A 61,724-nucleotide genomic window follows, 5' to 3' on the forward strand; every position below is an offset into this window, starting at 1 on the left:
TTGCAAATATTTTACATTCTGCTTGGTAATTTAACCTTTTTCACTGGATCCTTTAGTGTAGCGAAAAACAATATTTTAAGCGAAACTACATGATGTAGCATAAAATGGAAAAAAAAGAAAAAAAAGTTTTCAAAGGTGTCCATAAGTATATTGCTTCCATCGTGGTTTATTGATCTACATATTTAGGATGCTTGAAGTGAAACTGAAACAGGTAAAGCAAAATGGCTTTAACTGCTAATGGCTTATAGATGGTGAGCACAAATATCAATACAAAAAGAAAGCACCCATTAAAAAAAACTACAGAAAGCATAAAGATTTAAAACTTGTATGACGCAAAGGTGTTTCCATGCGTATGTATCACAAGCCCTTATAGAAGGAAACACGTCAACAAAGAACTGCACACATATACACTCACATGCACGCACACATTTACTGTTTAATCTATTTAATTGAATCTGACTTTGAATAACTAAACAAATGAGGAAATTCACAAGGGGCACTTGATCCCTTCTTGGATAATGGATTGGAGATTCCTTTCCCATAGGGACATTTGGGCAAACAAGACCCAGTAATCTCTGAATTGATGGGTTGACTGCATCAAATTTCTTCACTAAAGAGCTGTTGAACCCCTGATACAGTGTTGGTAGTTAGCCAGATACTCAATTTGCAGACACAGGCAGAACTGCAGGCTTGCTCTGGTTTCACAGTCAGTGTGGCGATATGTACTATAGAGATGCAAGATAAAAAATGCTGCAGGTAAGACGAATAAAGGGTGACTGCTTTGTTCGTTGGTTCTTGTTTCCCTGTTTTAACAATAATTTTTCAAGTGCTAAAAATAACCTAAAATGCAACAATAACATTTCATCTTCAGTTTTCTGAATAACCGCTTCGAATACTTTACTCAATTACTTTTATGAGCGCTCATTACTCTCGTCGTCTCATAAGGTATGATGCACTGTTTTGTACAGCAACCAAAAAGGACTGAATCCCATTTTGATTTAGGTGACAAATTTATTAAAGTCCTGCCATTTAATTAGGAATCATCATCATCATCATTACCAGACAGAATAAATAAGACATAAAACAGTTTTTTCCCACATAAACAAACATATACATCAGACCCCGGGTACTACAGTTCTTCCTTGGGGTGGTTTCTGGTAGAATGAAACGAACAAGTTACATCTGAGAACACACAAATGCATAGAAGTAATTGGATCCCTAGGTACCATTTAAGACAACATCTACAATTTTTGCCTATATCCCTGTTCAAGAATGTACAAAGTCCTCATATGCGGGTTCTTATTCATGTCCAAGAAGGGGTTTGTATAAAAATAAAGTCTCCACAATGATAAACCATTATATATATTTATATAGACATTTGGCAACAACCAGACATTTAAAGACTTTGAATGTTGAACTGAGTTCTGCACCTACTACACTTTAGTTAACAAAGAGCAGTGGGCGGAGAGGGAGAGATGGTAAAGCAAACAAAAGGTTGATGTCTAAACTTTCTGAGTGTGTGTGTGGTCTCTATATTGTTCTTAAAGAGCTTATAGTGGTGTCTGAAAATGGAGAATTTTTGAAAAACTCCTTACTTTGCATACAGTATTACTACTGAAGGATAATTGTTAGGCCAAGTCCTTAAAATGAGGAGCATTGTCTTCCTTACTTTCATTCAGATAACACACACCGAATGAACCTGTCAATCAACCATTGATGTGATCTGCTTCCTTTCCTTACACAATCACAGCCCTGTGAGACTATTTTCCAACTCTTAAAATCCAACAGAAGACACAAAAAATGCAGAAAAAAAGCTCAAACTTGTTATTGTTGACCAATCAAAACTGCCCATGGTCCACTTCATCTAACCAGGAGGCAGGACTGGCTGGAAAATCTGGGTATCCGCCGCTGCTGCCGGTAGAGAGGTCTGAGCTGGGGCCGTTAGCTGCCCCCATGGAAACCCTCACAGCAGGGTTGATCCCAGGACCGCTGCCTTGGGCCATGATAGATAGGGCAGAATCAGGGTAGACCAGGTTGGAGATGAGAGGCTGGTGTCTTGGTAGTGCCTGAAGTGACCCCGGTGACTGAGGAAGGCTGTAGGGGCTGTTGGAGCGCATGTCGTGGAACTGATCTTGAGAGGGGAGGACGCCGTGCTCAAGGGGGAAAGAGTTGTGGTTGTTGCCCGCTTGGCGGCCTCCCATAGCTGGAGAGGACTCGCTCAGGCTGCTGTAAATGCCGTTAGTGTGGCCAAGCTCTGACATTGGTGGTTCATCTGTCAAACAAGGATAAAGATAAAGGAATAATTAAGATAATTAAGATTACAAGAGTAATAAAAAATAGCAGAAATGTTTGCAAAAAATGAACTTCAATAGAGCTGATGCAGTGTGTTCAAGTCAAGTAAAGCTGCACAAATGAGACTTCGCAAACCCATTTTCCTGATTCAAGTAACTTCCTCACATTGTTAGCTTGGTGAACTAATTATTAACCCTTCCTTGAATATAATAATATACTAAACCCAGAGAAAAATATGAAAAGAGAGAATATGCTGTATGTCACACCTCAGCAAAAACCATAAGCGGCTTGGGGAGGTTATCAGAGCAGCTTGGGCTGCCAGCTTCCAGTTAGCTAATGTGTTTGTTCTCCAGTTACAACAATTCATCATAAACATCCAGTCAACAAAGTACTTTCTGCAAGACGAAGTTTTACTGCAGCACTTTGTGATGTGCCTGGAATATCAGACACTATATTCTTATTTGAATATCGTCACAGCTTCATGTATCGAAACGTGAAAGGAAAGCAGATTTTTGCTCTAAGTAAGCAAGTAAGTAAAGTTTATTTAAAAAGTGCTTTTCACAGACACATAGTCACAAAGCAGAGCAAAATAATAATTAAAAAACGATGATAAAAATACTATTTTATTTTATCATCTGTTTTTTTTTTGTAAATAGCATTTGCAAAAGAAAGCCAAGTTAAACACAAATGTGTTCAACTTCTTTTTAAAGGAGTCAGCTAAATGTAGCTGGAGTGGTAGATCTGGTGCCATTGTGTGAAAAGCTCTTCAATCTCATATGAGGAAAAATTCATTTGAGCCGGTCATCACTTTCCACTGCCTATCAATATTCCACAGTTCAACAATAATGATGGGTCTATTCAGTTTCCCCTGCTTTATTATAAATATTACTCTTTACATACTTGCTCATGTGAAAACATATCATAGTAGGAAGCCAACAAGTGCATGTAATGAATTTAATTGTGAGCATGCTGGCTCACCTTTATGGCAGTTACACTTAAAGTGAAGGAGCCATCTTTATGTTAGTAGTAGCAGTTGTGCTTTTCTTAGGGCACATGTAAAAGAAGCTGTCTCTTCTCTCAGTTATTGCATTGTTGACGCTACCTGTGAAGGACACCTCTGCATCACTGTCCATGCCCTCCTCCTGGATGCTGTCCTTGTCAGATTTGGAGCTACCCCGTGACCTCTTCATATTGCGAAAGTACTGCCCCCATCTTTGGCGCCCGGCATCTTTCTTCAACCTTTTTTCTTTAGCTCGCCTGTTCTGAAACCACACCTGCAGGGTTAAAGAAGAAGAAGAAGAAGAAGAAATTGTTTTTAGTCAAAGTTGTGATACTTCATGATAAATCATTAGATACAAATACAGTGTCTGACTGATTAAACTAATTAAATCATTTTCAGCTTGTTTTGTTTCTATCATTTATTTAATTTTCTCAGTGTAAAAGACTTTGAACAAGTAGCCACTTTTTTTTTCATCGTTATGACTTCTAAAGAAGTCAAAGTCTCCTACATCTGATGTCCTCAGCTCCTTACGTGATGCACATACTATGCTTTAAAGCATTAAAGCAAAATTAATGTTCAGAGACTCTCCGGACACCACTTCACACCCACTTCAGCTCAAGTGAGAGACTTGAGCAGTGACACCGAACAGTAATCCTGTTTGGTGTCACTGCTAGTGTCCCCAGCATCAGATTTATCATGCATTTAATTAACTTCATGACAGCTACAAGTCGTCCTCAACTTAGAGCAGACAGGTTATCTCGCCGGTGACTTCTAATATTTGAAATTTTGTGGCTTTGCTTTTGATCCACTCAAACTCTGGCTCACAGACAGCAGTATATGTGCAGCTGGTAGTCTTAATTTGTCTGTAATCTCACTGGCTTCTGGTGTCTGTGAAGTCTGATACTAAATGCAAAAACTTCTTTTTTCTCATTCATTTTATCTTGCACACAAAATGTATTCATTTCAGTCACGAGCACAGAAAGCAGTTTTACATTCTTGTTAATGATATTCCGCCCTGAGTGAACCCTCTTCACCCCTTCGCTTTCACTGAATAATGAGGAGCATTTTAGTGGCTTCTGTCTCTACTTTTGTCCTTGCAAATAAAACAATATATATGACCACCACCCAGCAACCAGGAGGAGGCTCTTCAGCAGCAGACAATATGCGAGGGGCCCTCTTAGCATTGTTAACGAGCTTGCACTTAAACAGTGCTGACGTTCAGTCGGACTTCATTTTACTCCATCTAGCCATAAATCCGCCCCCCCACGCCACCCAGCAGGCACCCACACATACACGCACTTGTTCGTACAGTACACTTGTGCCAGGTCAGCTACAATTGTCCCTTGATAATGAAGTCAGGACACTAATGGAATAGCCTTTAATGGATAATAATGTACTCTACCTGCACAACCCGCATATCCAGACCCGTCTCTGATGACAGCTGCTCCCGCACATGGCGGGCTGGTTTTGGAGAGTTATTGTAAGCGTTCTTCAGTGTCTCTAACTGTTTCGCAGTGATGGTCGTTCGTGGCCTTTTTGCTGTAGAATCGGCCTCTGAAAGACAGATGGACAACATACAGTGTCAGCACTGGGCAGGCGTTTTTTTGAGATTCTATGTGGATCTGAAAAAGTAACAATATTTGTTACTAATATTTGTAAATGCGCAAAAATATTTAAAGACAAATTCAATATTTTTATAACTGTGCAACAGCTGTCAATCAATTTGCTATAAAGAAATAAGCTCCAGTCTAGTCCATCCAGCTAATTCTGTACAGACATCCTCAGTTGCCAACATTACAATCTCTGATAAATATACGTACTTATTACAGCAACCAACAGCACATAACCTGCATAACATCCTGTCTCCTAATTTTACATAAATAGATAAATTCCCTTCAGCTCATAAACCCTAAATCTGGATCCCTGTGCATAACTGCATCATGTCTGCACATCTGTTTGCCAGCACAGCAAAATACAAAGCCATCATCCAAATGGATGCTGCCCAAGTAATTGCACCCTGTCATTAGTAAAATAAACGTGTGTGTTTTTGGTGAAAACTTGTGTTCACTCACTGCATAAATCAGCACAGTAAATTCAAACAAACAGATGGGGAGATAAAAATCGGCCTTGCCCACTCTGCCCTATCACGAATGAGCCTGCTGGGACTCTCAGTAATATGAGGTAAAGCAGAGCACTGATACAAAACAGAGTATCTGGTGAACGTGTTTTAGGCTGTTGGCCTGCGCCACCTCATATCATTTCAATGACTACAAGTCAGCTGTTCATTTCAAACCAGTATAAACACTGCATCTAACACTAAAGCTCAAATTAATCATATGCCACGGTTAAAGCAATGTTTTTTTTAACAGCTATAACTGCAAACTTTTACTCTGAAACAGCTTTAGTGGTCTTGAAGCATGTTTAATTTTAATTATGGACTTTTTTAAAATCAAAAACTATCATGTAAGGGAATTATTTTATATTTATACACATGAATAAACGTTAGAAACTATTCCTACAAAAAATAATAAGTGGAATGTCAATTTGCAGCATTTGCAATGTAAAATTCATCCATGCAGACATGTATATATTGCAATGACTGTAGTGGAGAACAATTCCTGACGCCACTGTATATAATTTCCGTGCTGTAAATAATCCTGAAGCCCACACAAACTCATACACGTGCATTCTTCTCTCACGGTCAGACATACATGCATCTCTCTCTTGAGTCTCTCCGCCCACTATAATAAGAGTTATTGAAAGCTGATCCTTTCAAGTGCAGAGTGCAGATGTAATCCTCCTGACCTGCGCTTTATGCAGTTTAGTATCGATCGGTTTGGAGGCAATGATGCAATTAGCGCAGGTGGGTCAAAGTTTAAGGATGACGTCTGTCATGGCAGGTTGCTTAAAACAAGCAGACACACAAAGTACAACATGCCGGAGCCTGGAGTCTGACAAACTGATTTGCCGACCGTTTCCCGATCTGTTACACGTGAGGCAATCATATCTGCAGCTCACCTCTCTGCTTGGCGGTCTCGTAGTCGGCCTTGCAGACCAGCCTGCTGTCCTCCATCAAATAGTACTCGTCACCTGTCGCAAGTTGCCGCTTGCATACAATGCAGGCAAAGCAGTGCAGGTGGTAGACGAAGTCCTGCGCCCTCCTCACCACCTGTGTGGGCGGAATCCCCTGCTGACATGCTGCGCACTTGGTCCCGAATCTCCTTTTGGAAACAGAAGGTTGCCATCAGTATACATCTCATCCAGCAAGCCATAAATGGAAATTGAAAAGAAATAATTAATAATCAATGTCTTATTTAGCACTGGTTTATTTTCTGAAAGCTGCTCACTTGAAGAAATCGTCTTTGCAGTAGACACTGTCACCCCTGGTGAAGCACTTGTCCGCCAGTTGTGCCTGGCAGTCGCTGCACTTCAGGCACTTGCTGTGCCAGTGGCGATCAAGCACTTTGAGAATAAAGCGATCGACGATGTGTTGATTGCAGCCTGCACACATTGGGATTTCTGCGGGAGACAAGATGGAATCACAGCATTTTAGTCTTTTAAACGAGACGAGAAAAGAAAAAAAAAATCACGAAGGGAATCGGTGCGCAAAATGACAGCCGGGCATGCTCATTGTGCTTAATATAAAGAGACTCTGAATAATTATCTCCTAATGGACACAACTGTTTAATTATGCAAGACTCCCAATAAGAAAACGTCCCGCTTTATAGATAAAATAAAGAGCGGGAGGGTCAAAACACTGTAAATATAATGATAGTAATTAGATTTTTCATTTCACCTGACCCATTCTTCGCCTTTTAGCCCTTTCATCTATTTGTGTGTGTGCGTGTTTTTTAAAAGTATTGGCACATTTTTTTTTAATAGCATCATTTATGTCCTGTTCATGCTTATGATCTAGGCCTAAAAACACTGGCAATCATTGATTTTATATATGTATTATTTATTTTGTTGTCGTATGAAATAACATGAAATTGAAGTCAGTTATTAGTTGTAAGCTAAAATGTAATTGGACAATTCATTTGGTAATTACGAGGATTAATTGTTGGCGTTTTACAGACGCCCTCTTTGTCTTGTTCACTTTTGAAAAAAAAATTCATAGAAGTCACGGAAAAATGAAAAATGAGACTATAATTTTTCATGCATTAAGTAGTAAAATCGCATTTGAAACCGAACAATTAGGCACATTTAAAAACTGAATAATGAACGATTACATTAAAAGTGATGTGTTATAAGCTATAAAATGATAAGAAATCGGCTAAATATGAATGTTTTTAAACTGCTTTGTGAGGCACACGTCGACAGTTTGTAACAACATTCATTCGTTTAAGGTAAAAAACACTAAAACTGAAGAAAAATAAATGTGCATGGATTGAGATGTGCATACACGCTAACAGCGATTGCTGGTTTGCCTGTAAATTTCCCATGTTTGACCCCCCGGATAAAAGAGAGGCCTCACATGACCTGACACTACACTTTAAAGTATTTTTATAATGTTCCTTCAGTGCACTTCCCACTTATGAAGCTATAAAATGAATAGATTTTAGAGACGCTTTAAGCGTTTAGCATTAAAACTGCACAAAGGCAAAATAAGGACAGCTACAATGGCAGGTAAAACCTTACGAGTCCTCTTTATTATTAATTAAAAGAAGCTCAACCACTTCATATTCCATCCGTGCAAGGAATCGCATTCCTATTGTTCTGTTGCGGGCTGTTCATAAAATATGAACGAACCATTTCTTCTGGTATCACCAGCAAGCTGTGCACAAGTGCGGTGGCAGCCACATCAAGAACAGGTGTATCCAGATCATCATTAATTCAGAGAGCTCTGTAAAACTAGAAAGCTGCGGCCTGTAGTCTCACGGCACACACCAACATGGTGTCCAAGCAATTTGCTCACCTTGGAGGGCCCACTTCAAAATACTAAAATGATACACGAACATCCCAGCTGAAATTACACGCATCACGTCAGCAATCTGATAACTGATCAAAATGAACGGTCATAAATATATAACCATGTTAAAGTTCGTGCATTTAAAAACAAAAACAACAACTTATGAATGTTTACAAGAAAAAAAATGCCCAGTTTATTTCTGACTGCAAAATATAGAAAACATAATTAGAGATTCGAACGGTGGATAAATCTGAGTTAAACCGGATTTAACCTCCACGCAGAGCATCAAACGAAATTTGAAAGACAGTTCAGGCAGATCAAAAGTTAAAACCCGGTGCTTACGATTGCTCCTGCAGATATGTGGAGCAACACGAAATGACACGCTGTCAGTCCTGGAAGGTTTTATTTTCCAAAATAAAAGACTGCAGCTGTGGAACATCCATCATCCAGACACCAGTTATGATAGCGCACGCTCAACAGACTGCAATCAGTCCCGTGGCCGTATATGACGGCCTTTTTAAAAGGTGTGTGTGAACACATGCCACACACACACACACACCCAAACGTATGTGCAAAACGAACAATGTGATTATATTTTGCCTTGGTTACCTTTTTGCAACTCCTCGCTGTGGGCCAGCAGAGCGAACAGCATCTCCGCGTTATTTGGTGCCTCTTTTGGAGAGTTGAGCTCAGCATGTCCATCCATTGCTCATGATTAACACTTACATTAAATCAAACCTGCTTTGCTTGTGTCTATCCAAACACACATACACACACTCACACCGGACGTGTTGTCAAATTCGAGCTTGCAGGAGCCCGGGATTGAAACACAAACGCGCGAGAGTCCAGGAGAGCTCGCTTTTATGCTTCCCCGTGCTGAAGCCAGGGCTGGATTACGCTGCGCCGTTTCCTAGGCGACAGGGAGATGGATTAACATCACCTACTGAGTACCTTACCCCGGATCCGAATAAACAGGAGGTTAGGGGAGAAGCTAATAGCTCTTCTGTGCTCAGTGAGGCACTATAATGTTGTAGCCTATTACTTTACAAACATGAAGAGAAAAGATCGAAAAAAAGCACTTGTTTTTATTGAACTGAAATCTATTTGTCTATATGATAGATAGTCATATATGTTTTCATGAAAAAATAATCATCGAACACAACACAATATTGTGGCAATAACGTTTGATTTATATGTCTTCTTTAAACGCTTAAAGTTTTGTTTTAGGCATAAAAATACCGTAAATACTGAAACACCTGGAAACTTTTTTTCACTGGGTAATTGTAATGATTTAACTATTTCAGTTGCTACAACTGCAAAAAAGCAAACATACAAAAACAACAACAACAACAACAACAACAACAAAACCCTGCATGTGCAACCTGATCACATACAACAACCATAGCGGAGCGTGCCTAGAAAAGGTAAGTATACTAAGTCCCAGCTTTTATTTTTTTTAGTAAGTTTTTTGTGTTTCTTCCAATTAATTAAATTTTGTAATGAAAATTATTTATTTATGTATTTATTGGTTCATGTTCTTCTAAAAAAAAATATATTACTGTGATTAAAACTGCCATACGACTAAGTATACGCCTTAATTCAGATTCCAATGCATGCGTAAAAGAGAGAATAATAGCTTTTAACTAAAGCAATTCCATCTATTTCATGATAATAATAATAATAATAATAATAATAATAATAATAATAGAGTAAATTGTATGATTTCATGAGTGCTTTCTTTTTGCATTCCTCCGCTCGGTCAGATTTGTACATTCATTTTAAATATCTTACTAACTCACGAACACATGCACAACTGAGCACGCATACGCAATCTCCATGTCATGTTGAGTGTCTGCTTGAAGACAAGTGTTTATTCAGGGGAGAGATTGGCTGTTCAATAACATGTTGATCGGGCCAGCACCCCAATGAATTTTATTGACACTGATCTTTGGCACAAAAGAGCGCCTGGGGAAATCTCGGGTAGTGCCACAACCGCCAGGACCCGCTGATGAATCTAAAATCAATGTCCCATTTGCCTGTATTTCAGAAGTATATGAACGACGTTTTGGAGAAAGGTGTGGGGTTCATGTGTGCCCCTCTTACTTTTCAGCTTTGTAATAATATTTATGTCATATTGATCGCTCACTTTTGAGGGGGTGAGCCGACAGTAATGTGGCAACAAAGCCATAAAATGACTAATAAAGGTTATCTTATCAGAGAAGTGGCCAGTCGGTTAGGAAAAAGCTTGCAACGTTGATAAAACGTGTATTTTTAAAAAAATCAAAATACAAATGTTTAAATTAGGTGAAAAATGTGGCGGAAATTGGATTGAAAAATATTTTAAGATTTGAATGATTCTTTATTTCAGATAACATAAGTGACTACTGCTACAAAATTGTTCCAGAATCTAGCGAAATGAAGAAGCATCGAACATGAGACTTTTCTGGACACTAAATAACATTTCTAGACTACAATCCACTAACAATTCAAAGCCTAAATTCCATTTCCCCCCCCATAACCAGCCCCCAGTAGCGGCCTCAGGTGTCCCACCTGTCAGGGCAGGTGGGACACCTGTTGAGCATGTGTCGTGTTGCTGGGTCCGCTGGTGGGAGCGACTTCTTGCCTACTGGCAGTCTGTCGTGCGTCCTCACAGAGGCTGTTATTGCCACAGCGGGCCCAGTGCTGTCCCCATATCCGCTTCCTGCGCCATGAGCACGGGCGGTGTGAAATGACAACACGCGCATAACATCTGTTCCTGTGAGTCTCCAACAATGAAGACTCATTACGGATTCATAACGTCTCCCACACGCAGTGCAGAACAGGCGTCTCTAAACAGTCTATATGCACCACCGTGGGTTGCCCAGCAGTCTTCCTGCAACTTTTTTTTTTAGTGCAGTAACATAAATGTCTTATTTATGTTAGGTATTTTTATTTAATTTTTTTTATTTACACAGGTTTGCACCTATTTATATATTTAGCATTTTTCTGGAGTGCCTTTGCTTTCCTCGTTACAGCGACTGTTTCATGCTTGTTACAGATCACTTAAATTAATTTTCAGTCCTGCTGTGCCGGACAGGATCGTGACGAATTCACGGACCCACGGCGCCCAATTAAACTGTATTTGATAGCTGTGTTTCTCCAAACACTTTGCGTAATTTGCATCAGTTGTAAAAACAGGCCGGCTGTTTTCTTACCTTGGCCAGAATTGTACCGGGAGAAATTCCCGGTGTTTTGACAGCTTGATCCCGGGTGTTCAAGCAGCATTTTGAAGATGATCCAAAACGAAGACTCACGTCTGTGATTCAGCAGCAACAACAACAAAACCTCTAACGCGACACTGAGTATGTGGATTCAAAACCCCGCACTGTCCTGGAGACTTATCCTCTGGAGATGAAGCTGAGGTTTGTTCGACTCTGGATGAATTTCGGCAAAAAGTTAAAAAGAACTTCCGTGGACCTTTTCCCCTTCGACAGCCAGCAGGAATTGAAACTTTGAATATTCATCAAGTTGATCTTTAACGTTGTGTCGATACCATTGAAATGAGAGGTGGGAAAGTGAGCCTGCACCCTGCAAAACCTACTTCATCTGAAATAATCAGCGGTCAGCGCTGCCTCTGTCCAGGGTGCTGAAAGGGGAGTTTCCCTAAACAGGCTCGAGGGGTGTGTGCCGCTCAGATATCCCCAGAGGCTATCTTTAAGCGCGCTCACACACGCGCGCACGCACACTTGCCCTCCCCCCCTCTCTCCCTCTCGCTCCCTCTCCTTATCTATGTTGTGTTGCACGTGCCTCTCTTTCAAGGCGCACAATGGGGCAATTGGGCAGTGCTCTTCTCCATTTTATTTGATTAAAAATAGACCGGCACTGCATTAGGTAGATGGAATGAAGATGCCATTATGTAAGCTTATTAAAGTAAACTCACTTTAAAAAACATAATGCTTGAATTAAACACATTTTTTTTCTGGGACTAGTTTACTGAAAAAAACATCAATCGCCTAAAAACAGAAAACAATACATAAAATAATTCAACATGTTTTAATAAGCTGTTTTTCTCCTCCAGTGTAAAGTGGTAAAAAGGGGCATCACTAACATGTGAAATTTTTTGGCTGGTCTCGTGACTGTGAACTGGTCCCATTGAGACAAAACTACACTGAGCAATTTCCTACAGCTTTGATTCAATTTTCCTCGCCCAGCACCCCAGCCCCATGAGTGGTGTAAGCCAATTAGACTCACTACGGTGTTCATTAGTCCACTTGAGGCAATTAGTCCACACATCAAAACAGCCAAAGAAATCAACAAGTTCCCCCCCACCCCCACCCCTCTCACATTCATCATAACTGAGCATCGCCACATCTCCTCTATAACCTCCTATAAACACTCACATTTATTATTGCATGACATTAAGCTCAAAACAATGCCTGCTGGATGCTTGTTTTCATGGGTGACTTTTTGTTGTTTTGTGGGCAGTAATCTCTCAACAAGGCTGCATGGATCCCTGTACAGATTAAGGGAGAACTGTAAATCTGGAAGGAGCTGAACGCAGTAACTAGGCTCCTAAAGCCAGTGCAGCATCAAAGGAGCTTAAACCAGAAGCACAACAACAGGACTGCTTTCCTTTTGCTCTCATCAGCTGTCTTCTCTGATTGTGTTCTGCATTATAAAATTATGTAATTACATATTTATCACATAGGATATAAAACAGATCTGGGTTAGGAACAATTAATAATTGATTAATATCCCTATTAATTCTACAATTCTATTATTTCCATATACTATAAGTGCACAAATTGTCTATTTTTGGTGGAATGTGAAGCATACACTCATGAGCGATCAGAAATCCATATCTAAATTTGTGTCACTACAGCTTTTTCCATGGGCACGTTCTTTTCTTCTGCCAGTGTTTTTGTGTTATTCTATCCTCAGCTCCCTCACACGAGTATTATGATGATTATGAGCCAATCTTCCAAAAGATGCCGAGGCTCTTTTCCCTGTTTGTTTGGCTGCTGTGAAACCTCAAGTGTCATCACAGAAAATTGGTAAAGTGTAATACACCTGGGTCCTACTTAAGAAAGCAGCTGCAATCAGCTCCTAATGATTCCATATAAGACTCTGCCTTTTACGCCTATGAGAACTTTATTTTTTATTTTTTTTATACGTTGATCACGAACTACTTCAGGAGGCTCACAAGTGCCACACAAATGAGGGCTACTTCAAAGCACACACAGGGTGCTTCACATGAAACCTCTGTTGTCCTTCAAGTGGAGGCACTTTTCTGAACAAGCGAGCGTTTTGGTGAAGGACACAAATTTATACTCAGATCTGTTAGGTTTCAAACGTAATAGAAAATCAACTTCACTTATACTTGAATTCTTTTCTCTAAAATGATTCCAGTTGGAGTGGTGGAAAACCCACCTCGCTCCTCCACTATCTATCTATCTATCTATCTATCTATCTATCTATCTATCTATCTATCTATCTATCTATCTATCTATCTATCTATCTATCTATCTATCTATCTATCTATCTATCTATCTATCTATCTATCTATCTATCTATCTATCGGAGCTTGTTTCCCTGAATAAGGATGATAATAATAATGATAATGATACTACTACTAATAATAATAAAAAGAAGACACAGAGTTGAAGAGCTGACACTTTAGATGCGAACTAATCATAAACATGTAGATTCTGCTGTATGTTGTATCACATTATCACCAAGTCACAACATATTTATATGCATCAGTTTGTGCTGTTTTAAACTTAATGTAATTTGTACTAAGCCCTTAATGGATATAGAAGGGAAAAAGTGCACTTTCTGATATAAAACTAGACTATTTTGATTAATTTGTGATCATGGATGTCGAGTAAGTTTAGCATCTACAGAAAGACAGCTGTAAAAGAGAGCTCCAGGGGAACTAGGAATCCTTTACCTCTTACTTACTTCTGAATTAGACAGAAGCATCACTGAATTTGTAAATTTTGCTTGTCCTACTAGTACTGCTATTACTACTCAACTACTCAAAAAATAGAAAATGGAATTTTAATTTTAATCAAACTATGTATATGATTTTAGTATGCTGTAAAGTTAAACAGAGATCAAGCCTGTTTGTTACATGGAGTAAATTTTGTTGCATCTCTTTCTTTTGTTTTGCTGTGTATAGTATTTTATCACAGTAACAAACATTTATTGCATCATTTCTTGGCAGGGTCTCAGGGAAGAGTCTACCAAAGACAGAGAGAATATGCTGGCCCTCCTCACTGGAGTGGTGACACTGCTGCATCTCCAGAAATGAAGAAAGGATGGACCACATTTATTAACAGGAACATCAACTGGAGAAGAAGTACGAAGAAAGGGGGGGGGGGGAATAAACACTAGGAATAAATAAAACTGTCTATGTAAGCAGGAGGAGAAGAAACTGTAGGAGCAACTAAACGCAGAGCTGCGGTTTGGGGAAGGCCTCGAAGGGGACTGGTGGTTGGTCCCAGGCCTGGTAAATCACCATGTACTAAATAGAAGTGAAGAAGTGAAAGAATTGAAAAGGGCTCGGAGGGTGGGGCATGGTGTATCTATGGTTATATGCATCAAATAGATATGGATGAATTAAAGGCAATGTTAGGAGAATCCATTCAAGTTCATCAAGTAACAAAAAAACTCCTGTTTGTAGTTTTGTTTTAGGTTTTCTCTTTAAATAATGTTTTAAAATCAAATCAATTCACAGACTTACAGCAGTATTTTTCACTTCTTTCCCTTCCTCACTCTGAAGTCACATTACATTCATTCAGCCAACTTGTGTGCTCCAGGCTGCAGAAGTGCATCTTCGGTTCAGCCGGTAGTATTTGAAACCCATCTTGGAAGAACCCTGTCTAGTAGCTTTTCTGTAAAAGACAGAAAACAAAAGAAACATGGATGATTATTTAATTGAGCATGAAAGTGAGAAGGCAGTCAAAAAGCAAAGATGAACATAATCAGGGACATGTGGAACTGATGCATAATGGGTTGTTGTGACTAAAATTTGCACTTTCCGTGGCTTTCGGTGATTGCTAAAGCTTCCAGTATGTTTACATGCACAAGCAAACAAACAAACAGTAACAAAGACCACATTCACAGAGCAGAGTTGATTATATTTATATAAACGTAGTTGTAAACTTCACTTAGCAGAATTCTTCTCTCGGTCATTTATAACTCCAGTAAGATTTGAAGTTAACAATCCTTAAACGATATCACAGAAATGCCTTTTTGTAGTGATAGAACCAAGCTGTCAAATATTTTCCATGTATTTCTAACAATAAAACTCTGAGTAGTTTTCAACACCACGAAAATTGATAAATTAAAGTCCTTATTCTAACTTAAAAAAACAATATTTTAAAAATAAGTCTCTTTAGTCTTCTACCATCTGCTGACAAAAGGCTTTTAAGGATTTCTCTGATATTTTTTGAAATTTTTGAGTTTAAAGAGGAACCAAAATATTCTCAGATGCCCTTATTGCAGCACACAATACTTCTATGATCCTCTATTCCATTTTATATCTTTGCATACATCCAGAAACGTTACTCTGTTTTCCTTCCTTGTGTCTATTTGTATAACTACTTATGCACAGCTGAGTTGGGGGGCTGAGTTTTGCTGCAGGGGGTCCGTGTGCACCAATGCCACCTCTCTGACACCAGTCTGCCATTGTGCTCCTGTCATGATCGATCATGTCCTCCAAAGACTGGCCTTGTCCTGGAGGGAGGAGACCAATCACACGCCTCATTACCCAGGCTTGGTTACTCCTATGCGAAGTAGTCCCAAGACACCCCAGCCTGTTGCTGTCTGGAGAGAAGTAGGAAGAGTCCAAATGTGTGTGAGGGGTATAGAAAAAGAGAGAGAAAGATAAAAGATTAGCAGGATGATGTCAGGGAAGGCAGCAGAATCAAACCTGAAATTGAAAAGTAAGCCTTTACAGCGAATAACCCAAAAAGTTTCCGATTGACCGAGTAGACCCTAAGAGCATCTAAACATACTGAAAATAATAATTTAGTTAAAGTTACACTTTCTGTGCCCTCTGAGCAACCATCCTCTATTTTTCAACCACAGCCAGGAACTCTCATTGTTTTGAAATGGCTCCATCTGGCAAGGTTTCACTGACCAGGCGAGCTGAGGGTCGTTCCCCTAGCAGCTGGCTAAACTGCCCAACCGCTTTTCTGCTCGGCCTGGCGACTAACCGACACTCTCTGGTGGCTTTGCTGCTCAAACATACACAAACACGCACACACACAATGCTGCACAAGGCTAACTGTCCACTGGCCTGCCAGTCTTGAGGTCAGCTGGCTTGAGTTGAGTTTGGGGGGGTGTATGCTTGAGGGGTGGTGTGGGGCAAGATGGGTGACACCATTTAGCCCTTTGTTATATGCCAAAGAGAAGGAGTGTTATATGTGTACTGCAAAGAATTTAAAATGATCTTTGGGGGAAAAAATGACAAGTGCTTTAAAGCTCTATGTTTTGATTGATTGTGATCATTCATTTATATGGTTAACTCAACAGCTGGCCCTTAAGAACTGAATGCAGGTTTCATTATTTGTGTGTGAGGGTCTATGCTGCGCTAAAAAGCCTGCCAGTGCCGCCAATCAACCCCTTTGAATATTGATATGCTAATGACGAACAACACAGGGAACAATGCTTGAATGCTACCACTGGAAAGCGGTACAATGGCACTCCAGTCAGGCTCTGACACTTTTACCACCCAACATGTGTCCCTAGTTTCATGCTCAGACAATAAAGGCCAACAACTGTCTGTCCATTTATACGGGGGATTCTGTTACTCAGTGCGGATGCACTGTCTGGGGGTCCTGACCGGTTACATTGTGTTTTAGCTGTCTTTGTCCAAGATGGGAAACATAAGCATTGTAGAGCAATGATAAGCCACCCCAGAGGCAGACATAATGCCTACGAAGTCAGAGGTCAAACCTTTCAAGCCAAAGCTTGACCTTGCGTGTCATTCCAGATGTTGACCTGCCTCAGGGATCTATCTGGTTTGTAGGTGGCATTTTTTGAAGCAAAATTAAGTAGAGGAAATCAGAAGCTTTAAAGAGCTTACCAGTTATCTAAGCTTTAAAAGGGCAGGTTATGCCCATCTAATCAGGTTTGTTAGCCCAGATGGGAGATCCAAACTATGCATATTGATATGTTTTGATCAAAAGAAGCATCCTTGCTGCCAAGCATACCACCTATAATCCAAGGGTCCTGTTGGTAGATTCTTCTTCTTTTTTTCTATCAGAACATCAAATATATCATGTGTGTGATGTATGTGTGACTGAGATTTGGTATTTTGTGCAGGGACAGGAGAAGCTGAGGATGGAACCAGCTGATACAACACCTGAACCACATCCTTATAAACGTGAATAGAGTACCACTTATTAAATCTCCTCACTCTATCACTGCCTTATCCTTTTATATTGCAATAACTAGATGGAAAGTAGAGAGTGAAACAGTGATTAGTGGCTATACGAGGCAACAGCGACCTTGGATGATGCTTGTAATCACTCTACTGCAAAACGAATGTATTTATTATTAGTAGTTTATTTGCTGATTAATTATACTCCATTTCAGAGCATACCAGACAGCCATCCTGCCATTAGTATTGCAGGGGTCAGCTATTTTAAAGCTAGCATTTATCATTATGTCTCTGCACTATTAGTTGCTATTATTACTGAGCTTGTAGGGACACAGTAAATGAGTAAATGAGAACCAATTAAACGAACTGTTCAAATGATACATGATTTGCCACTCTTTCCTCAACCACTGCTTGTGTGTTTCTTCATATGACAGAGGATTTGAAACTGAATCCAGAGTTGCCTCTGACTAACAAACTAATGGTTAAAGATGGATGTTTGTATACCTCTTGTCAGTGGAGGACATAATGTGTTTTTCTTTTTTTGTCTTTCTTTTCCACTGAAGGGAGGGGGTGGGGTAGGTGCTTGTGGTCTAAACATTACGGATAAGGGCCCCGGCACACGCCTGCATGATGTTCGGTAATCCTACAGTCTCAGACTCATGACCCACTTTCTTGGAGAAACATGATGGAGCAGCAGCCTCCTCTTACCCATGAGGAGCCTCCAGACGCGGGGTGGAGGGGTGGAACAACCCCCCCCTACTCTGTCAAGACAAAGGAAAAGGCAGACTCCTGTAAAGTCTCCCAAAAGCCAAATAAGAGGTTCAGGAACACTAATACCCAAACCTGATGCTCTTATTAGTTCAATCTGATGAATAATTCAGAGGATGTGCCACTTTGTTTCCAGTCCGGAAAAATAAAGGAAAAAAAAATCTGTTAGTTGAGGACTTTATATATTTTTAGGTGGTTCTGCTGATACGCTTAAGATTCTTTGTAACCTTTGTAAAAATGTGCATTTATGCAGACGATGTTCTATTTTACTGGAAGATTTAAAATTTAAGTTGTTCAGTGGAACAAAGTGGCAAATACAGCCGCTGAGTGATCTTGGCCTTCATGTCAGATGGTTCTTCTTGAGAAGATTCTTAACACTTCATGCTGATCTGCCAATTCAATGTAGTTCTTTTGTTAACTACATCAGGAAATGGGAAGACTTTAAAGCAAGGATCTCAGCCATTTCCTAATTAAACTACTGAATTAAGCAGAGATCATCCACCGATACAAAGGAAATGAAATGAAAAGAACAGCTTCTCCACTATTATGTCTCATCCCTTGAAAACATGCTGACCGACATCATGGCACGCGCTGAAGGCAAATAGGTCAACAAATGCTGCATTATGCATTAGATCATATCACCACCATACTTCTTATTCTTTTTATTAACCACCACCACCCGCCCCTGCTCTTGCTTTTTTGTTGCTGAAAACACACAGCTCTTACTTCTCTATTTATCTTAATCCCTGGCAGACTTTAAGTGTCTGGCATCGAGGCAAAATCCCAAACTGCAGAGGAGCGTGTTTGGAGACCTAATCCCCTTACCCATAGACTCGAGTTGCCCTCAATTCACCTCTCCCAAAGTAGGCCAAGAACAAGGAGCCACAACAGAGAGGCAAGCGGCTTCACGAGGCTCAGTATTATCACGCGTCCCGACAGACAGACATGAATGACACATACGTTGGCACATGCACACAGACGGATACATGGACTGATGGTGTATAAGCTGGTATACAGTACTATATAGACACATATGTGACAAGCTGACACACAGACACACCCAGATGCTAACCTGAATCATTAGACTTCTTCGACTTCTTTTATGTTCTTCAACAGTCAGATTTCAGTGTTTCAATCATCCAAATTGAATCATCTCCATATTCTGTTTCAGCTGATTAGATGATGATTTTCTGTGTACAGCTTACTGGGTCTTATTCTTAGTAGAACAGGAGGGGCTCAGTATTAACTGTTTACACAAATCAATAGTGTTCCAGATCATATCCTGCATGCAAGCGATGCTGTCCACATAGACAGTAGGTGTAAATACTGACATGTCTGCCTTGGACAGTTATTCTTTGTTATTCAGGTTATTATTGACTTAAACATATGCATAGAGGTCAATACAATACCTCAAAGTCCTTTAAAAAAGTAGATTTGTGACATCTTTTATTTTTTTCAAAACTTGTATACGTGGCTTTTTGCTATTTTATTCTACTTGTGGCCAGTGACACTGGGATTTGCAAATGTAAATATGATTTAAGCGATGGCAATAAAATAAACATTTAATGTTCTGTGAAATATGCACTTCTTTGTTCATGTAAATCAAATATATGGCAAATGCACGGAAGCTAATCATTTAGCTGTCACTATCCTCAAGCTGCATGCCAGTAAACAAATGTGATTCCTTTTTATTAGGCACAGGAAACCTGGAAGAACACCGATGGAGACTTATGCACAAAAGCGTGATTATTGTTTTAACATATCATGACTACAGTTTAATGTTGTTTGCAGTTTCTACCATAATAACTGAGTAAACTCAGACCTGAGAGGAATGAACAACGCTGCCACCCCTTGGCTCTTTGGAGTAAATTTTCTCAGATGTGTTGGAAATCTAAGCAGTGGTATTGGCCGTGTGTGCATGCCTTATACCAGTTGACCACATGCTGCAACTTCAAATAAAGCAAATGAGTAAATATCAAACTATGTAAATAGCAGTTGCCACCCTTCATGCATACATTATCTATAAATGGTATTGTCAAGATACAGTTGATGATTTCATGATTTTATAGAAATCACGTATGAAATAGAGAGGCTTACCGGTGTATTCTTCAATATCAGGCTCGGTGGAGACTAAAGCATTGTCTTGGTGTTCAAAGAGGTTTAAGAATGGAGCTAAGAGACAAGACGAGCTTGATTTTGAGTATTATTAAAGGCTTATCCATCACTTTTCCCATTTCTTACATCCTTCCCCCCTCCTTTACTTCATCTTCTTTAAGTTCCCAGGCTGATATCAAGAGATTATGTCAGATTTTCCCATTATGTAAATTGTTTTACCCTTCTCACTTATCCTTCCTCACACAGTTTTATTAAAATAATGCTTTATCACTAGAACCAAACTTAGTAGAAAATAGGCAATTTACTGTAATGTACTAAGCGAATGTGTTGTGTTTGGGCAAGACACTAACTCCAAGTTGCACCTGCATTGGATGGCACTGAAAATTCGCCCACTTTTCTTTCCATCATGGTAGCTGAGATGGCTCACAGAAATGCAGACAGCCTAGAATAAGTATCTGTATTAGTGAATATGAACAGAAGCTCCTTCTTGGTGGCAGCATTTTTTGCCCCTTGAAGGGAGGGACTATGTAATCATTTCTGTTTGTTTGTTTGTCTGTCTGTCTGTTTGTTAGCAGTTTAGCATCCACAGTTGTGAAGATATTATTTTCGAATTTTGTGTGATGGTAGATGCCAATAACAGCTGTTAATTTCAGTGAAAATTGAGTCAAGGTCAAGGTTACACTAAATGTTTTTAAAAAACCTTCAATTATGGACAGTCTTAAGACCTCCCAACTATTTAGTATGCTTTGCGGGACACCAGTACCTAGGTTGGCTAAGCATTTGACCTTGACAATCATTGTTAGCACCCAAGATCAAAGGTGGATATCACAGTTTTTATTTTTTTCCCGATATGACACCCTACACAGCACAAAATCACACACTGCATGAATATATCTTCCAATCTCACATTTTTACATCTTGTTCTTTCTTGTTTATCCAGAGCCCTACCACTGTGAGCAATGGCATGCTCCCTGCATATTCCTGTGACAGCACTGCTCCTATGTCTGGACCACTAGCATGTGTACCTATAGCATTTGTATCTGTTAGAGGGTGATATTAAACAAAACTTAGAATGTCCAAAGGTGTCCATCTAGACCACTTACTTTTCTCCTTTAATTGATGGACGGATGAAAAAAGCTTTTCACAATGGCTATCCCAACAAAGGTACCTCATTCTGGATCTTTGGCACTGCCATGAAGTGTCTCAAAGGATGAACCAATGCTGTGTCTACACATAAAATACAGCAAACTAATTTTAAATTGTATCTTTACACAAAAAACATGTCATTTGTTGCCATTTCTTCAATTGAATCTATGAAAAAATGTAAAAGATGACATAGTGTGACAGGCATGAAATAGCATTTTTGCACAAACAAGGCCATTCCCAAAGAGCTATTAGTGGAAAACTTTTCTCTGTATCGTGTGCAGTGTGTTCTTAAAAACGAACACGTACATGACAAAAGATAACAAGGAAGAAGTAGCAGACCTAAAAAAAAAAATATCTATAGCTGAACTGAAAATATGAAAGCGGTATCTGAAAATCATGCCCCTAAAGAAATAGGAAAACATCCTGCAAAAATCAGGTGATTCATCTACTGTTCCCTGGAGCCTCATCAGGAATGGTCTCAGTGAAAAGATGGCTGTCAAGAAGCCATTCTTAAGCAGGGAAAACAGGGAGGAAAGGTTGAGGTGTGCCCAAATTACACAACATCTGGACTAATAGCAGGTCCAATACTGTGTAAATTTTGGTTTGGTTTGGTTATTTGGTTCAAATAGTCATGGATATGCATGAAGGTCAGGAGAGAGATACAACAGTGAGAGTCTACAGTCATCTGCAAAACACAGTAGAGCCGGTGATGTTCAGGATCTTGTTAAAATTGACAGAATTATGAGCACAGAACACATGTAGCATCAGATTTTGATCCACCGGGCAATATCATCTGCAAATCATGTGACTGGTAACGACTTCATGTCCCTTTGGTACAGATTCACAACCTGATCCTACAACAATGGAAAATGAGCAGTACAGAGATAACCTAATATGTACAGGCATACGGTTTGGTTTGTTATTTGTTTGGCTGCCTTACTAAAGAGAAACAAATTTAAGTTGCTCCCTTTAAATCTAAAAATCAGCTTACCTCAATCTCATTGTGATTCTGTTGCTCCTTTTTGTCTGTAATGAGCTATTGCATGGGTGGCCCATGGATGAGATCCAACTGAGGATTAAAGCAAAAACACACCAAAAATGTAAAACAAGTGAGAACAGAAAAAAACATGTTTTTTGAGTGGTGAGAAAATGGAAATTAAAATAGCTTCCATGGGGAGCTTATTATTATCTGAACAGTCAAATGGCAATTCATTAAAATAAGTGGTTCCCACCGCCATAATATCAAACACAAACAAATAAAGCACACTCTGAAGATTAGTGGCTTTTCCTTTGTTTCCCCAGAATCATTTTATCGCTCTTAGTTTGGCAAAGCAGAAATTTAGAATAACAAAATCTTTTGATCTAAAACTGAGATGACACTGGGCAAAATGTGTGAATTTATTCATAGAAAGTCATAATATTAATTGTATGATGACACCGCATCACAATATGATCGCAAAAAAAGTATTAAAACAATTTTCATCAAACGAGTAAAATGAAATAAGACAGAAATAATCAAATAGCAGATTAATCATTTAAAACAATATAATATACTTTATATAAAAAATGTAGGATTTGTCAGTGTATTCTTTATTTTTTTTTTACACTTGCTTTATAGATTCAACAAAAAATCTGTAATCTCTGATGATTGAAATTATTTAAGATATCTGACATCTTAACATTTATTCTGGTGGTCAGAAATGCTTTTCTTTTCGTGATGGATGAAGAGGACTGGATGTGCACTGATGTCTACACTCTGTATGCTGCTGTTATTTTCACATAGAGTTTCTAAATCTTCCTATAATTGTAATATTCCTCTTGGTGTATTAATATAATAGAAGATCTTTGAGGGGTGCACACCAACCAAATAACAGCACTGTAAACATCACAGCACAACAGCTGTAGGGCTGTGTTCAAAAGGAAATGAAAGAAAATCCCTCGATAAGACAGCTAAGTGAATAATATGATATTATCTTGCATAGCTTGTATATTACAAAGCAAATTGTTTACACACGCAGACTTAATCACATACAAAATTAGTTTAATATTGAAAAAAAAAAAACCCCACATCACAGACTGACTACTGAATATCCGTCTGTGTTATTGTGCCAGCAGTATATTTATTATATAGAGTAACTGTCTAACTATGCTGAAATATCTTCAGCCATGTTAAAGATCACTGTTTTTTGTTGTTGTTTAATTGCATGCATTCTTGGTTTCCTTGGGATATAAATCCAGCTTTATTCCTGCTTGTCTTTCACCAGTACAATGCTGCCCTCCTATGGTAAGGTTTAGGTTTTTTTTGCAGGGATCTTTGTATATTTGATACGAATCAAATTTATAACAAAAGCTTGCAGTGTTGAGGGATTTGTTTTTAAAATTCAAACTACATTAGACAAGACTAAACTAATATTTTACTGTTCTAAGCTGCTTAACACAACACCTTATGCAACACCAGTGTACAAGTGTATTATTAGCACTTTGAAGATTGGCATGAAAACCATACGGCTCTTACCTACACGGTCACATATAAAAAGAGAAAAAACAATCATATTTTATATCTGTGACATTGACAGCAAAGTAATTTAACAGATGTATGTACGCTGCTATTGTTAGTTCCCATCAAGCACAGAAAAACAACCTCCCGGTCTTCTGCACGAGTATTGTGTGGATCAGTTTAATTTAATCTAACACTTCTTGTTTCCTGTAAAAATGACTCCCCCCCCCATATTCAGAACACATATTTTGTGGAACATGAGGGTTTTTGCAGAATTAGCAGGTATTCTTTGCGTTGTATTTATTCTTCTGTGTTTTCTGAAAAAAAGGGCATCATACCAGCAATACATTTAATGGTTTCCTCAGTCATATTTAGTGATACAGATGAAGGAGAACCAAATACATCCATCCATCCATCCACTCTTCCACCCACTTTCTTATCCTGGTATCAGTAGTGGGTGCAGAGATGAACTTGCTGGCCATTGTCCTCAGGTTTCCCAAGATGCTCTAAGTCTCCTGCTCCACTTTTCACTCAGTCATGAACAACAACACAAATTACTGAAAACCCTCCATGTGATGTGGCATAACATAGTGTGGGCACTCCACCCTTTTCAGGCTAAAATCTATGGATTCAGATATAGAGGAACTAATTCTCATCCCATTTGCTTTTATTTTTACTGCAAGGATCACAGGGTGGGCTGTAGATCATGGCTTGTGGATCCCCACAGGATAAAAAAAATCACTGGAAATGGACACCCTCTGGCCCTTTGTTACACATAAATTGTGCTCATAAAAGTTGTGGTAGTGTCCACATGAAACAAGTCTGACTTGTGGAACAATCCTTGAACGGGTAAAGATCCTCCTAGTTGAAACCTCCTGGCTTTAATGATATTTTTAACTGAAAATCAACTGTTATAAACAAGTGCAACACACCACTACATTCCTGCTTAAAAAAATCTCGAAAGTATAGTTGGTGACAGAAAAACAACAGTGTGTCAAAACTTTACTTACAGTTTGGAGCACTTTTCACAACCATTGCCATTGGTGATTTTCTTCAAATTGCTGGGATTCTGGGATACCTAGCTGTTCCAGGTTTATACTACCACCAATTCAACTGACTGTGACACTGCATCAGTCCATTATCTGGGATTAAATTGTCTTGACTTGCTGTGTACAAGGTAACCAATGAGATGTTTGGGTCTGTTAATGAGATGCAGTGACAGTTAAAATATTTCATGATGCGCTGCAGCACAGGAACCATGAAATCAAATAGTAAAAATAATCAAAATTGTTTTTAAATGAAATTAATTTATACTTTAATAAGTAAATGGTACGTGTACCCATTTAATTACGTATTTTGTAAATTATTAATTATTTATTTCCTACTGTAATTAAATGAGGACACATGCTAGTTTTATTTATGACACGTTGGCACTTTTGGCGTTCAATAAGTTTGTTAGGCGACTCCTGCCTTTCTCACTGCAAAGACTGATTTAAAGCAAAGAGCAACACAAACATTGTGAGCCGGCTGACACTGCCCCCTGCTGACAGTACACATTTAAAACACGTAGACGCCGATCTGCAAATCTCTGGGAGACATTAGGACACGCCCATATTTACGCGTCATCCCCAAGACACCGCTTGACCGCGATGACCTGTGCATGCATGCCTGCTTTCAGGGTACTTGGAAAAAAGTATAACTGTATAACAGGGATGACTACTCATCCGTGGTGGGCATATGTGTCTGCGAACTTGAGAGTGTGCGGCTTATTTTTGTACTTAAATTCTTTTTTTTGTAATTAACTGTCGTACAGGGATTGAGGAAAGACTATTTACTTTCCGCTGCCCTAACAGCCTAGAGAAGATTTGGTACATTTAGGTCTTTTTATGGGTGGGGGAAATAATTTTACAAAAGTACTGTTAATATAATATTTATTATTTAATTATTTATTTTTTTAAATGTGAAATTAGTCCTTTCTCACCGGCGACACCACGAGCAGCTACGTGACGTCATTTCGGGGGCGGGGCTTGGATTTTTTTCTGGTGTATTTGCAGAATACCTCACTTCCTCGGCTGCTGCCATTATTGTGGTGAATGAGGAAAGAAGAGTGGGAGATACGGGGACAGTGGGGAAGAACGAGAGGGAGGGTGGTCTCAAGAAACAAGAGCTAGCTGCCTCTGGAGCATACAGGGAAGGGCCCTCATAACGGGCGCGAGCAAGCCAGGTTATGGCTCATTCGGCTACTAACGGTGTGGACCAGGATCTGGCCAGCAAGAGGCTGCACTCAAGGTAGGAAGCCTCGGGAGGACATCGGTATATCATAAGGGGGGGTCAGCTCCGTAGCACGTCCTTGAATGCCGAAAAAGAGACAAGTAAGACGATTGAGAGAGAGAATAGCAAGGGCTGCCAGCTCACAGCTTTGCTTACTAAGGAGGAACTGGGCAGGGGGAGCTTGACCAGCCAGCTTTCACAGATTTAAAGAGCTCAAGACCCAGCCACAGCTGCAGCCAGAGCCCAGCTCCAAGCCTCATTCCTGGCTCGGGTCACTGAGCGGCTGTGGCTGGAATGTACAGACTGAGAGGAGCCTCATAAGATGCAGACGCGGTGTAACAAGGGGAGACTGGCTAAAGGGTGCACAAGCTGACAGCGCGCATGGTTTTTAAGGTGCGACGTGTGTGCTGAACTTCACCTTGAAGGGTGATGGACCTAAACCCAAATGCACACAGACTGGCTCTCAGAGCGTTGCTAGTTAAAACCCAGTGTTTACATACAAATGTCACAGCCTCGTTCAGTTTCGTTTGTAGTTTCTTTTAATCATCTTTGATGATCATCAGAAATATGTATACTTGCACCATTTGCCTCTTAATTAGCATAACATTTGACTGTGTCCTCCATGGCCAGGCAGTGAGAGTATTTATTAGTTTTCTGCATTATGAAGAACTCAATAATGACAGTGTTACCGAACTTTAGTTAAGTTTGACAAAACTTGAGCATATGTTATGTTGTTTGTGATTTATGATTAATCATCTCTATTTCATCTCAGATGATCCATTTGCTTATGAGAAATGTGATGTCTCATCATCCGGTCAGCTAGCTGACGGTGTGATTCAGCACCACTTATCACATAATTTTGACATTTTGTCCAGTGTCATGCATTGGACAAAACTACCATTAATCACTGTGAATATCAGAAGTATCCTACATTAAACACATTTATGGTAACATTGCCCAGAGAGCTGGGGTGAGGGAGCAGGCATGTTTATATATAAAGTCAAATCATGCTTGTATACTTTAAGTTGATACCTTATTCCATTGGCTTTAAGGGATATGTAATATACATCTTAAGTGATTATGTTAGATACTTTAAGAAAACAACAATTAAACTTACTTACTATTGTCAAGCTGCAGGAGTGACATTCACAAACCCTGCAAGGTTATCATATGCTCTGCCAACATAAACACAAGATTCATAGACACACACATGGGGTGGGTAGGACTGCTATTAGAGCTGTGATAGGTTTTCCTCTATTTAACTCAACACATGACCTTTGTACATGACGGTTTGGTGAGTGTGTGTGTGTGTGTGTGTGTGTGTGTGTGTGTGTGTGTGTGTGTGTGTATTATCTTTAAACTCCAAAAAGCATAGGCAAGCACAAAGGGGACGTTATGTTTAGGATTTATTTGTCAACTGACCTATCCTGTAAAATCCTTTTGTTTTCTTCCTAAAATGAGAACGTGTCCGGCTATAGAGATTAGTATTTTAAAGCCTATTTGTCCACTTGTGTGTGTGTGTGTTTGTGTGTGTGTGATGATTGAGGAGAACAAAACAATCTTTATATCTTTAAAAAAGAAAGAAAGAAATAACAACAACAAAAAAAGCCACAAAACATAATTAGTATTAATTCAATAAATAAATCTAAAAAAAATAAGGCAAGACTTACACAAGCTCTTTTTCAGTACCAAAGCACTTTGAATTAAACCCTCAAAAACAACTATTTGCTGCGGTTTTGTAAGCTTTGGAAATAGTACTGTTGTTTTTCCATAAACTTCATGTAATGGTATTTTCCCTGAACCTATACTAGATTTTTGCGACTGAAAACTGAAACGTTTACTAATACTTAAATTACAAATGTCTGACTCAGCACCTGTTGCCGTGTAACAAATGATTTAAATATAAAATTGTGACTTTGTTGTCGTAAAAAAGCAAGCTAGAGAAAGGGATTTACTCTGAAATCTTTAAATCTAGCCTGTCTTTCTGTCAGTAATGACAGTAGTTACTAACTGAAATTCATCTTAGATTGACTAACATCATTGCCGTGTTCATTGCTTTGTTTTCATAGCCCTGCAGCACTTGGTTCCCTTCGTATGGCCTACAGTGTGTGTGTGTGTGTGTGTGTGTGTGTGTGTGTGTGTATGTATATGTGTGTGTGTGTGTGTGTAAGTAGCACTATTCAACCTGGCTCTAGAAAACAGAACATGCAGAGAGTAAAAATGCAGCTTCACAAGAGACTTAGACAAAGGAGAGGAGGAGAGAGCCTAGCTTTAACTGAAAGTGACATGCACTGAGGAAGGAAAGCATTCCTAGAGAGTTTCTCTTTGGTTTCCCTGACAACTAGCCATGGCACTCTGTAATTATGGCTGGATTACTGAGTGCACAGTTTCTTAGCTTAACCAAGATTCACAGTGTTGGACGTATAGGCCTTTAAAAATGAAATAAGAATCAATGAATTGAATTAAATCAGCTAAAACAAAAGTATAACTGATTTTAATGATGAAATAAAATCCAAGTAAATTAGATTGCTGGCCATTAATTGGTTGAGATGTCACATACCAGTTGTAATTAAATACTACTCCGAAGCAGCGTGTATCCTAATGGGTTTACTGCTTTCCCAACTACATGCCTGATAAGAATCTCAGGTATGAGTGTTGAATAGCTCTTTAAATGTCCTCCGGACTCTGCTCTGTACCAGGAGAGCAGCAGCAAGAGCCAACACGTGATCGAAGACAGCAGATGTGACACTGATGAAGTCAGGCACAGCTTGGAGGTGGGCATGCTTTGAATGTACAGAAGTGAATCAGCTGCGCTATCAGCTGTGAGCAGACACTGAGGTCAGCTGATCTGCTGAGCGATTACCTGAAGTAACATTACACTCGATTTGGCCATCGAGGTTTTTTTTTAATGTGGTCATGAAACAGTGGTGTCTGAAAGTGAGGGTGACCTTGTTGGATTTAGAGCTAGTAGTAAATGTTCAACGCTTGCTTTATTGAATATTGTGCAACGAGGAAAAGGAAGAAGATGTCAGAACCAGGCGAGTCTATGCAAAGGTTGGTAGAGCTTATTTGCAGCATAACAGCTATTGTGAATGCAAGCTAGGTACAATCACAGTCTGTTACGTATTACATTTTGTTGCACAGAGGCGGTATCTTTGCACAAATCAATATGCTCTGTTTAAATCGTAAATTCCAAATGGACCAGTAATAGTTGTTACAGTACTGTGATAGTTGTGTATACTTACATTTCCGGGGGAGCTGCACATAAAGCTACAGCTCAGGCTATGGCGTAAGGTGTGCTGCTCCAGTGCACCTACAGTGTACATTTAGTCTAGACTTACAACTCAAGCTTAACATCTGAGCTACTGCGCATTGTCCCCGTCTTTGTAGGCATTGTGTAGCCATGACCAGTTTATGTGTTGAAGGTCACCTTTCCATAAACTTCCACCAACGTAAACATTTGGATGTCTCATCTTTACTCCCCGTCTTTGTCTTCTGAACTTTTTTAAACTTGCATTTACACTTTAGCCTAATGATGAAGCATTATTTCACGTTTATATAGGTTATAATTAATATTTGACAAATATTTATTATTGGCATTATATTGTTTTCCACTGACATTGTTGCACTCTAACCTCACTTCTGCCTCTCTACTTACTCTTGAAACCTGCCCAGTGTGCTACATGTACTCCTTGATGCCATGGTAACAGCGCTGGGAGTTTGTCTCTGTTAGACCACAAGCAGGCTATTATGAGATGAGTGTCTCCCAAACAGAACAATTAGAGGGGGTAATAAGAGGAGAGAATGGCCGACTGTTCGGCACAAATTCTTCTTACTCCGACCGCAACGATGGCAAGAATGAATGTCACTTTATGGAAATCCTGCCATGAAATTTTGCTCTTTGTTTGCTTCAACTTTCCCCCCTCTATTCTTTCTTTTTTGTGTGTGAGTCAGCCTGCAGGCTGCCTCTTGAAGTTTAGTTTGCAGACTTTGATTAAAGTGAGTGAGGATGTGTTGACTTCCAACTTTACAAACTGCAGAGTTTGGATTTTGCTCAAGCTTTTACAAAATATTGCGAGCCATTATTAAGGCAACACCCTTTTCCACAGCCACAGTTTTACAATGCAAGCACTTTATTGTTCGGCTGTGTTTTAACAAAACTGAGGCCCCCGCCACCGTCTCTGACCAGACTTGCTGTCTTTTGTTTTTCTTCTCATATTTTTGCCACATCTGTGACTTCCAGCCATAAATTGAATTCTCGTCCACCCACCATAGCACTGACGATTGGGTAGATCAACATTTTGGCCGGTACCTCCCACCTACTCTTAGCATTATTTACAAACACTCTGTATGCACAAATCCCTGCATAAGCAGTCCATTCAAACATTTAATGCACAAATCTGTGCTACATCAATATCTTCTTACATGAATTTGTCAACACTCTGTGATTAAATGCGCACATATTTGTCTCATTACAAAGTTATTAACAAATGTTCACCAGAACTTCCTCAGACCATGCGCACCAGTAGAGCAGGGCAATATGGCCAAAAATATTTATCGCAATATATATTTAAAAATTTGCGATAATGATATAACTGAGATATAATTGACTCCAGACCATAACTCCGCAACTTTATTAGTGCAAAAAACCCTCAGTGTATTTTCACTGAAACAAGCAGCTGTTTTTTTTTATGCAAATTCCTTGCTGACAGTTTAACCAAAAGACATTTTCCAGTGGAAATAGACTGAGATATCCTGAGCATAACATGTATAATACCCACAAAACTTAAAAAAGAGGTTATACACACACAATACGGTAATATTATGTTGAAGCACAGTACATATTACTCCGTGAGGCTCCCGACTATGATAGCCATAATGCTCCGACAATCCATCAAGCGGTGCTCCTTCGTAGCTTGTCAAAGTCGTTACTAAAACATCTTTTGACAGATTTTCGAGCGCCGTGTACCACATAAAGTTGGTTCAAGGTTAGTAAGCACAACCAGGATTCATACACAAGGCACACCGGATTATAAGGGGCACTGTCGATTTTTCAGAAAATCAAAAGATTGATTTTAAGTGTGCCTTATTTTCTGAAAAACACGGTAATAGCGATGGCCAGCTTCCATGCTTTACCAAAAATTGTGCTTTTGTGTGTATCTGACGGACGAAAGCCAAACTAGTTCCACACCACTGAAGTTGCAGCATTTTTACGAACCAATTCTGGTTCATCTGTTTCATTCAACGATCCGCTTTTGCCCTTGTCATTCTCTGTTGCCGCCGTGCTTTTTCCACCATGTGCATATAAAAACAAAGGCACTGCGCATGCACGTTTTACCCATATTCTACCGCAATATTTCATTTTCTTATCATTGCCTAACAGTATACCGGTATTACTGTGAACGGTGTGATATGGCGCAGCCCTACTTTCACCTGTATTTTCATTATCTCTACAGATCTATCTACTATAGAAATGTGATGGGAGGGTGGGTGTTCACAGTGAGTCAAAGTGAGTTTGACATGCTGCTGATATAACTGATCAGCTTTAAGTAAATCGCCTCTGTATTCTTTTGTATATGCACCAACTTTATGCCTTTCATCCCTCTGGCTATGGCTGTTAGGCTCTGCTCCACTTCCTGTTTGCACTGAAGGGTAGCCTTGGCACATTCTGATGCCGGTCTGTCTTTAAGCAAGTTGTTTAGCTATGGCTAGTGCAAAAATCATTTTAGGGCGGAAGGACTACAGAGCTGGCAAGTTTTCCTCCACTGTTGGAAGAAGTAGCTGTTGCTGTTTTATGTATACCAAGAAGATAACGTTGTACACTTTCAAGGACTGTTATCTAGGGTGGGAACTAGATTATCCACATTCCAGAGACTGGACTTTTTGTTTGTTATTGCCAGCCATACAAAGGTGATGAGAGTCCCGCTTTGTTCTCTGGCAGCATGTTTTTCTGCAACAACAGCAAAATTTGTTAATGTTAGCTGAAAGACAAAGAGCTGTGGAACCTCAACCAACAATACTTCACAATTTAATTGTAGTAGTTTGCTAATTTAATGCATTTTTGATTTTCGATGTCATCGAGGTTTTCACACAAACCCTTAATTTCTAAACAAGGCTGGGTAATAGAAATGGACTGGTGACAGTGCTAACCACTGCATCATTGTGCCACCCTGTTAGTATTTGTATTTTTAGACCGCTGATGACTTTGTTGCAATTCAGTATTGCACGTTCCAAGACTCTTTGATGGTTGGCTTTGCATGTTTCTCCTGTTTGTAAAGTAGTATCTAATTTCACAATGGGTACTTTCTAGTGAGCCACCTCCTAGCAGGCACAAGCAAAATACACAGTCTACCTTAACAGAACAAGACTTATGGTTGCAAACTATATATATCCGACAATCCTGAACTTCCAATCCCTTGTAGTGGGTTGGGTTCTATAAGGATCTTGTAAAAATAATGCCACCAGCTTTTGAATGATCTTCAGCCGCAGAGCTCCACTGAATAAACACTCTTTTGGTGTAAATTCATGCTTTAGTTTTGGTTTCTACTCATTCTTCTCTTCACCTTCCTTTTTCCTAATATAGTTTATACAGTTATAGTGGTTGTTCCACTGCCCTCCACTTCAGCTATGAAAAATTAAATAAGCATTTTCTTCCTGTTTACATTTTCCAATGCAAGTTTGTATCCAGTTGCAGGAGGAATTGCATACTGAAAGCAAGATTTCTGGGAAACTAATCAAAATCATTGAATTCTCTTTATTACATTGTGCACTGAGAATTAACATTAATAAGTAATTTATTTGCATTCAATTTATCATGTTATTTTGCCATAAAAGGCAAAAATAGCTTATTATATACATGTAGATGGCAAAAATAGGAAAAAAAAACCCCACTTAAATGTAAATTCCTATGTATATTTCCATGTTACTGTATAGACTGATATTTAATAAAGGGGGAAAACGACGCTGTAGTGAAGAGATCTCTTGTAAATCCCTGTTTAGCTTGTATTTTGCTTGCTGCCCCTGTGACATTGTCTTGGTTAAGTAGGGCACTTGTTAATGTAGTTGTGCTTTCTGTGCTTTGAAAGCAGTTGGACATGTGTGTCATAGTGGCAAGATTTTCATGCAGGAAGTGTTTTTTATAGCTTTAAAATAAAATTAATCTAAAGATTAAAAACAGAAAAGCAACATGTGTTTCCTTTTTAGTGAAAATAAGTTTACTTAATACGTCCCTTAGGTCTTATTTACTCAGTGTCATCTGTCTCGGTTGGTGACCTAATAATGTTTATGCTAGTGTCAGCATGTAGTTGGATTTGTTTAGGCCACTCACTGTGCTGTATTGTCTCTACTGAGGAGGTGAGGGCATTGGATTAGCCATCCCTGTCTCTCTCATCCTTTCTCTCTGCCTCTCATTGGGGCAATGGTCAAGCTTAGATATAAGGTATTCACTTTGTAATCATTGACTGTTCCTCTACTCTTGCCCAGAATGGTCTGTCATCATGCTCCCCTGTTCTTTTAAAACCTGATAGAACAACTGGTCTCCGGGTCAGACTTGAGGAGAAGTTGAAGAGGATTAGAGATGAGCACAATTTTCTGTTGGGAGTAGCGGGAACTGAATTACATAACAACAATGGATATCTTAACTTGATTAAAATCATCTGGATTAATAAAACATAAACTTGTAAACTTGTGACGTCTTAGAAATTCACTTGTTTTGGAGCTCAACGTTCGTGTGGAATGATCTCAAATTCCCTCTGGACTGTTTTGTCTGCAGGTTGCTTCACTGTGTAGTTTTGGAGCGATCTTGAGGACTTGAAAAGCACACATTTTTCTCGGCTGGCTTTGGACTGTGGTTAGAATTTACAATTGGAGTGTGTCCAGGTTTGTTGTAATGTTGCTGATATGGTGGTTTTTATTGAAGCTGGGAAATATAAACTTTATAAGACCGCAGTTTGTTAAAGTGTGAGAGGAATTCTTAGTTGTAAGCATAGTACTTAAATGAACTCTACAGAGTTAATTTAAGAGTTTTCTGATAAAGTTAGTTTTACTTAACAATACCATCATGGCATCTGAGCCTTGTCCTCTGACTGGAGCAGAGAGAGCCGTGTGTAGACTTGTCCACTGTGGACCCCGACCTCAAGCTATGCTAAAGCCTTTACCTCTGGAGCTCCAGGTGTATGTGGACAAAACAAGGACCAAGCAAAAACACAGGTACTGTAAAAAAAACCAAAACAAAACTCAAAAGTAAACCGTCAAGTTTTTACAAACCAAAATGACCTTGGTGAACACATACATTCCATATTAGGGCAATGTTATGAAATCTGACTAGAACATAGTGTAATATCAGCTGCTTTAAATGACTGTTCACGTCACAGTAAATCCTTTTTGCCTCAAAAATGACGATGCATTCGCGTCTTCGATTTGACAATAAATAAGCTGTAATGCAGAAAACTGCAAATGGTACGACTCTTTACCTTTTGAATGGAGCCTTTTGCAAAGCCTTTTGATTAGATGCAAGGATAATCCTTGCTTATCTCTACATTCTAGTACTTTATCTGGAATTTAGTGTTACTAAACTGTCTGGTCTTGTTTATCCTGGATTATGCAATGCATTTAGGGTGTATACTTCTGGATATAGCTCACTCATGAAGCCTTGTTGTACGCTTACAGTGAGTTCTGACTGGACACCACAGATGTTTTGCTGTATTTTAGCTCAGCAGCCAACTTCATCTCTGAAACATAGTTTTGTTAACTTCAAGGCATGGAGTGCAACATAGGGCAAAATACTAACCCCTTTAGCTGTCCAGAAATACCAGATTTTCATAGACTTCATGCATTAACCCTGCAGAGGTCTGGCATCCTATCCAGAGTGTACCCCTGCTCTCATCAGAGACAGCTGGGGTAGGCTTTAAGCTGCCGGAGCCCGAAGTAGATAAGCAGTTAAGGAAGTGGATGGATGACATTGTCTCAGATTGCAGTCAGTAGAGAACTATATTGTTTTTCAAATGTTTTCTCTCTGGTGTGGGTGGGACACTCTGTCTCTGTCTTATTTTGTTTCATATCCTCATGAAAATCTCAGAACATGCAAGAGAACGGCACGTCTTCGAACATCAGGCTGTTAACTGATTTAAGCAGTTAAAAGTGTATCACCTTTTCAAGGTGTTTGTCATCGAGCTCAAACTCAGTTACTAAGGCAACAGTCCACAGAATTTATTACAGACCTTGTTGTCATGGTGATACTGCGTCTCTGTGAAAGTATATTTCACTGCGGCTGTAATGGTATCCATGTTTACTGTATGTCCTAATCTGTGATAGGGCTAATGTTTTTATTTCATTAGTTTCATGACTTTATTGTATGCGTGTATCTTGCAGGATGGAGGCCTCGTGCTTAGAATTGGCCTTGGAAGGAGAGCGGCTATGCAAGGCTGGGGACTTCAAAGGGGGAACAGCGTTTTTCGAAGCAGCCGTAAAGGTCGGCACAGAAGACCTGAAGACCCTCAGTGCCATCTACAGCCAGCTGGGCAATGCATACTTCTACCTTAAGGAGTATGGCAAAGCCCTGGAATACCACAGACATGACCTTACCTTAGCAAGGTGAGCAATGTGCACAAGCTATGAGTAAAACATTCACCTCAGCTTTGTGCTGCTTGTTTTGAGCTGCTTGGGAGTCTTATTCAACAATCTGTTTGCTGCACTGTAAACAGTTAATAAACTTCACATTTGAAATCTTTAGCTGAGAAGAGCGGCATCTTTACGATAAGGGAACTTATACACAGATCAATAAACCCTGCATGCATACTGCATCATCACACGGACATTAAGAGGACTGTGCACCAGTATGCAGGAATCATGCTACGTTCTGTTATTTGATGTACACACAGTTCAAAAGGAAAACAGTCTTTTCCACCCTTTTTCTTTAGATGATTTGATGCATGGAGACCTTCATGAATTTCAGACAAAGAAATTAAAAAAAAAAAGTGAGGAGACTTTTACGTAGTAACAGTTGACAAATACCAACTGGATATTTAGCTTGTGAGTAATCTGGTCTCCTGCAGTTAGTGCAGCTGGTACTCCTGCAGGGAACTGATTAAGAACCCTAGGGAGATTTACCTTGTTACATTACAGTCTCACCAGGGCCACTGGGGCTTGGTCCTCGGAAGTAGGCAACTGTTGTTGCAGTATTTTAATGGTTATTCATTAGCTAAATGGATAACTCGTGGCTTCCTGTGGGTCATCTGGGCTGCCTGCTAGAGGACAATAACAATGAAACAATGTGGTAGTAGCAGGTTCATAAGAGCATATAGTAACTGCAAGCACTTAGTGCATACCATCTTTTAGTTGCTCAGTTTCAAAGTGTGAAAGTGAAAAAAGGAGAATGACACAATGGGGAAATTATTTCTCACTTCCAGCATGAAGAGAAAGTAGGCCATAGCAACCAGAGAGGAACTAATCGTGTTGACAAGTTCCGATTCAACGATGCATGATTAAGCCTAAAGTAATTAGTGGACATGGTGCTCTATTTAGTGCTTGTTATGCTTTATAATGCATTGTCAGTGACTCTCTAGGGTTGTGCATAACTTTACATGTATAACAAATAAAGAAAATCAGTTATGTTCAATAGCCCGTTGTTGAATAAATGTAATATAGCAGCAATATGACTGAATATCTTACAAATTCCTTGATGTGGAGTCATTTTAGGTCCAGAAAAAACAGTCTTGGAAAACAGAAACAGTGACCAAAACCACAACCTTAAAGTGACATTTGATTTCCTTGATTCACTTTACAGTCATCTGGTGAAGAAAACGATCAGATACGGTCTGTTGTAGATATTAATTGCAGTGATATTTAGTTTGTGGTACACCAAGCTTATTGTGTATTTTTTATTTTATTTATTCATTTTTAAAATAAAACGTTGTGTATAGTAGTCCCAAGACACCCCAGCTGTTGCTGTCTGGCTCGAGAAGTAGGAAGAGTCCAAAATGTGTGTGTGGCGGTTTATAGCAACAAGAGGAGAGAAGATAAAAGATAGCAGGATGATGTCAGGGAAGGCCCAGCAGAATCAACCTGAAATTGAAAAAGTATAAGCCTTTACAGCGACTAAACCCAAAAAGTTTCGAATTGACCGCTTAGACCCTAAGAGCATCCTAAACATACTGAAATAAAATTTAGGTTAACGTTAAACTTTCTCTTGCCCTCTGAGCAACCATTCCTCTCTTTTTCAACCACAGCCAGGAATCTCTCCTTGTTTTGAAATGGCTCCATTCTGGCTCAGGGTTTCCCGGACCAGGCGCGCTTGAGGGTCTCTTCCCCTAGCAGCTGGCCTAACCTGCCCCAACCGCTTTCTGCTCGGCCCCCTGCGCGACTAACCGACACTCTCTGGTTGGCTTTGCTGCTCCAATCTACACAAACACGACCAAACCACAAACCATGCTGCACAGCGCTAACTGTCCCACTGGCCTGCCGTCTTGAGGTCAGCTGGCTTGAGTTGGTTTGGTGGCGGGTTTAGCTTGCGGGGTGGCTGTGGGGCAAGATGGGTTGACACCATTAGCCCTTGTTATATGCAAAGCGAATGAGTGTTTATCTGTGTACTGCAAAGAATTTAAACTGATCTTTGGGGGGAAAAAATGACAAGTGCTTTAAAGCTCTATGTTTTTGATTGATTGTGATCATTTCATTATATGGTTAACCTCAACCTCTGGCCCTTAAGAAACTGAATGCAGTTTTTCATTATTTGTGTGATGAGGTCCTAGCCCTGCGCCTTCAAAACAGCCTGCCAGTTGCCGCCAATCAACCCCTTTGAATCTTTATATGCCCTACTGCCTGAACAACACAGGGAACAATGCTTGAATGCCTACCACTGCGCAATAGCGGTACAATGGCAACTCCAGTTCAGGCTCTGACCACTTTTTACCACCCAACCATGTGTCCCAGTTTCATGCTCAGACAATAAAGGCCAACAACTGTCTGTCCCATTTATACGGGGGATGGCTTCTTTTCTTACTCAGTGCGGATGCACTTGTCTGTTGTCCTGACCGCGTACATTGTTGTTTTTAGCTTGCTCTTTGTCCAGCTGCGCGACAACATAAGCATTGTAAGAGCAATGATAAGCCCACCCAGAGGCCGACATAATTCCTTACGACGTCAGAGGTCAAACTTCAAGCCACGCTTGACCTGCGTGCATTCCAGTTGTTGACCTGCCTCAGGGATCTATCTGGTTTGTAGTGGCATTTTTTTGAAGCACATTAAGCTTAGAGGAAATCCAGAAGCCTCTTTACAAGAGCTTACCATGTTATCTACGCTTTCAAAAGGGCAGGTTATGCCCATTAATCAGGTTTGTTAGCCTCAGATGGGAGATCCAAACTATGCTATATTGATATGTTTTTATCACAAGACGCATCCTTGCTGCCACGCATAACCACCTATACTCCCAGGGTCCTGTTGGTCATTTCTTCTTCTTTTTTTCTATCAGCACATCAAATATTATCCTGTTGTGTGTGATGTCTGTGTGGACTGAGATTTGGTATTTTGTCAGGGACAGTAGAAGCTGAGGATGGAACCAGCTCGATACCACCACCTGCGAACACATCCTTATAAAACGTGATAGAGTACCGACTATTTTAAATCTCCCTCACCTCTTCTACTGCCTTATCCTTTTCTATTGCACTAACTAGATGGGAAAGTAGCGAGTGAAACAGTGATAGTGGCTATACGAGGCCAACAGCGCCTGGATGCTGCTTGTAATCACTCTCACTGCCCAAAACGAATGTATTTTTCTTAGTTAGTTTATTTGCTGATTACATTTATACCATTTCAGAGCCTATCCAGACCGCCATCCTGCCATTAGTATTGCAGGGCGTCAGTATTTTAACGCTAGCATTTATCATTATGTCTCTGCACTCTTTAGTGCTATTATTACTGCGCTTGTAGGGACACAGTAAATGAGTCACATAGACCCACTTAAACGACACTGTTCAAATGGCTCCATGATTGCCACTTCTTTTCCTCACCCACTGCTTGTGTGTTTCTTAATATGACAGAGGATTTGAAAAACTGAATCCAGAGTTGCCTCTGACTAACAAACTAATGGTTAAAGATGGATGTTTTATCACCTCTTGTCAGTGGCGGACCATAATGTGTTTTTCTTTTTTTGTCTTTCTTTTCTTGTATCTGAAGGGAGGGGGTTGTGGGGTAGGTGCTTGTGGTCTAAAACATTACGGATATGGCCCCGGCACCACGCCTGCATGATGTTCGGTAATCCTACAGTCTCAGACTCATTGACCCACTTTCTTGGAGAAACCTTGCTGCGAGCCGCAGCCTCCTCTTACCCTATGAGGAGCCTCCAGACGCGGGGTGGGCGGGTGTAAAACAACCCCCCTACCTCTGTCACGCCACTGGACAAGGCAGACTCCTGTAAAGTCTCCCAAAAGCAAATAAGAGGTTCAGGAACACATATACCCAACTGATGCTCTTATTAGTTCAATCTGATGAATAATTCAGAGGATGTTGCCACTTGTTTCCAGTCCGGAAAAATAAAGAAAATAAAAAAAAATCTGTTAGTTGAGGACTTATATTATTTTAGTTGCGTTCTGCTGAACGCTTAAGATTCTTTGTAACCTTTTTAAAACTCGTGCCCCTTTATTCAGCCGATGCTTCTACTTTACTGGAAGATTAAAATTTAAGTCTGTTCAGTGGCACAAAGTGGCAAATACAGCCGCTGAGTGCTCTTCGGTCTTCATGTCAGATGGTTCTTCTTGCGACGATTCCTTAACACTTCATGATGACCAAATCTGCCAATCCATTGTAGTTCTTTTGTTAACTACATTTCAGGAAATGGGAAGACTTTTTACAAGCAAGGACTCAGCCATTTCCTCATTACACCGACTGAATTAAGCAGAGATTCATCCAACCGATACAAAGGGAAATGAAATGAACAGAACAAGCTTCTCCACTATTATGTCTCATCCCTTGAAAACATGCTTGACCGACATCATTGCACGCCGCTGAAGGCCAATAGGTCAACAAAATGCTGTGCCTATGCATTAGATCACTCTCATCGCACCATACTTCTTATTCTTTTATTAAACCACCCCCACCCGCCCCTGCTCTTGCTTTTTTGTTGCCTGAAAACACCACAGCTCTACTTCTCTATTTACTTAATCCCTGGCAGATTAGTGTCTGCATCGAGGCCAAAATCCAAACTGCCAGCGGAGCGTGTTTGGCAGACCTCATCCCCTTTACCCATATACTCGAGTTGCCCTCAATTCACCTCTACCACAAGTAGGCCACGAACAAGGAGACCACAACAGAGAGGCAGCGGCTCACGAGGCTCATTATTATCGCGTCCCCGACCAGCACAGACATGAATGACACATTACCGTTGGCACATGCACACAGAACGGTATACATTTGCGACTGATGGTGTATAAGCTGTTATACAGTACTCTATAGACACATATGTGACCCAGCCTGACACACAGACACAACCCAGAATGCTAAACTGAATCCATAGACTTTCTTCGACTTTCTTTATGTTCTTCAACAGTCAGATTTCAGTGTTTCAATCATCCAAATTGAATCATTTCTCCATATTCCTGTTTTCAGCTGATTAGATGATGATTTCCTTGTTTTTTTTACGCTTACTGGTCTATTCTTAGTAGAAAACAGGAGGGGCTCAGTATTAACTGTTTACACAAATCAATAGTGTTCCAGATCATATCCTGCATGCACGCGATGCCTGTCCACCTAGGACAGTAGGTGTAACCTTCCCCCCATTCTGACATGTCTGCCTTGCGACAGTTATTTCTTTGTTATTCATGTTATTCTTGATTCAACATATGCATAGAGGTCACTACAATACCTCAAAGTCCTTTAAAAAAGTAGCTTTGCTGAATTCTTTTTCTTTTTTTTTCAAAAACTTGTATACTGGCCTTTTGCTATTTTATTCTACTTGGGCCAGGGACACTGGGATTGCAAATGTAATATGATTTAAGCGATGGCAATAAAATAAACATTTATGTTCTGTGAAATATGGCACTTCTTTTGTTCCATGTACATCAAAATATATGGCAAAAATGCTACGGAAGCTAATCATTTCAGCTGTCACTATCTCAAGCTGCCCATGCCAGTAAACAAGGTGATTCCTTTTTATTAGGCACCGGAAACCTGGAATGACCCCACCGATGTAGACTTCTGCCACAAAAGCGTGATATTGTTTTAACATATCATGACTACAGTTTAATGTGGTTTGCAAGTTTCTACCATAAAACTGAGTTTAAACTCAGACCTGAGAGGAATGACAACCGCTTGCCACCCCTTGCTCTTTCCGGAGTACATTTTCTCAGATGTGTTGGAACTCTACAGCCATTGGTATTGGCCGTTGGTGCATGCCTTATTACCAGTTGACCACCTGCTTGCTGCAATTTCACATTAAAAAAATGATGTAATATCAAACTATGTAAATATCCAGTTGCCACCCCTTCATGCATCCATTATCTATAAATGGTATTGTCAAGCTACAGTTGATTGATTTCATGCTTTTATAGGAAATCACGTTATGAAATCGAGAGGCTTACGCGTTTGTATTCTTCAATATTCAGGCTCGGTTGGAGACTACCACGCATTGTCTTGGTGTTCAAAGAGGTTTAAGAATGGCGCTAAGCGGACAAGACGCGCTTGCTTTGAGTATTATTTAAAGGCTTATCCATCACTTTTCCCATTTCTTACCTCCCTTCCCCCCTCCTCTTACTTCCATCTCTTTACGTTCCCAGGCTGATCTCAAGCGATTATGTCAGATTTTCCCATTATGTAAATTGTGTTTTATCCTTCTCACTTCTCCTTCCTCACACAGTTTATTTAAAATAATTGCCCTTTATCACTAGCAACCAAACTTCGTAGAAAATAGGCAATTTACTGTCATGTACTAAGCCGAATGTGTTGTGTTTGCGGCTAAGGACACTAACTCCAAGTTTGGCACCCTGCCCTTTGGAGGCACTGAAAATTCGCCCACTTTTCTTTCCCTCCTGGAGCTGAGATGGCTCACAGACATGCAGACAGCCTCGAATAAGTCTCTGTATTAGTGAATATGAACTAGCAGCCTCCTTCTTGGTGGCAGCATTTTTTGCCCTTGAAGGGAGGGATTTATGTAATCATTTCTGTTTGTTGTTTGTTTGTGTGTCTGTTTGTTAGCAGTTTAGCATCCACCGTTGTGGAGATCTTATTTTCGAATTTTGTGTGATGGTAGATGCCCATAACAGCTGTTTTCATTTCCAGTGAAAATTGAGTCAAGGTCAAGGTACACTAAATGTTTTTTAAACAAACCTTCCTCATCATGGACAGTCTTAAGACCTCCACAACTACTTTAGTATGCTTTGCGCGGACACATTACCTAGGTTGGCTATAGCATTTGCCCTTGGACAATCATGTAGACCCAAGATCAAAGGTGGATATTCACACTTTTTTTTCCCGATATGACACTCCTACCACAGCCACAAAATCATCACACTGCATGACGTTATATCTTCCAATTATCCTCACATTTTTTTCTTTTTTTTTTTAAAAAAACCCCCCCCCATTTTTTTTTTCCCCTTTTTGTTTTTTTCTTTTTTTTTTTTTCTTGTTTCTCCAGAGCCCCTACCACTGTGAGAATGGCATGCTCCTCTGCATATTCCTTGTGACAGCACGCTCTATGTCTGGACCACTAGCATTGTGTACCTATAGCCCGACTTGTATCTAGCCATTGTATCTGTAGAGTCTTGATATTAAACGAAACTTAGAATGTCCAAATGTGTCCATCTAGACCCACTTACTTTTCTCTTTAATTGATGGACGTTATGAAAAACGGTTTTCACCCTGGCTATCCCAACACTGCACCTCATTCTGGATCTTGGGCACTGCCATGAAGTGTCTCCAAGGATGAACCAATGCTGTGTCTACACATAAAATACCAGCAAAAACTAACTTTTAAATTTTATCTTACACAAAAAACACATGTCATTTGTTGCCATTTCTTCAATTGAATCTATGAAAACATGTTAAAACTATGACATAGTGTGACAGGCATGAAATGCATTTTTGCACCACACACAAGGCCTCCCAAGAGCTATAGTGGAAACCTTTCTCTGTATTGTGTGCAGTTGTGTTCTTAAAAATGCACACTTACATGACAAAAAATAACACGGAAGAAGTCGCCATACCTAAAAAAAAACTATCTATAGCTGAGCTGAAAATATGAAGCGGTATCTGAGAATCCATGCCCCTTAAAGAACCGGGGGGGGGGAAAAGGAAAAAAAAAAAACAAAAAAAAAAACAAACAAACACAACAACAAAAAACATCCAGCCAAAAACAGGTGATTCCTCTACTGTTCACTGAGCCTCATTCAGGAATGGTCTCAGTGAAAGATGGCCTGTCCACAGAAGCCATTCTTACGCTGGAAAAACAGGGAGGAAAGGTTGCGGTGTGCCTGCCCAAACTTACACAACTCTGGGACAATAGCCGTGCCAATACTGTATGTAAATTTTGGTTTGGTTTGGTTATTTGGTTCACATTCAAATATGTCATGGATCTGCTATGAAGCGTCAGGAGAGAGATACAACAGTGAGAGTCTCCAGTCATCTGCAAACACAGTAGAGCCCGGTGATGTTCAGGATCTTGTTTTCAAATTGACAGATATTATGCGCAAAGAACACATGTAGACATCAGATTTTGATCCCCCGGTCCAATATCATCTGCAAAATTCATGTGATCTGGTAACGCCTCTTCATGTCCCTTTGTACAGTTCACACCTGGATCCTACAAACAATGGAAAATGAGCAGTACAGAGATAACCTACTATGTACAGGCTATACGGTTTGGTTTGTTATTTGTTTGGCTGCCCTTCCTACTAAAGAGAAAAACAAATTTAAGTGCTCCCTTTAAATCTAACAATCCGCTTACCTCAATCTCATTGTGATTTCTGTTGCTCCTTTTTGTCTGTAATGAGGCTATGCATGGGTGGCCCATATGCGATCCCACTGAGGATTCAAGCCAAAACCACACCAAAAATGTTATTAAACACACGTTGAGAACAGCAAAAAACATGTTTTTGAGTGGTTGAGAAAATGAAATTAAATAGCTTCCATGGCGGAGCTTATTATTATCTGACAGTTCAAATGGCAATTCATTAAAATAAAGTGGTTCCCACCGCCACCATAATATCCAACACAAACAAATAACAGCACACTCTTGAAGATTGTGGCTTTTCTCCTTTTGTTTCCCAGCATATTTTATCGCTCTTAGTTTGCAAAGCAGAAAATTTAGAATAACAAACATCTTTTGATCTCAAAACTGAGATGACACTGGGCAACATGTGTGAATTTATTCATCAGAAAGTCATAATCATTAATTTGTATGATGCCACCGCATCACAATATGATCGCAAAAAACGTATTTAACAACAATTTTCATCAAACAGTTGCAATGAAATAAGACAGAAATACTCAACTAGCAGATTAATCATTTAAAACAATATAATATACTTCCCATATAACAAATGTAGGAATTTTGTCCTGTATTCTTTATTTTTTTTTTCCACTTGCTTTATCAGATTCCACAAAAAATTCTGTAATCTCTGATGATTAAATTATTAAGTATCTGGACATCTTAACATTTATTCTTGGTGGGTCAGAAATGCTTTTCTTTTCGTGATGGATGACGAGGACTGGATGTGCACTTATGTCTCCACTCTGTATTGCCTGCCTGTTATTTTTACATAGAGTTTCTCAAATCTTCCTATAATTGTAAATATTCATTCTTGGTGTATTAATAAATAGAAGATCTTGACGGCGGTGCACACCAACCACATAACGCACTGTAAAACATCACAGCACAACAGCTGTAGGGCTGTGCTTCAAAAGAAATGACAGGAAAATCCCTCGATAAGACAGCTAAGTGAATAATATGATATTATCTTGGCATATCTTGTATATTTACAAAGCAAATTGTTTACATCACGCAGACTTTCATCACATACCAAATATTAGTTTACTATTGAAAAAAAAAAAAAACCCCCACATCACAGACTGACTACTGAATATCCCGTTCTGTGTTATTTTGCAGCAGTATATTTATTATTATAGAGTAATGTCTAACCTATGCTGAAATATCTTCAGCCATGTTAAGATCACTGTCTTTTGTTGTTGTTTAATTGCATGCCATTCTTGGTTTTTCCTTGGGATATTAAATCCCGGCTTTATTCCTGCCTTGTCTTTCACCAGTACAATTCTGCCCTCCTCTGGTACGGTTTTAGCGTTTTTTTTGCAGGGCTCTTTGTATATTTGATACGAATCAAATTTTATAACAAAAGCTTGCGTGTTGAAGGGATTTGTTTTTAAAATTCCAACTACATTAGACAAGACTAAACTAATATTTTACTGTTCTCACTTGCCTGCCCTTAACACAACACCTTATGCAACACCAGTGTACAAGTGTATTATTAGCACTTTGAAGCATTGATGAAAACCATACGCCGCTCTTACCTCCCCGGTCACATATAAAAAGAGAAACAACAATCCTCTTTTATATTCTGTGACATGACAGCAACGTAATTTAACAGATGTATGTACGCTGCTCTCTTGTTATTTCCCCCATCCCGCACAGGAAAAACAAACCTTCCCGGTCTTCATGCCACGCGTATGTGTGATCAGTTTATTATCTAACACTTTGTTTCCCCTGTAAAATGACTCCCCCCCCCATTTTCAGACCACCTATTTTGTGGAATATGAGGCGTTTTCGCCGAAATTCGCAGGTATTCTTTGCGTTGTAATTTTATTCTTCTGTGTCTTTCTGCCAAAACAAGGGCCTCATACCAGCCAATACATTTAATGGTTTCCTCCGTCATATTTAGTGATACCGATGTAGGGAGAACCAAATACATCCATTCCATCCATCCTCCACTCTTTCACCCACTTTCTTATCCTGGTTATCCAGTGGGTGCAGAGCATGAACTTGCTGGCCATTGTCCTCAGGTTTTCCCAAGTATGCTCTAAGTCTCCTGCTCACTTTTCATCAGTCATGACACAACAATCACAAATTACTGAAAAACCCTCCCTGTGATCGTGGCCTAACATAGTGTGGGCACTCCACCCTTTTCAAGCTCAAAATCTATCGGTTCAGATATAGAGGAACTAATTCTCATCCCATTTGCTTTCTTTTTACTGCAAGGATCACAGGTTGGGCTGTCGATCAGGCTTGTGGATCCCCACCGGATAAAAAACAAATCACTGAAATGGACACCCTCTGGCCCTTAGCACCCCACCTAAATTGTGCTCATAAAAGTTGTTCGTAGTGTCCACATGAAAACAAGTCTGACTTGTGGAAACAATCCCTTGAACGGGTAAACGATCCCTCCTAGTTGAAACCTCCTGGCTCTTTAATGATATTTTTAACTGAAAATCAACTGTTATCCAACAAGTGCAACACTACCACTTACATTCCTGCCTTAAAAAACCATCTCGAACGTATCGTCGGTTGACAGACACACAACAGTGTGTCAAAACTTACTTACAGTTTTTGGAGCATTTTCCACACCCATTGCCATTGGTGCAATTTTCTTCAAATTGCTGGCGATACCTAAGCTGTTCCCGGTTTATACTACCACCAATTCAACTGCCTGTCGACACTGCCCATCAGTCCATTATCTGGGATTAAATTGTCTTGACTTGCTGTGTACAAAGGTAACCAATTGAGATGTTTGGGTCTTGTTAATCGAGGATGCCAGTGAAAGTTAAAATTCTTTCATGATGCGCTGCCAGCCACATGAACCATGAACTCAATCGTAAAAATAATCAAAATGGTTTTTAAATGACAATCTAATTTATCCCTTTAATAAGGTAAATGGTACGTGTAACCCATTACTTAACGCTATTTTGCTTAAATTATAATTATTATTTCCCTACTGTAATTAACTGAGGACACATGCTAGTTTTATCTTATGACACGTTGCACTTTTGGCGTTTCAATACGTTTTGTTAGGCGGACTCCTTGCCCTTTCTCACTGCAAAGACTGAATTTTAAAGCAAAGAGCAACACAAACATTGTGAGCCGGCCTGACCACTCGCCCCCCTGCTGACCGTACACACATTTTTAAAACACGTAGACGCAGATCTGCCAACTCTCTGGGAGACATTAGGACACGCCCCTATTTTACGCGTCATCCCCAAGACACGTTGACCGCGAATGCCCTGCTGCAGCATGCCTGCTCTTTCAGGCCGTACTTGGAAAAAAAGTTTATAACTGTATTAACAGGGATGACTACTCATCCGTGGTGTTGGGGCCATGTGTCTGCGAATTTGAGCGGTGCGGCTATTTTTGTACTTTAAATCTTTTTTTTTGTAATTTAACTGCTCGTACAGGGATTGAGGAAAGACTATTTACTTTCCGCTGCCCTAACAGCCTAGAGAAGATTGGTACCTTTAGGTCTTTTATGGTAGTGGGCGAAATCATTTTTACAAAAGTATCTGTAATATTAATATTTATTATTTAATTATTTATTTTTTTACCTGTGAAATTAGTCCTTTCTCACCGGCGGACACCACGAGCCCAGCTACGTGACTCATTTCGGGGGCGGGCTTGATTTTTCTGGTGTATTTGCAGGATACCTCACTTCCTCGGGCTGCCTGCCACTTATTGTGGTGAATGAGGGAAAGAAGAGTGCGGAGATACGGGGACAGTGTGGGAAGAACGAGAGGGAGGGTTGGTCTCAACAGAAACAAGAGCTAGTCTGCCTCTGGAGCATTACAGGGAAGGGCCCTCATAACGGCGCGAGCAAGCCAGGTTATGGCTCATTCGGCTACTACCGTTGTGACCAGGATCTCGGCCAGCAAAGGCTGCCCACTCAAGGTAGGAAGCCTCGGGAGGACCATCGCCGTATCTCATAAGGGGGCGGTCAGCTCCGTTTAGCCACGTCCTGGATGCCGAAAACCAAAGCGACAAGTAAGACGATTGCGAGAGAGAATCAGCAAGGGCTCGCCAGCTCACAGCTTTGCTTACCTAAGGAGGAAAATGCGGCCAGGGGGGCTTGACCAGCCAGCTTTCACAGATTTAAAATAGCTCAAGACCCAGCCCACAGCTGCCAGCCAGAGCCCAGCCTCACGCCTTCATTCCTAGGCTCGGTCCATTGGGCGCGGCTGCTGGCTGCGGATGGTACAGACTGAGAGGAGCCTCATAAGATGCAGACGCGGATTGTAACAAGCGGGTATGACTGGCTAAAGTGTTGCACAAGCTGACAGCGCGCATGGTTTTCTAAGGTGCGGACTTGTGTTGCTGAACTTCACCTTCAAGGGTGATGGATCCTTAAACCCAAATGCACCAGGACGGCTCTTCAGCGCGTTTCTAGTTAAAACCCAGTTGTTTACATACAATGTCACAGCCTCGTTCAGTTTCATTTGTCGTTTATTTTAATCCTCTTTGATGATCCTCAGAAATATGTATCCTTGCACCCTTTGCCTCTTCATTAGCATAACATTTGACTGTGTCCTCCATGGCCAGGGCAGTTACGAGTATTTATTAGTTTTCTGCATTATGAAGAACTCCAATTAATGACACGTGTTACCGAACTTTAGTTAAGTTTGACAAAAACTTGAGCATATGTTCTGTTGTTTGTGAGTTATGATTAATCCTCTCTATTTCATCTCAGCTGATCCATTTGCCTTATGAGAAATGTGATGTCCTCATCATCCTGGGGTTTTTTTTTTTTTTTTTTCAACGCTTAGGGGTGGCTGTGGCGAGCCAAAACGGTTTTTTTTTTTTTTTTTTTTTTTTTTTGAATTCAGCACCACTATCACATAATTTTGACCATTTGTCCAGTGGTCTTATTGCATTGGACCAACTACCATTAATCACTGTGAATATTCAGAATTATTCCTACATAAACACATTTATGGTAACATTTGCCCAGAGAGCTGGGGTGAGTGAGCAGCAGTTTTATATATAAGCTCAAATCATGCTTTTAGACTTTATGTGATACCTTATTCCATGTGGCTTTAAGGGCTATGTAATATCCATCTTAATGTGATTATGTTAGATACTTTAAGACAACAACACTTAAACTTACTTTGTCAAGCTGTTCAGGAGTGGACATTCACCCACCCTGCAAGTTTATCATATGCTCTGCCCACATAAACACACGATTATAGACACACACATGGGGTGGGTAGGACTGCTATTATAGCTATTGTGTATGGTTTTCCTCTATTTAACTCAACACATGACCTTTTACATGACGTTTGGTGCGTGTGTGTGTGTTGTTTGTGTGTGTGGTGTGTGTTGGTCTTATCTTTAAAACTCCAAAAAAGCATCGGCCAGCACAAAGGCGGACGTTCTGTTTAGGATTTATTTTTGTCAACTGACCCTATCCTGCTAAAATCCTTTTGTTTCTTCCTTAAAATGAGCACGTGTTTCTGGCTATAGATGATTCGTTATTTTACAGCCTATTTGTCCACTTGTGTGTGTTTGTTGCTTTCGTGTGTTGTGTGCTGATTTGAGGAGTAACAAAACAATCTTTATATCTTTAAACCAGGCAACGAAAGAAACACCAACAAAAAAGCCACAAACACATTAATTAAGCATTAATTCACTAAACCTAAATCTAAAAAAAAATAAGGCGAAGACTACCCAGTCTTTTTTCCGTACCAAAAGCCCCCTTTGAATTCAACCTCAAAAACACTATTTTGCTTCGCCGGGTTTTGTCAAGCTTTGTAAATAGTACTGTTGTTTTTCCCATAAACTTCAGTTAATGGTATTTTCCCTGACCTATACTAGATTTTTGCGACTGAAAAAATGAAAGTTTACTAATTACTTACATTACCAATGTCTGACTCAGCACCTGTTTGCCGTTGTACAAATGATTTAAATCTAAATTGTGACTTTGTGTCGTAAAAAAGGCAAGTAGAAGAAATGGAAAATCTTTAAATCTGGCCTGTCTTTCTGTCAGTAATGACCGTAGTCCTAACTGAAATTCATCTTAGATTGACTAAACATCATTGCCCGTGTTCATTGCTTTGTTTTCATTGCCCCTGCAGCCCTTGCCTCGTTCCCTCGTTATGGCCTACAGTTGTCGTCCTTTGTGTGTGTGTGTTGTGTGTGTGTGCGTGTCTGTATTGTGTGGTGTGTGTGTGTGTAAGTAGCACCTATTCAACCCGGCTTCTAGAAAACAGAACATTCCAGAGAGTAAAATGCAGCTTAAACAAGAGGACTTAGACAAAGAGAGGAGGAGAGAGCCTAGCTTAACTGAAAGTGACATGCCCTGAGGAAGGGAAAGCCTTTCCTAGAGTTCTCTTTGGTTTCCCTGCACAACTAGGCCATGGCACTCTGTCATTATGGATGGATTAATGAGTGCACCATTCTGTTCTTAGCCCTTAACCCAGATTCAACCAGTGTGGCCGTCTAGGCCTTTAAAAATGAAATACGAATCAATGAATTGAATAAATCAGCCTAAAACAAAAGTTATATCTAACTGATTTTAATGATGAAATAAAATCCAAGTTAAATTTAGATTGCTGCCGCCATTAATTGGTTAGAGATGTCCACATACCAGTTTGTAATTAAATTACTCCTCCGAAGCCCTCGTGTATCCTAATGGGTTTCATGCTTTCCCCACTTAATGCCTGCATAAGAAATCTAGGTCGAGTGTTGAATAGCCTCTTTCAAAGTCCTCCGGACTCTGCTCTGTACAGGAGAGCAGCACAAGAGCCAAACGTGATCGAAAGACAGCAGATGTGACCCTGATGAAGTCAGGCACAGCTTGGAGGTGGGCCTGCTTTGATGTACGATAGCTGAATCAGCTGCGCTATCAGCTGTGAGCAGACACTGAGGTCAGCCTGATCTGCTGAGCCGATTACCTGAAGTGATTACCTCACAGTCTGCTTACGTATTACATTTGTTGCACAGAGGCGGTTCTTTTGCACAACTCAATATGCCCTCTGTTTAAATCATAAATCCAACTGGACCAGTAATAGGTTGTTCCAGTTACTGCTGCATAGTTGTGTATACTTACATTTCGTGGGGAGCTGCACATAAAGCTAAGCTTCGGCTTATGGCGTAAGGTTGTGCTGCCTCCAGTGCCCCTCCATGTTGTACCCCTTTGGTCTAGACTTACACACTCAAGCTAAATCTGAGCTACTGCGCATTGTCCCGTCTTTTGTAGGCATTGTGTAGCCATGACCAGTTTATGTGTTGAAGGTCACCTTTCCATAAACTTCCCCCAACGTCAACATTTGGCATGTCTCATCTTTCACTCCCCGTCTTTGTCCTTCTGCCCTTTTTTACACTTGCATTTACTACCTTTAGCCTACTGATGAAGCTATTATTTCACGTTTTCTTATAGTTATACTTAATTATTTGACACAATATTTATTACTTGGCTCCTTCTCTTGTTTTCCACTGACATTGTTGCACTCTAACCTCACTCTGCCTCTCTATTTATTACTCTTTACACCTGCCCAGTTCTGCTACATGTACTCCTTGAGACATTGGTGGTAACATCGCTGTGTCGAGTTTGTCTCTGTTAGGACCACAGAGGCTATTATGAGATGAGGTGTCTCCCAAACAGACACAATTAGAGGGCGTAATAAGAGGACGAGAATGGCCGACTGCTTCGGCACAAATTCCTTCTACTCGCCTCGAAAACGATGGCAAGAATGAATGTCACTTTATGGAAATCCTGCCATGAAATTTTTGCTCTTTGTTTGCTTCAACTTTCCCTCCTCTATTCTTTTCTTTTTGCTGTGTGATGTGAGTCAGCCTGCAGGCTTGCCTCTTGAAGTTTAGTTTGCAGACTTTGATTAAAGTGAGTGAGGATGTGTTGACTTCCACTTTACAACTGCATGAGTTTGCGATTTTGCCCCCAGCTTTTTAAAACATATTGCGAGCCCTTATTAAGGCAACACCCTTTTCCACAGCCACCGTTTTAAATGAAAGCCTTTATTGTTCGGCTTGCCCCTTTTTTTTCGGTCTTTCACCTCCTTGTGTTAACAAACTGAGGCCCCGTCACCGTCTCTGACCAGATTGCACGTCTTTTGTTTTTCTTCTCATATTTCTTGCACATCTTGTGACTTCCAGCCATAAATTTGAATTCTCGTCCACCACACAAATAGCACTGACGATTGGCGCTAGATCAACCTTTGGCCGGTACCTCCCACCTTACTTGGCATTTAATTTACCAAACACTTCTGTATGCACAAATCCTGCATAAGCAGGTCCATCACACATTTAATGCACAAATTCTGTTGCTACATCAATATCTGCTTTACCTGAATTTGTCAATACTCTGTGATTAATGCGCACCTATGTCTCATTATAACGTTATTAACAAATGTTCACCAGAACTTTTCCTCGACCATTGAGCCACACCAGTAGAGCAGGGCAATATGCGCCAAAAATATTTATCGCTAATACTATATTCTAAAAATTTTGCTGATAATGATATAACTGGATATACATCTGGACTCCAGTACCACACACTCCGCCACTTTATTAGTGCCAAAAACCCTCATTGTATTTTCACGAACCAAGCAGCTGTTTTTTTAGCAAAATTCCTTGCTGCCCGTTTAACCAAACGACCTTTCCAGTGGCCATAGGCTGAGATTATCCTGAGCATAACAGTATAATACCCACAAAACTTAATAATAGACGGTTATACCCACCAATACGTTAATATTATGTGATAAGCACCACCCCCGTACATATTACTCTTGTGAGTCTTCACCGACTATGATCGCCATAATGCTCCGGACAATCCATCAAGCGGTGCTCCTTCGTAGCTTGTCAACGTCGTACTAAAACATCTTTTGCCAGATTTTCGAGGCGCCGTTGTCCACTAAAGTTGTGTTCAAGGTTAGTGTAAGCCTACAACCAGTATTCATCCACACGGCACACCGTCGATTTATAAGGGGCACTGTCCGATTTTTCAGAAATCAAAGGATCGATTTTAAGTGTTGCATTATTTTCTGAAAGACACGGGATATAGCGATTGGCCCAGCTTCATGCTTTTACCTAAAATTGTGCCTTTCCGTGTGTATCTGTACGGACGATAAGCCAAACTCGTTCCACACCACTGCGTTGCAGCATTTTTACGAACCAATCTGGTTCATCTGTTTCATTCAACGATCCGCTTTTTTGCCCTTGTCATTCTCTGTTGCCGTCTTGCTTTTTCCTACTTCCTGTGCATATAAAAACCCAAGGGCACTGCGCCTATGCTCGTTTTACCAGATTCTACCGCACATATTTCATTTCTTATCATTGCTAACAGCATACCGCGTATACTGTGAAGGTTTGTGTTGTGACTATGGCGCCAGCCCTACTTTTCCCCTGTATTTTTCATTATCTCTACAGATCCTATCTACTTCATGAAATGTTGATGGGAGTGGTGTTGTTGTTCACAGTCTGCGTCAACCGTGAGTTTGACATGCTGCTGATATAAATGATCAGTCTTTAAGTTAACTCGCCTCTGCTCTTCTTTTTATATGCACCCAACTTATGCCTTTCATCCCTCTGGCTTATGGCTGTTAGGCTCTGCGCTCCACCTTCCTGTCCTTGCACTGAGGGGGGTTATCCTTGGCACATTCTGCTGCCCCGGTTCTGTTCTTAAGCAAGTTGTGTAGCTATGGCTATGTGCAATAAATCATTTTTAGGGCGGAAAGGACTACGAGCTGGCAACCCCTGTTTCCTCCCCCTGGTTGAAATGATCGTACGTCTGTTTGCTCGTTTATGTATAACCACGAAGATAACCGTTGTACACTTCATAGCCGACTGTTACTAGGGTGGGACACTAGATTATCCACCTTCAGACGACTCTGGATTTTGTGTGTTATTGCCAGCCATACCAAAAAAGGGTTGATGAGAGTCCCCGCTTTTTTGCCTCTGGCAGCATGTTTTTTCTGCATTTAAACAACAAGGACAATTTGTTAATGTTCTAGCCGGAAAAGAAACGCGCTGTGGAACCTTCACCCAACAATACTTCACAATTTACTTGTTAGTAGTTTGCTAAATTTAAATGAATTTTTTGATTTTTCGATGTCATCGAGGCGGGTTTTTCACCAACAAAACCTTTAATTCTCACAAGGCGTCTGGGTAATTAGCAAACTGGACCTTGTGACAGTGCTAACCATTCTGCCATCATTGTGCCACCCTGTTTAGTATTTGTATTCTGTAGACCGCTGATGACTGTTGTTGCCAATTCGTATTGCACGTTCCAAGGATCTCTTTGATGGTTGGCTTTGCATGTTTCTCCTGTTGTAATAGTCAGTATCTATTTCAACAATGGTGTACTTTCTAGTGACGCCACCTTCTAGCAGGCCAATCAAGCCAAATACCCACCTCGTCTACCTTAACAGGATACAAGACTTATGGTTGCAAACTATATATATACCGACAATCCTGAATAATTCCAATCCCGTGTAGTGGTGTTGCGGTTCTATAAGCCGAATCTTGTTAAAACATAATGCCACCCGCTTTTGTAATGATCTTCAGCCGCAGAGCTACACTGAATAAAACACTCTTTTTGGTTTTCTGGTTTTGAAATTCATTGCTTTTTAGTTTGCGTTTTACTCATTTTCTCTTACCTCCTTTTTCCTAATATCAGTTTATACAGCTTATAGTGGGTGTTCCCACTGCCCCTCCACTTCAAGCTACTGAAAAATTTAAAATACGCATTTTCTTCCCTGTTTATCATTTTTCCCATGCCAACCGTTTTTATCCATTTGCAGGATGAATTGCCTACGAAAGACAGATTTCTGGGAAACTCATCAAAATCCATTTGCAATTTCTCTATACATTGTGCACTGAGAATTAACATTAATAGTACTTTATTCTGATTCAATTATCATGTTATTTTGCCATAAAAGGCAAAAACATCGCCTTCTTATATACATGTTAGCTGGCCAAAAATAGGTAAAAAAATAACCCCACCTTAACATTGTAAATTCCATGTATATTTCCATGTTACTGTTAATAGACTGATATTTAATAAATGGGGGGGGGGGGCAGGAAAAACGACGCTTTTTTTTTGTAGTGAAGATGATCTCTTGTAAATCCCTTTTTAGCTTGTATTTTGCTTGCTTGCACCTGTTGACATTGCTCTTTGGTTCTCAGTCAGGGCACTTGTTAATGTAGTTGTGCTTTCTGTGCTTTGAAATCAGTTGAACATGTGTGTATAGTTGGCAAGATTTTCCTGCCAGGAACAAATTGTTTTTTAATGCTTTAAATAAAATTAATTCTAAAGATTTTTATTTAATAACAGAAAAAGCACACATTGTTTCCTTTTTAGTGAAAATAAGGTTTACTTAATACGGTTTCCCTTAGGTCCCCTCCCAACTCCTTCACTCAGTGCGTCATCTGTTCGGTTGGTTGACCTCATAATGTTTATGCTAGTTTTTTCATCATTTAGTTGTTTGTTTAGGCCACTCACTGTGCTTGTATTGTCTCACTGAGGAGTGTGAGGTGCATTGATTATGCCCTCCCTGTCTCTCTCATCCTTCTCCTGTCCCTCCCATTGGGGCAATGCGTCAAGCTTAGCATATAAGGTATTCACTTTGTTGCATCATTGAGACTGTTCCTATACTCTTGCCCAGAATGGTCTGTTCATCATCTCCCCTGTTTCTTTCTAAAACCTTGATAGAACAACTGGTCTCGGTCCGTCAGAACTTGCGGGAAAGTTGAGAGGATAGAGATGAGCACAATTTCTGTTGGGAATACGTAGCCGGCCACTGAATATTTAACATAACCACACCAATTGGCTATCTTTAAACATTGATTAAAAAATCATCTGGTGAATTAATATCAACATAAACTTGTAAACTCCCGTGACGTCTTAGAAGAAATCGTTCACTTGCTTTTGGAGTCTCAACGTTGTTGGAATGATCTCAAATTCCCTCTGGACTGTTTTTCTTCTGCAGGTGCTTCACTGTGTATAGTTTTGGAGCGATCGTGAGGACTTGAAACACGCACACATTTTTCTTCGGCTGGCTTTCGGCCTGTGGTTAGAATTTTCCAATGGAGTGTGTCCAGGTTTGTTGTAATGTTGCTCGCTCTGGGGTTTTTTATGCAAGCTGGGAAATATAAACTTTATAAGACCGCAGTTGTAACGTGTGAGAGGAAATTCTTCGTTGTACGCATCGTACTTAAATGAAACTCTACAGAGTTCATTTCAGAGTTTTTCTTGCTAACGTTAGTTTTACTAACATACCATCCTGGCCCTCTGATGCCCTTGTCCTCTGACTGGAAGCAGAGAGACCGTGTGTCAGACTTTTCCACCTGTGGACCCCGACCTCAAGCTATGCCTAAAGCCTTACCTCTGGAGACTCCATGGTAGGGACAAAACAAGACCAAGCACAAAAACACGTTTACTGTAAAAAAAAACCAAAAACCAAATCAAAAGTCAACCCATGTAAGTTTTTACAAACCAAAATGCCCTTGGTTAAACATACATTTCCATATTAGCCGGCAATGTATGAAATGACTAGAACACATTATGTACTATCAGCTGCTTTAATGACTGCTTCACGTCCAGTAAATCCTTTTGCATCAAAAATGACGATGCATTCGCGTTCTTCGATTCAGATCTGTTAGGTTTCAAACGTAATAGAAAATCAACTTCACTTATACTTGAATTCTTTTCTCTAAAATGATTCCAGTTGGAGTGGTGGAAAACCCACCTCGCTCCTCCATATCTATCTATCTATCTATCTATCTATCTATCTATCTATCTATCTATCTATCTATCTATCTCTCTATCTATCTATCTATCTATCTATCTATCTATCTATCTATCTATCTATCTATCTATCTATCTATCTATCTATCTATCTATCTATCTATCGGAGCTTGTTTCCCTGAATAAGGATGATAATAATAATGATAATGATACTACTACTAATAATAATAAAAAGAAGACACAGAGTTGAAGAGCTGACACTTTAGATGCGAACTAATCATAAACATGTAGATTCTGCTGTATGTTGTATCACATTATCACCAAGTCACAACATATTTATATGCATCAGTTTGTGCTGTTTTAAACTTAATGTAATTTGTACTAAGCCCTTAATGGATATAGAAGGGAAAAAGTGCACTTTCTGATATAAAACTAGACTATTTTGATTAATTTGTGATCATGGATGTCGAGTAAGTTTAGCATCTACAGAAAGACAGCTGTAAAAGAGAGCTCCAGGGGAACTAGGAATCCTTTACCTCTTACTTACTTCTGAATTAGACAGAAGCATCACTGAATTTGTAAATTTTGCTTGTCCTACTAGTACTGCTATTACTACTCAACTACTCAAAAAGTAGAAAATGGAATTTTAATTTTAATCAAACTATGTATATGATTTTAGTATGCTGTAAAGTTAAACAGAGATCAAGCCTGTTTGTTACATGGAGTAAATTTTGTTGCATCTCTTTCTTTTGTTTTGCTGTGTATAGTATTTTATCACAGTAACAAACATTTATTGCATCATTTCTTGGCAGGGTCTCAGGGAAGAGTCTACCAAAGACAGAGAGAATATGCTGGCCCTCCTCACTGGAGTGGTGACACTGCTGCATCTCCAGAAATGAAGAAAGGATGGACCACATTTATTAACAGGAACATCAACTGGAGAAGAAGTACGAAAAAAAGGGGGGGGGGGGGGGATAAACACTAGGAATAAATGTGTGAAGATCTCCAGCAAAAAAATAAAACTGTCTATGTAAGCAGGAGAAGAAGAGACTGTAGGAGCAACTAAACACAGAGCTGCGGTTTGGGGAAGGCCTCGAAGGGGACTGGTGGTTGGTCCCAGGCCTGGTAAATCACCATGTACTAAATAGAAGTGAAGAAGTGAAAGAATTGAAAAGGGCTCGGAGGGTGGGGCATGGTGTATCTATGGTTATATGCATCAAATAGATATGGATGAATTAAAGGCAATGTTAGGAGAATCCATTCAAGTTCATCAAGTAACAAAAAACTCCTGTTTGTAGTTTTGTTTTAGGTTTTCTCTTTAAATAATGTTTAAAATCAAATCAATTCACAGACTTACAGCAGTATTTTCACTTCTTTCCCTTCCTCACTCTGAAGTCACATTACATTCATTCAGCAACTTGTGTGCTCCAGGCTGTAGAAGTGCATCTTCGGTTCAGCCGGTAGTATTTGAAACCCATCTTGGAAGAACCCTGTCTAGTAGCTTTTCTGTAAAAGACAGAAACAAAAGAAACATGGATGATTATTTTAATTGAGCATGAAAGTAAGAAGGCAGTCAAAAAGCAAAGATGAACATAATCAGGGACATGTGGAACTGATGCATAATGGGTTGTTGTGACTAAAATTTGCACTTTCCGTGGCTTTCGGTGATTGCTAAAGCTTCCAGTATGTTTACATGCACAAGCAAACAAACAAACAGTAACAAAGACCACATTCACAGAGCAGAGTTGATTATATTTATATAAACGTAGTTGTAAACTTCACTTAGCAGAATTCTTCTCTCGGTCATTTATAACTCCAGTAAGATTTGAAGTTAACAATCCTTAAACGATATCACAGAAATGCCTTTTTGTAGTGATAGAACCAAGCTGTCAATATTTTCCATGTATTTCTAACAATAAAACTCGGAGTAGTTTTCAACACCACGAAAATTGATAAATTAAAGTCCTTATTCTAACTTAAAAAACAATATTTTAAAAATAAGTCTCTTTAGTCTTCTACCATCTGCTGACAAAAGGCTTTTAAGGATTTCTCTGATATTTTTTGAAATTTTTGAGTTTAAAGAGGAACCAAAATATTCTCAGATGCCCTTATTGCAGCACACAATACTTCTATGATCCTCTATTCCATTTTATATCTTTGCATACATCCAGAAACGTTACTCTGTTTTCCTTCCTTGTGTCTATTTGTATAACTACTTATGCACAGCTGAGTTGGGGGGCTGAGTTTTGCTGCAGGGGGTCCGTGTGCACCAATGCCACCTCTCTGACACCAGTCTGCCATTGTGCTCCTGTCATGATCGATCATGTCCTCAAAGACTGGCCTTGTCCTGGAGGGAGGAGACCAATCACACGCCTCATTACCCAGGCTTGGTTACTCCTATGCGAAGTAGTCCCAAGACACCCCAGCCTGTTGCTGTCTGGAGAGAAGTAGGAAGAGTCCAAATGTGTGTGAGGGGTATAGAAAAAGAGAGAGAAAGATAAAAGATTAGCAGGATGATGTCAGGGAAGGCAGCAGAATCAAACCTGAAATTGAAAAGTAAGCCTTTACAGCGAATAACCCAAAAAGTTTCCGATTGACCGAGTAGACCCTAAGAGCATCTAAACATACTGAAAATAATAATTTAGTTAAAGTTACACTTTCTGTGCCCTCTGAGCAACCATCCTCTATTTTTCAACCACAGCCAGGAACTCTCATTGTTTTGAAATGGCTCCATCTGGCAAGGTTTCACTGACCAGGCGAGCTGAGGGTCGTTCCCCTAGCAGCTGGCTAAACTGCCCAACCGCTTTTCTGCTCGGCCTGGCGACTAACCGACACTCTCTGGTGGCTTTGCTGCTCAAACATACACAAACACGCACACACACAATGCTGCACAAGGCTAACTGTCCACTGGCCTGCCAGTCTTGAGGTCAGCTGGCTTGAGTTGAGTTTGGGGGGGTGTATGCTTGAGGGGTGGTGTGGGGCAAGATGGGTGACACCATTTAGCCCTTTGTTATATGCCAAAGAGAAGGAGTGTTATATGTGTACTGCAAAGAATTTAAAATGATCTTTGGGGGAAAAAATGACAAGTGCTTTAAAGCTCTATGTTTTGATTGATTGTGATCATTCATTTATATGGTTAACTCAACAGCTGGCCCTTAAGAACTGAATGCAGGTTTCATTATTTGTGTGTGAGGGTCTATGCTGCGCTAAAAAGCCTGCCAGTGCCGCCAATCAACCCCTTTGAATATTGATATGCTAATGACGAACAACACAGGGAACAATGCTTGAATGCTACCACTGGAAAGCGGTACAATGGCACTCCAGTCAGGCTCTGACACTTTTACCACCCAACATGTGTCCCTAGTTTCATGCTCAGACAATAAAGGCCAACAACTGTCTGTCCATTTATACGGGGGATTCTGTTACTCAGTGCGGATGCACTGTCTGGGGGTCCTGACCGGTTACATTGTGTTTTAGCTGTCTTTGTCCAAGATGGGAAACATAAGCATTGTAGAGCAATGATAAGCCACCCCAGAGGCAGACATAATGCCTACGAAGTCAGAGGTCAAACCTTTCAAGCCAAAGCTTGACCTTGCGTGTCATTCCAGATGTTGACCTGCCTCAGGGATCTATCTGGTTTGTAGGTGGCATTTTTTGAAGCAAAATTAAGTAGAGGAAATCAGAAGCTTTAAAGAGCTTACCAGTTATCTAAGCTTTAAAAGGGCAGGTTATGCCCATCTAATCAGGTTTGTTAGCCCAGATGGGAGATCCAAACTATGCATATTGATATGTTTTGATCAAAAGAAGCATCCTTGCTGCCAAGCATACCACCTATAATCCAAGGGTCCTGTTGGTAGATTCTTCTTCTTTTTTTCTATCAGAACATCAAATATATCATGTGTGTGATGTATGTGTGACTGAGATTTGGTATTTTGTGCAGGGACAGGAGAAGCTGAGGATGGAACCAGCTGATACAACACCTGAACCACATCCTTATAAACGTGAATAGAGTACCACTTATTAAATCTCCTCACTCTATCACTGCCTTATCCTTTTATATTGCAATAACTAGATGGAAAGTAGAGAGTGAAACAGTGATTAGTGGCTATACGAGGCAACAGCGACCTTGGATGATGCTTGTAATCACTCTACTGCAAAACGAATGTATTTATTATTAGTAGTTTATTTGCTGATTAATTATACTTCATTTCAGAGCATACCAGACAGCCATCCTGCCATTAGTATTGCAGGGGTCAGCTATTTTAAAGCTAGCATTTATCATTATGTCTCTGCACTATTAGTTGCTATTATTACTGAGCTTGTAGGGACACAGTAAATGAGTAAATGAGAACCAATTAAACGAACTGTTCAAATGATACATGATTTGCCACTCTTTCCTCAACCACTGCTTGTGTGTTTCTTCATATGACAGAGGATTTGAAACTGAATCCAGAGTTGCCTCTGACTAACAAACTAATGGTTAAAGATGGATGTTTGTATACCTCTTGTCAGTGGAGGACATAATGTGTTTTTCTTTTTTTGTCTTTCTTTTCTACTGAAGGGAGGGGGTGGGGTAGGTGCTTGTGGTCTAAACATTACGGATAAGGGCCCCGGCACACGCCTGCATGATGTTCGGTAATCCTACAGTCTCAGACTCATGACCCACTTTCTTGGAG

General features: G+C 40.0%; 2 protein-coding genes across 4 annotated transcripts; one reads left to right on the forward strand and one right to left on the reverse strand.

Moving 5' to 3' along the window:
• Window positions 1-813: 813 nt before the first annotated feature.
• On the reverse strand, window positions 814-11,925 carry lhx3 (LIM homeobox 3). Its single transcript, XM_040053413.1, has 6 exons — window positions 11,396-11,925; window positions 6,640-6,811; window positions 6,311-6,513; window positions 4,695-4,846; window positions 3,395-3,566; window positions 814-2,272 (listed from the first exon to the last, which is right to left on the reverse strand). The coding sequence occupies exons 1-6, from the start codon at window positions 11,463-11,465 to the stop codon at window positions 1,839-1,841; spliced, it is 1,203 nt and encodes a 400-aa protein (XP_039909347.1). The 5' UTR covers window positions 11,466-11,925; the 3' UTR covers window positions 814-1,838.
• A 14,289-nt stretch (window positions 11,926-26,214) lies between these two features.
• Window positions 26,215-36,164, forward strand: LOC120714524 (G-protein-signaling modulator 1-like). 3 transcript variants are annotated; one of them, XM_040000786.1, is made up of 2 exons: window positions 26,215-26,386; window positions 35,738-36,164. In XM_040000786.1, the coding sequence occupies exons 1-2, from the start codon at window positions 26,325-26,327 to the stop codon at window positions 35,961-35,963; spliced, it is 288 nt and encodes a 95-aa protein (XP_039856720.1). In that variant the 5' UTR covers window positions 26,215-26,324; the 3' UTR covers window positions 35,964-36,164. The 3 variants fall into 3 exon arrangements, with proteins under 3 accessions (XP_039856720.1, XP_039856719.1, XP_039856718.1); XM_040000785.1 differs by lacking the exon at window positions 26,215-26,386 and adding an exon at window positions 28,460-29,422; XM_040000784.1 differs by lacking the exon at window positions 26,215-26,386 and adding an exon at window positions 33,369-34,576.
• Window positions 36,165-61,724: the final 25,560 nt, after the last annotated feature.

The sequence above is a fragment of the Simochromis diagramma genome, unplaced genomic scaffold (genome assembly GCF_900408965.1).
Source record: "Simochromis diagramma unplaced genomic scaffold, fSimDia1.1 OVJJ01000596.1, whole genome shotgun sequence".
In the NCBI taxonomy this organism is placed as follows: domain Eukaryota; kingdom Metazoa; phylum Chordata; class Actinopteri; order Cichliformes; family Cichlidae; genus Simochromis; species Simochromis diagramma.

What these genes read in the sequence shown, in the direction of transcription:
- LOC120714524 (XM_040000784.1), top strand. Translation starts at nt 34,428, where the DNA reads ATGGCATCTGAGCCTTGTCCTCTGACTGGAGCAGAGAGAGCCGTGTGT. An exon ending in AGGACCAAGCAAAAACACAG is followed by an intron (nt 34,577 to 35,737) that starts GTACTGTAAAAA and finishes TGTATCTTGCAG; the next exon opens with GATGGAGGCCTCGTGCTTAG.
- lhx3 (XM_040053413.1), bottom strand. Translation starts at nt 11,465, where the DNA reads ATGCTGCTTGAACACCCGGGATCAAGCTGTCAAAACACCGGGAATTTC. An exon ending in TGGATATGCGGGTTGTGCAG is followed by an intron (nt 3,567 to 4,694) that starts GTAGAGTACATT and finishes TTAACCCTGCAG; the next exon opens with GTGTGGTTTCAGAACAGGCG. An exon ending in TGCAGAGGTGTCCTTCACAG is followed by an intron (nt 2,273 to 3,394) that starts GTAGCGTCAACA and finishes CTTGTTTGACAG; the next exon opens with ATGAACCACCAATGTCAGAG.